This window comes from Cherax quadricarinatus, chromosome 4 (assembly GCF_038502225.1).
Source record: "Cherax quadricarinatus isolate ZL_2023a chromosome 4, ASM3850222v1, whole genome shotgun sequence".
NCBI lineage: Eukaryota > Metazoa > Arthropoda > Malacostraca > Decapoda > Parastacidae > Cherax > Cherax quadricarinatus.
The window spans coordinates 56,082,482-56,154,570 of NC_091295.1; the positions used below are offsets into that span (position 1 = coordinate 56,082,482).

The window sequence follows — 72,089 nt, forward strand, 5'->3', positions numbered from 1 at the left end:
ACATTTGGGATTCTTGTGACTTAAGTGATTTTCGTGTACCATTTCATAGTTTTCCCTACGTGACATATTAACGCCTATTGTAGGTTTATTATTATTATTATTATTATAATCAAGGGGGAAGCGCTAAACCCGGAGGATTATACAGCGCCTGGGGGGGGGGGATGTGGAAGGCATTCAGGCTTAATTCGGGGAACTGGAGCACAGATCCAATTCCCTAAATCAAGAGCCCCTCACCAACATCAAGGAACCTTCCTTGAGGGGATTGTAGGTTTAGCGTTACTATTTTGTTTATGTTAATGTAATGCATATTGTCATGTTTTGAATGCTGTATTGTATAAACTTGTGTACTATTGTATTTCAAATAGGTGGGAACAGGGTCTTATGCACAGGGGCTGTGGGGTAGTTTGTATTTGCACAACGTTGAATTGTCCGGTGTATATTTTGACTATGTAAATTTATATTACTGTGGAAGAGTCGTTTTGTGCTCTTAATTATTTTATGTAATTTTTTTAAATAAAATATAAAAAAAACTTCAGACGTGTTGGCAAGTAGTCAAATATCTTAGAATTACACCACAGAAACTGTCAGAGCATTAATTAAAGATATATATTCTTTCCTGCTCATGCAGAGATGACTGATTATGATTCAGATACAGAATGCATAGTGTCACTATTAGGAAGTATGACTCTATTTGATGACGTAGAAGAGACAGTAACTACGGCAGAAGTGTCTGAGCCTAGTTTAACTCCGTTCACACTCACACCTTCCCACCTGACTAACACAACAGTGCAGTTGAGGAAGAGCAAACTGAGAGATCAATGCAAGAGAGAGATTGGGCACGAGGATCAAAATGGGTGGGAGTACCCGTATTTACAGCATGGAGGGGGAGAGAAGTGAGGAAAGCCTCCTACTGAATTCCGTGAGAGTCACAGTGATGAGACCCCATCCCCAGAGGAAATGGAGAGCATTAAAATCACCAAGTAACAGAAGGGGTGTAAGGAAGAAACCAGAAATGCAACATCTGGATAGATAATGCCTGAGAAGAAGATGCAAAGAACAGATGGTATACCATTTATTCAAGTAGATGCGGGCTGCAGTGTAATGCAGTGAAATATGAACAAAGAGCTGATGGTATGGAATACTGGTGCATATAAGTGCACTTTCATTAAAGGTTCCATTGGAAAAAGGCTCTGATGAATATAAAACATAGCCCGAGAAGGGACAGATAACAGCGGAGCATAATTTGGGTTCTTGTAAACAAACACAAATGGGAAAACTGGGAGAGCAACACCTGAAGCTCACCCAAGTTACCTCTGAGGCCTTGGATATTCCACTATAAATAAGCCATGATTTGAAAAGAGGATACAAGAAATCGGAAGGTAAAGGTATCTACAGACTAGAAGGGTTAGGAAAGTCCACATGTGGAGGCAACAGAAAACAAACAAGCAGCGAAGGGTTGGAACACCGTGGAGGAGTTGTGCAGATGGAGAAGAGTGGAGTGACAGGAGGTGAAACAGTGTCCATCAATGGTTTAGTCTCCACAATGCAATTGGAGATATCTTCAGTTGTTTCATAGGACAAGAATGTTGGAGATAGGAGGGTGAGTAAAGATTGGAGCGACAATGGAATTTACCAACGTGGGGGTGTAGACATTAAAGGTAGCTTGAGAAGAAACTTGGGAGGGGACAGGAGAGGAAGAAACTGTACAAGGGGGAGGATGGACCTCCACACTTGCAATAGAAGGAGTAAGAGGTAAAGATCCAATTACTAAGATTGGAAATAGAAGACATTTACCCTTAGGGGATTTGTTGGACTTTGAAGGAGTGGCAAGGGGGGAGGAGTTGTGCGAAGTCTTGTAGACATAGAAGCTTGCATGTGAGATGAAGATTGAAGAATAGGAGGTGATGAGGTAGGGACCTCAGAGTCCAGAACTGCAAAAGAGTTAGATACAGAGGTGACTGTGGAAGGTGTGATTGCAGGGGTCTGCAGGAATTGGGACCCCAGAGGTTGGGTGCTCTCTTAGCAACTTGAGAATAAGAAATATGGGGAAGTCTTCCATGGAGGCGTAGACGAGAGACTCCCATGGTGTAAGTAAAGCCTTCTGTCTCTTTGAGACAATGCATTTCACATTCAAGTAAACCTGGCAATGATGAGAATAAGATGGATGAGCTTCATGACAATTAAGGCAGGAGGGAGGTAGGCTACAAAATATAGTATTGGTATGGTCATCGGCACCACAGACTGGGCATTCAGCCATGAACCTGCAATATTTTGTAGGACTGCCAAACCACCAGCAATTTCTACACTGTTGTGGTGTAGGGGTCACCTGTCGGACTTGTAAATGGTGTCCCGCAGTATAAACCAATGATGGAAGCCCATGGCAGTCAAAAATGAGCTATATTGCAGGGGTATCATCTCTGCCTGTGGGCAAGCAGTACATACGTGTCCACTTTAAGAATCAGGAGGTCTTGGAGCTCAAGCTGTTCCAGAATATCACCACATGCCTGGAAATTACGTTGAACAATGGTAAGTGGTAGAATGACAGTACCACTGCAAGAATTTAGAGTGATGTTTTTCATTTGTCACAGGTATGGCATCTATGGTTATAAGGAGAGAAAGATCGTGAGCTTGGCTAGCATTCTGTACTGTGACAATGCATGCACCGCTCTTGAGAGCATGAAATGGAATATCACCAACATGGCGAAGGAGTGCCTTGCTGATACTATGACCAGAAAGATATTCTGAAGATGTTGGTTGTAGGGTGAAAAACTTCACCCAATGTGTACTATAATGCACAGTATGTAAAGCAAGTGAATGTCATGTTGGTCTTTTCTGAGTAGAATGAGAGTCTGTTGAAATTATGTCATCAGAGGAAAGTCGTGGTTGTTTAGATACAGGACTCAAGGTGGTGCACGTTGAGGTGTGCATACGATCCAAAAACCATCACACTGTATGGGGAGAAGCCGGAAGCATAATCAGAATCATGTAGAGGTCAGAGGTGTCAAAGGAGTTGGGCCAAGCCTCCATATCTGGGGCTTGGGACAAAATGTCACCCGCAGAAGATACAGGGGCAGTAGAAAGGTGCAAAGAATGGCCTGGTAATGAGGCAGGGTCGTCAAAGGGTGCTGCTACAGGAAGGGGTCCAGGAGGAGACAGTACATAGACTTGGGATTCCATGGTTAAGTCTCTCTTTTCTTTTCTTAAGAAAAAAAAATTAAAGAACAAAGAAAAAAAATAAAGAAAAAAGGGGGTGAAGGGGCAGCTCCCAGGGAGGAAAGGACCACAAGTCTCCCCTTCCATGCCCAAGAGGACAACCTCATCACAGCCGGTAGTTCAGATGTGGCATGAAACCCATGCCATTCCCTACCCATCAAGCCAGTAAACCGGCAGTCCAGGATAGCAACCTCACATCTACCAAGCCACCTCGGTGGACAAAAGGGAGGGCGACTGGAAATCCACCACAAAGCATACCTCCTTTGGCCACCACCACCTGAAATCCGACAGGCAGCCTCCAAAGATACACCAGTCACCTGAAAGACACCCAAAGCCTCCTCCACGGTAGACTGGAGAGGGATCGGGATCTCTAGATGATCCAAATTCCACGGCAAACTATACTACCACCAAGGGCCTCAACAGAAGGAGATGGATCCTGGGATCCCTTCTCAGGTCCAGGAACTACAAAGCCTAAGGGAACAACCTCAAAGGCAGACACAGGAAAGGGAAAGTGGAGGGATGGGGAGAGGAGGAAAGAGAAAGAAGTGATGAAGAGAATGGGATAGAGAAGAGGGGACTGGGGGGTAATTAGGTTCAGTCTGAGAAAGACCAAAAGTTCTAATTCTTCAGGCTGTTACCCTCTTCACTGCATCAAGGAGCCCCCCTTGACGAGGAATATTAATAAAAAACTACAGTGCAAATGAGCATCCCACTTTCTATTAGTGCATGCATTGGTATGTATTTATGTGGCCTAGAGTATTAGTTGCAAAAAAATCAAGTTATGGTTATATACACAGCACAAAAAAACACACTTTAGTTATTGACTGCCTTTTATTAACATTGATAAATAACTTACATCATTTATTAGCAGTACAGTGGACCCCCACCTTACGATATTAATCCGTTCCTGAGAGCTCATCGTAAGCCGAAATTATAGTAAGGCGAATTAATTTTCCCCATAAGAAATAATGGAAATTAAATTAATCTGTGCAAGACACCCAAAAGTATGAAAAAAAAATTTTTTACATGAAATATTAATTTCAATACACACAAACTGAAGAAGACATGCACAATTACTACTCTACTAAGAATAGAACACATGACACTTACCTTTATTGAAGATCTGGTGATGATTGATGGGATGGGAGGAGGGGAGTGTGTGGAAGTTGTTATTGTTTAGAAGGGGAATCCCCTTCCATTAGGACTTGAGGTAGCAAGTCCTTTTCCAGGGTTACTTCCCTTCTTCTTTTAATGCCACTAGGACCAGCTTGAGTCACTGGACCTCTGTCACACAACAAATCTGTCCATAGAGCTCTGTACCTCCCGTTCCTTCAAGACTTTCCTAAAATGGGCCATAACATTGTCATTGTACAGGTTGCCAACACAGCTTACAGTAGCTGTGTCAGGGTGATTTTCATCCGTAAAGGTTTGCAGTTCAACCCACTTTGCACACATTTCCTTAATCTCTTTTTTTCAATTCCATACTAATTCTTGCCCTTTTTACCACAGGGATGGCACTAGAAGCTTTCTTGGGGTCCATGGTGACTTACTTTGCAGTTACAAGTACTAAAAACACTGGGATAATATGAAATGTACCAAATATGTATATGTGTAGATGCGACCGCACTGGCTGGCCTGTAAACACTAGCGCTGAGGCCACACATGGGATGCATCCCAGACGAATCACGTAAGGCGAGTTTTTTATCGTGAGGTGAGGCAAAATTTTTGCATTAAAATGTATCATATGGCAGATTTAACGTAACACGATGCCATCATAAGGTGGGGGGTCCACTGTATTTATCATTAATTCTACTAAATTTCAAACAAATAGTTTTAAGGGATTTATTAATTTTACTACACGTATACGGAAAGATTATAGTCATTAAATTTTAAATTTAAAAATTTAGAGAATACCTAGAGTACATCTGGAGAGGGTTTCAAGGGTCAATGCCCCCCTGCAGCCTGGTCTGAAACCAGGCCTCGTGGTACAGGGTCTGATCAACTAGGCTGTTACTGCTGGCTGCACATAAACCTATGTACGAACCACAGCCCAGATGATCAGGTACTGACTTTCAGTGCCTGTCCAGTGCCTTCTTGAAGACAGCCAGGGGTCCACTAGTAATCCCCCTCATGTATGCTGGGAGGCAGCTGAACAGTCTTGGGCCCCTGACACTTAGTCAGGATAATTGACCTAACTGGGAAAATTACTTTGGCCACCTCGAATGCAGTCAATGGATTAATCTTATAAATATTCAGAGCACTCGTGGGCATTTTCATTACTATTAAGTCTTTTGTGTCTTAAGAGAGTAGATTTTTTGGAGTAGCTTCTAAAACACATTGAACACTGGTATAATTTCTTACACACAGTATGAGTTTTAATATGTTTTGAAAGTGCAGATTTATCTGAAAATGCTCTAAGGCAAAAGGAGCAGTGATATGGTTTATCACCTGTATGAGTTCTTAGATGTATCACTAAAGAAGATTTCACTGAAAAACCTCTTGAACACACTGTACAAATGTAAGGTTTTTCACCTGTATGAACTCTCATATGTCTCGATAAATTGGATTTGTCTGGAAATGCTTTTAGACATACTGAACATGGATAGGGTTTCTCGCCTGTATGAACCTTCATGTGTATAACTAAATTAGATTTAAGTGAAAAAGCTTTTAAACACTCAGAACATTTATATGGTTTCTCTCCTGTGTGAATTTTCATGTGTGTCATTAGACCGTGTCTGCTTAAAAAATCTTTGAAACATACTGAACATTTATATGGTCTCTCTCCTGTATGATTTCTCATATGCTTTATTAATGTAGACTTTAAGGAAAATGCTTTTGGACATATTGAACATTCATATGGCTTTTCTCCAGTATGAACTCTTGCATGAGTTGTTAAATTAGATTTTCTTGAAAAGGATTTTAGACAAACTAAACAAGTATGTGGTTTTTCACCAGTATGTACTTTCATATGATTTACTAAACCATGCTTGTCTTTAAAGCATTTTAGACACTCCAAACATGAAAATGGTTTCTCTCCTGAATGACCTTTCATATGTCTCAACAGAACATATTTATCTGAAAATCCTTTTTGGCACTCTAAACAAACATATGGTTTCTCTCCTGTATGAATTTTCATGTGTTGCAATAGAGAAGATTTCACTGAAAATTCTTCTGGACACTCGAGACAAGAATATAATTTCTTTTTTGTATGAACGCACATATGCTTCATGAGATTAACTTTTTGTGTAAAAGCCTTGGGACAAACTGAGCACTGGAATGGCTTTTCTCCAGTATGGACTCTCTGGTGAGTTATTAAATTATGCTTGCTTGAGAAATGTTTTGGACAATCTGAACATTGATAACGCTTTTCTTCAGTATGAATTCTCAAATGAATTCCTAGAGAAGATTCACTTTCAAAGTTTCTTAGGCACTGTGAACATTGATATGCTTTCTCTATTAAGTGAGCATTCATAATGAATTGTACTATTGTATACTCATTAAGAATTTAACAATACTTGATTTTTGCATTTATGTCTAACTATATCATATATATGTTAGAAGAGACTTAAAAAGGCATCCCTCTCCTGTAAATTATGTATCAGATATTAAAGAAAATTTATCAAACATATACAACCACAAAAAATAATTTTCTCTGTAGGAAAACATATGGGTTAATAAGTTACATTTTCATATATTTTTTAAAATTCTCAACACCATACTGGTTTCTCTTCTGAGCCTTCATACTTCAAGTTGACAACATTAACCCAAAAAACAATAATGTACTTGCTGTTATGAAACTGAAATGTATTATCATTTTAGGGTTATGCTTTATTACTCTATATCTGACAATCAGCATTAATACTGTAAATGCTCAATTTATTAATTAATGTATTACCATTGAACTTCACTGATGCTGAGGTGTCCTTAAGATGACAATGTATATATATTTAAGAAATGTTGATATCCTTTAAAAAAACGTTAAGCACCGACACTACGCACATACAATATCCTAACCACTTACATTACCTTTATAACGCTGTTTACCAGTGAAAAAATAAGCAGCAATAATTATTGCATTTTCAGAATGTATAAACACTCAATTCCCATAATTTCAGCATACATCTATTCAAAATCTACTGTAATCATTATTATTGTTATTTGCAAACATTTTACTAACACATTTTATTTTTTGTCATTTCAATATCTCCTGTAATATATTTATAGAATTTTTAGTTTAAAAAATAAAGAAAATTATCTTGTTCCTGTTTTGAACCCTTTTCAAATGTAAAATTATCTTATAGGCAAACATTGTCCTTTAATAATGCAACTATCTATATGTAGTTACAGCAGGAGCAGAGAAGTTTATGGTATCCCATCTTCTGTGTTTGGTCTTATCAAAGATTTTTAATGTTTCCAGTAGTTGTAGAACTTACTACATTTGTAAATGATTCCATTGTTCTAATACTTTGCAAAGGAAAGTGATATATCTTTCTGGCAGCTCTCTGTCTTTAATATAGAGTTATGGCTTCTTGTTCTCCTGCAGTACACAATAATGAGTGTCCACAATGCCACACTTAATCAACTTTTCCACAATACCAAATAAATTTATGCCATTCTACAGATAAAGTTCTTTTCCCAAACATACCTATGAGGAAAAAAAAAGTTTTTAATTACTGTTAGGAAATAGGATTTTACTACAGACATAATAAGTTATAAAGTTTAATGTTTTCATGGAACAGAAATTGGAAAGAACATAAGAAAGAAGAAACACTGCAGTAGGCCTACTGACCCATGCAAAGCAGGTCCATGTCATCCTCCAGCTTAGCCCAATGACCCACCTAGTCAGGTCACTTCCACCTAAGGATAAGGAGCATGGCATCAGACCTAGGAGCACAAGCTAGTCAGATCTAACTCACACCCACCCACACCCACTCATGTATTTATCTAACCTATTTTTAAAACTACACAATGTTTAAGCTTCTTTAACTGTACTCGGCATGATGGTGGCTATCTTTGTACTTAGCAAATCAATATTGTAATTACACATTGTAACCTTTACAAAGAAATAAACTAACTTATCTATATCACCTCGATCATATCTTCCCCTAATTATTATTATATTATAATCAAAAAGAAGCGCTAAGCCACAAGGGCCATACAGCGCTGCAGGGTAGGGAAGGAAGCAAGGGAACTGGATGGCAGAAGGGAGGAGGGATGATCAGCAGGTTACAGAAAACAGCGGGGCAGGGGATAGTACGGGGGTAGAGGGTAGCAAGAGATTGAAGTAGAAAGGGCTGAAGGTATCAGAATTTCTGAAGTAAGTCAGTTGTTGTCAAAAAGTCAATGAGAGAGTCCGGATGAAAGGTGGGTCCATCAGCGAGAAGGGAAGGTAAAGAGAGAGCAGCGGAGCGAAGACGACGACAGAAGTAAATTCTGCGTGCTCGTTGATAAAGAGGGCAGTCCAACAGAATGTGGCTGATTGATAATGGAGCTTGGCAATTCTCACAGAGAGGAGCAAGACGCCTCTCCATGAGATATCCATGAGTAAGACGAGTATGGCCAATGCGAAGACGGGAGAGAGTAGTCTCCCAACCTCGACACTGGTGATAAGAAGACGGCCAGTAACCTATACTCGGTTTAATAGATTGAAGTTTGTTGCCGAGCATAGTAGACCAACGTTGTTGCCAACGGGTGTGAAGGTGGGAAGATATTGCAGTAAAATAGTCCGTAAATGGAATACCTCTATAAGAAATTGGTAGGTCATGTACTGCTGACCGCGCAGCAGTGTCTGCCTGTTCATTGCCCTGTACGTCAACATGACCAGGGACCCAACAAAAAACAATATCTTTATGCTTGGTAAAGATGCGGCGTAGCCAAAGTTGGATACGGAGGACTAAGGGGTGAGGTGTATCAAATTTTTGTATAGCCTGTAAAGCACTAAGGGAGTATGAGACAACCACAAATGATGACACAGGCATAGATGCAATACGGATAAGTGCTGTAAGGATGGCATATAATTCAGCAGTAAAAATACTAGCCGAAGATAGTAAATGCCCTTGTACGACGCTGTCCGGAAACACTGCTGCAAATCCTACGCCGTCAGAAGACTTAGAGCCATCTGTGTACACAGCAATGGCATGAGAATGAGAGTGAAAGTGGTCAAGAAAAAGAGAGCGGGAAGCGACCATAGACAGTTGGGCTTTCGAGCAAGGGAGGGAGAAAGAACAGACTCGAACAGCTGGAACTTCCCAGGGGGGTAGGGAAAAGTGAGATGCTACATGTACATAGAAAGGTGGTAGTTGAAGAGAAGACAAGAGCGAATGAAGGCGAAGAGAGAAGGGACGGAGTAAACAGGGGCGGCGAACAAATAAAGAATGTCTACTAATATCAGTGACCATTCTATAAATGGAAGGATTGCGGAGATCATGAGAGCGTACATAGTAGCGCAGGCAATGGGCATCACGGCGATCGGATAAGGATGGAACGTTCGCTTCTGCATAGAGGCTCTCGACAGGGGAAGAGCGAAAAGCACCAAGGCATAAACGTAATCCTTGGTGATGAATGGGGTTAAGGCTAGAGTAGCAGGAGATGCCGCTGAATAGATCTGGTCACCATAATCAAGTTTCGATAAAATAAGGGTGGAATGTAGGCGAAGGAGGGTTCGACGATCAGCTCCCCATGAAAGATGAGCAAGGGTTTTAAGAAGGTTCAGCCGGCTGTGACAAGTTGCCTTCAGAGAGGTAATGTGAGGTTTCCAGGATAACCTACGATCAAAGAGGAGGACTAGAAACTTGACTGTATCACGTTCAGGGATACGGGAGCCATAGAGGTACAAAGGATGATCGGAGATGACAGAGCGTCTAGTGAAAGTGATTTGGTGGGTTTTAGTGCTGGAAAATTTAAACCCACGTGTGGTGGCCCAATTGGAAACACGGTCGACTGCATGTTGGAGAGAACTGTAATGAGGTGACAGTCAGCGCCTGCACAGGCAATAGCGAAGTCATCAACATAGAGTGATGACCAAATATTTGATGGAAGACTAGAGGCCAAATCATTAATAGCAAGGAGAAAAAGTGTTGTGCTCAGAACACATCCCTGGGGGACACCTTCAGCTTGGATAAAGTCCGGGGAGAGCACATTATTAACCCGAACACGGAAATGCCTGTCAGTTAAAAAGTTCTTAAGGAAGGATGGTAGATTGCCTCGAAGGCCTAAGGAGTGGGCTTGGGCTAAAATATTATACCTCCAAGTTGTGTCATATGCCTTCTCAAGGTCAAAAAATATGGCAATAACTGAGTGGTTATTCGCAAAGGCATTACGAACATACGTATCCAAGCGTAGTAAGGGGTCTATGGTAGAACGTCCCTTACGAAAGCCATATTGACGAGTGGAGAGACTGTTGTGTGTCTCTAAATACCACACTAAACGTCTATTTACTAGGCGTTCCATTACTTTGCAAACTGCACTGGTAAGAGCAATGGGACGATAGTGGGAGGTTTCATGTCCCGTAGTGCCTGGTTTGCGGAAAGGGAGAACAATGGCGGATTTCCACAGCTGTGGAAGAACTCCTTGTGACCAAATAAGATTGTAAAGGCGTAATAGGACTGCAAGGGCTGACTGATGTAAATGTTGTAGCATACGAATATGAATGTCGTCGGGCCCAGCTGCCGATGATCGACAAGCTGAGAGTGTTGCCTCCAGTTCTTGAAGTGTAAAAGGCACATTATACTGTTCTTCTCTGAGAGAAGAAAAGTCCAAGGGTGCTAACTCTCTGGCAGACTTTGAGGAAAGAAATGAGGGGCATAGATGGAGTCCCTGAGAAATACGGACCAGATGATTGCCAATTTCATTGGCAACATCTAGTGGGTTTGCTATATCAACACCGGCAACCCGCAGAACAGGAGCCGGGTCAGGAGAATATTTACCACTCAGTTTTCGTACTTTTTTCCAGACTGCACTCATAGAGGAAGCAGAGGTGATGGTGGAGACATAATCTCGCCAGCAAGTGCGTTTAGCGTCACGGATGACATGGCGAGCAATCGCACACTTCTGTTTAAAATCAAGGAGTCGCTCTGTGGTTCTATTGTACCGGTACCTGCCCCATGCAGCGCGTTTCAAACGTACTGCACGAGCACAAGCAGGAGACCACCAAGGCACGCATTTCTGAGAATGCCTGCCCGAAGTTTGGGGTATAGAATGAGAAGCTGCGGTGAAAATGGAGGACGAGAAGAGGTGTAAAAGCTCATCGATGGAGGACGAAGAAGGAACCTCTTTAAAAACAGTTAGGTGTGAGTAAAGGTTCCAATTTGCCCGATTAAATTGCCAGCGTGGGGTGCGAAGAGGTGGCGAATATGAAGGGGAAGTAAGAATGATTGGGAAATGATCACTGTCATGTAAGTCCGGGAGAACAGACCAAGTGAAGTCTAATGCGGCGGAGGAAGAGCAGACTGAGAGATCAATGCAAGAGAGAGTATGAGTCCGAGGATCAAAATGGGCGAGTACCTGTATTTAAAACATGGAGGGGGTGGGTGGCAAGAAAAGCCTCTAACTGAATTCCACGGGAATCACAGTGAGACCCCCCCCAGAGGAAATGGTGGGCATTAAAATCACCAAGTAACAGAATCGGTGGCGGTAATGACGAAACAAGGAAGGCAAAATCCGGAATAGATAATGCCCGAGAAGGAGAGAGATATAAAGAACAGAGTGTATACCACCTATGTAAGTGGATACGGGCTGCTGTGTAATGCAGCGAAGTATGAACAAATAGCTGATGGTACGGAATATCAGTGTGGAGAAGAAGGGCACTTTCATTAAAGGTCCCATCAGGAAAAGGATCTGAAGAATACAATAAATTATAGCCTGAGATGTGAGAAATAACAGCAGAGTGTAATTTTGGTTCCTGTAAGCAAACACCAACAGGGGCAAACTGGGAGAGTAACATCTGAAGCTCACCCCGATTACCCCTGAGGCCGTGTATATTCCACTGTAAATAGGCCATGATTGGCAATGATAAAGATACTTGAAATCCGCAGGTAAGGGTTCCTACGGACTAGAAGGGTTAGAAAAGTCCACATGCGGAGGCAGTGGAAAACGTTCAAGCAGCGAAGGAACGGTGCGCTGTGAAGAAAGGAGTTGCGCAGATGGAGCAGAGGAGAGAGAAAGAGCGGAAGGTGGATCAGTGTCCATTGATGGTTTGGTCTCTGCAATATATTCAGAGATTGCTTCAAGTGTTTCGGAATTCAGAGATGTCGTATGGGAGACAACATTGGGAATGGTAGGGGGAGGATGAGTAAAGATTGGAACTGTATTGGACTGTACCGAGGTAGGGGGGGGCGAAAGGGTGGAGGGAACTGGAGAAGCGTGGCAGGGGACAGAAGAGGCAGGAACCTGGGAGGTGGCAGAAGAGGAAGAAACTTGGGAGGGAACAGGGGAGGAAGGTACAGTACGAGGAGGAGGGTGAACCTCTACACTTGTAACTGAGCCAGTGAGAGGGGAAGAACCAGGGACAGAGACAGGGAGGGTAAAATGAGGAGGTGGAAGATGGGTAGGAGGTGTTAACGGACCTTTTTTTGACTTTTGAGAAGTAGAGGGACAATTGGGAGGAGGTGTCGTACGAGGTCTCGTCGATACTGAGGCTTGTGAGAGAGAACTCAAAGAAGCGAGATTAGACTGAGGCGTTGAAGTAGGGACGTCTGAGCCGAGGACAGCAAAAGGATTAGATACAGGAGTGATTATGGGAGAGGTAACCACAGAGGTGGGTGTAGAAGATGGGATACCAGAAGTGGGGGGACGTTTTGAAACATGGGAATAAGAAACACGTGGAAGTCTCCCTTGGAGGCGGAGATGAGAAACTGCCATGGCATAAGGGAGACCTTCTGTCTCTTTGAGGTAACGGATTTCCCGCTCGTTTAAATAGACCTGACAATGGCGAGAGTACGAAGGGTGAGCCTCATGACAGTTAAGGCAAGAGGGAGATCGATTGCAAGACGTATTAGAATGGACATCGGCACCACAGACTGGGCATTCGGCGATAGATCTGCAATATTTCGCTGGATGGCCAAATCGCCAGCAATTTCTACACTGTTGTGGTGTAGGGATCACCTTTCGAACTTGTAACCGATGTCCTGCTATATAAACTGAGGATGGGAGTTCTCGGCTGTCAAAAGTTAAACGAGCCACATTGCTAGGGTATCGTCTCCGCCCACGGGCAGGAAGAACGTAAGTGTCTACCTTGAGGATTGGGAGATCCTGGAGTTCCAGCTGTTCTAGAATGTCAGTGCCACATGTCTGGAAATTTTGTTGAACTATGGTATGGGGCAGAATGACGGTACCACTACAAGAATTGAGGGAATGATGTTTTTCAAGAGTGACAGGAACAGTATCGATATGGGAAAGACGAGAGAGCTCATGAGCCTGGGTAGCATTCTGTACGGTAATGATGCGCGTACCACTCTTAAGAGCATGAAAAGAAATATCTTTACCAACATGGCGTAGGAGTGCCTTGTCAATACTATGGTCAGAAAGATAGGCAGTAGAGGAAGTTGGTCGTAAAGTGAAGAATTTAGTCCATTGTTCAGTCTGAAACTGAGCATGGAAAGGTAGTAAAGGACGTGTCGATCGTTTCTGAGAAGAACGAGAAGGTGGAGAAGTATCATCAGCAGGTAATTGTCGTTGGCGTTTAGGCGTGGGACCAGAGTTGGTCCGACGTGGAACGGGTCGGCGATTTGAAAATTGCCGCACCGTAGAGGGAGAGGCCGGAAGCATAGTCAGAGGAGAGCGAAGGTCCGATAAATCGAAGGAGTCAGTCGAGGCCTCAGTACCTGAAGCGGGTGAGGAAACAGCACCGGCAATAGGTACAGAGGCATGAGGAATGTCTGAAGAGTGGTCCAAAGACGAAGCGAGGTCAGAACGGGGTGCGGTATCAAGAAGGGGCCCGGGGGTACCAGGTTCATGGACTAGGGCTGCCATGGTTAGGTTACTTCTTTCTTTTTGTTTTTAAGAAAAAAAAAGAAAGAAGAAAAGAAAATAAAAATAAAAAAAGAATAAAAAAAGGGGGGACCGGAGAGGGATAGTTCCTAGGAGGAATGAAAGGGCCAGAAATCTCCCTCCGCGCCCAAGAGGACCTCAGCACCGCAAGTAGCGCAGATGCAGCATGAAACCCGTGCCATACCCTACCCATCATGCTAGTAAACTAACAATCCGGGATAGCAACCTCACATCTGCCGAGCTACCTCGGTGGACAAAAGAGAGGGCGGCCGGATATCCGCCACAAAGCATACCTCCTTCGGCCACCACCCCCGGAATCCGAAAGGTGGCTTCCAGAGATACACTCGTCACCCGAAAGACACCCAAAGCTACTCCGGGATACCGGAGAGGGATCGGGACATCCCCAGGCGATCCAGATCCCACGGCAAACTACGCCACCGCTAAGAACCTCAACGGAATGGGATGGACCCCGGTATCCTTTCCCCTACCTAGGAACTAGCGCGCCTGTGGGAGAAATCCCAAAGGACAAAAAGAGGAAGGGCAAAAGGGAGGGGTGGGGAGGAGGAGGAGGAAAGGAAAAAGGGGAGGATGGGATAGGGGAGGGGAGATTGGGGGGTAATTAGGTTCGGTCTGAGGAAGAAGACCGATAGGTCTAATTCCTCAGACCAAGAGCCTCTTCACCACGCCAAGGAGCCCCCCTTGAAGAGGTTCCCCTAATTCTACGCTTTTCTAGAGAGTGCAGATTCAGGGCCCTCAGTCTATCCTCATAGGGAAGATTTCTGATATATGGGATCAACTTCGTCATCCTCCTGTACATTTTCCAGTGCATTTATATCCATTCTGTAATATGGTGACCAGAACTGTGCAGCATGATCTAAATGAGGCCTAACCAAGGATATATAGAGTAGAAGAACAACCTGAGGACTTCTATTATTTATACTTCTAGATATGAAGCCAAGGATTCTGTTAGCTTTATTGCAAACATTAATGCACTGTTGTCTTGGTTTTAGATTACTGCTAACCAGAACTCCTAAATCATTTTTGCAGTCAGAAGTATTAAGATTACATTATATGTGGCATGGTTATTTTCCTGTTCAACATTTAGAACTTTGCATTTGTTTATATTAAACTGCATCTGCCACTTCTTCAACCATTGCATCAGTCTAGTCAAATCATCCTGGAGTGCTCTAGTGTCCTCATTAGAATGAATTGGATGGCCTATTTTGGTGTCATCAGTAAATTTGCTTATGTTGCTATTTATTCCCTCATCTATGTCGTTTATGTAAATTGTGAACAACAACAGGCACAACACTGACCCCTGCGGAACACCGCTTGTGACGTGCCCCCATTCTGATTATTATAATAAAGAAGCGCTAAACCACAAGGGCTATACAGCGCTGCACCCCCCTTCTGATTTCTCCCCATTTATGCAAACTCTCTGCTTTTGACAAATGTCAACCATGCCTCTACCCAGGATAAAAATTCTCCTCTTATTCTGTGTGCCTTAAGTTTCCTCAATGGCCTCTGATGTGGAACTCTATCAAGAGCCTTACTGAAGTCTATATACACAATATCATATTCATTACCATGATCTACCTCCTCAAACACTTAGTGACAAAAGTTAGTAAATTTGTAAGACAGGAACGCCCCTTTGTAAAACCGTTTTGAGATTCATTAATCAATTTATGCCTATCAAGATGGCTACGAATGGTTTTGGCAATTATTGATTCCATAAATTTTCCCATTATGGAGGTAAGGCTTAGGCTTAAAAAATGCATATACAGTACATGCATCACTTGCCTTAAAATATTTTCATCCTTAACTTATAATGAGTGGTGAATATATTTATTATAGGAAGTCTGAATAAATGAAGAATAAGTAGTAATAGAAAACCACTGCATCAGTAAAATGCTGTAAAGTGAAGCCTGCCCATTGTATACTTGTAAAAATTACAATAATAATCTTTATTTCTACAAGGACAGGTGGGCCCCACTTTACAGCATTTTGCTAATGCAGCAGTTTTCAATTATACCTATTCTTCATTTATTCAGACTTCTTAGAATAAATATATTCACCACTCACTATAAGGATGAAAATATTTTAAGGTAAGTAATGCATGTACTGTACATATATGCATTTTTTAGGCCTAACTCTATTGCTCACTTAATCAGGCTTTTATATACATTTGAAAGTAAAATGCTATGATTTGCTTTACAGCAATTTTTCAATTTACAGTAGCCTGGAACCTTACATACTGTATAAGTTGTATCATGTACATATAAATGTGCATGATACAACTTATACAGACCTGACATCAATGACACTATACAGAAAACTCCTGCTTATGCAGAGCATTTCAGGCAACAGAGGTTAACCCTTTGACTGTTTCGGTCGTACAGTGGAACCTCAAATATCGAACTCCTCCCAACTCAACCAATTATGTAAGTGTATTTTTATAAGTACTTTTATAAGTGTATTTTTGAGGGTCTGAAATGAACTGATCTAATTTACATTATTCCTGATAGGAATAAATTCATTCAGAAACGGCACTCGAACAGCCGTCTGGAACAAAGAAAGTTCGATATTTGAAGTTCCACTGTATATTTAAGTCTTACACGCCACTGTTTCGGACGTATTAATACGCGTAATTTTTTTGTGGCTTCAAATCAAGCGGGAGAAAGCTGGTAGGCCTACATGAGAGAGAATGGGTCTCAGTGGTGGGTGTGCACCCTGTGAAAAAAAAAGTCTGGGACTTAGTGGTGCATTGTGGGAATGCCATCTTGGTAGTCCATTTTCACCATGCCTCGCGGTAAGAAGTACCTCACTCCTTGGCGGATTGGAGGTCTTTTGTTCCCAAGTGATAGCTCTAACAGTGATGGAAGTGTCAGTGAAAGTGAATTCCATGGTTTTCAAGTGGGTGTGACTGAAAACAGTGCCCAGGATAATGTAATTGGTGATGAAAACCCAGATGACCCACAACCTTCCACCTCTGGTGCTGGGCCGGCTCATTCACATTCACCTGTACCAGGACAAAAGAGGAAACTATTTGCCCGCATACAAGACTCAGATGTGAGCAGTGAAAGTGATAATGATAGTGATTTCAAAGCTATTGAAAGCAGTTCTAGTTGCAACAGTGAGGGTGAATATTCCCCAGTGAAGTGGCAGTATATATGATGTAGCATGCCGTCTGGTAGTGTGTCATATGCTGTTCCAAGGGGAAGGAGTAAATCTCGGAGCACATCCTGTGGCCCTACACCACGATCTGATAGTGAAGATGATGATATTGTTACGATGGGTATGAATGATGTGAGTGAGGCAACAGGTGGTGGTGGTGATAGTGATGGTGGCATGAGCCATGTGGCACCAGCAGCAGGCCACGCTACTACCGACGCTGCTGACTCTGCACAACTACAACCAGCCTCACCCAACCCCACACTCCCACAACCTGCACAACCACAACCACAACCACGTTTCAATATCCAGAACCCACCAGCAGACCGCATCTGGGATTGGCAGCAAGGTGACAACTTATTCCCAATCCCCATGACTTTGATGAAACACAAAGTGGAATACGATCATCATGTATACTTGGGAACAATGCCACTGAACTAGAATGCTTTCAGTTATTCTTTGATGAACCCCTGATGGACATTGTCAGGGAAACCAACACATACTGTGAGTACACCATGGCAAATACAATTCTTTCACCAAGATCACGGCTACACCAGTGGAAGGACACAACTGTGGCAGAGATGTACCTGTTCTTTGCCACAATAATGCTTATGCCACATGTGTATAAGCACACTGTCACCACATACTGGTCAACAGAATGCCTGATTTCAACCCCAGGTTTTAGTGACATTATAGGTGTGAATCGCTTTTTGATACTGTTATGTATGTTACACCTTTCAGACAAAAGGCCTGACAGAAGCAACAGGTTATATAAGATCAGAAATGTGTTTATGTAGGTGTATTAATTTCATCTTCATGTACCTGAAACAAAAGTGTTGCATGTATTTTTATCCCTTCAGGAAGCTTGTTATAGACGAGTCTTTGATTTTATTCAAAGGAAGACTCTCATTCAAGCAGTATATACCAAGCAAAAGATGCTTTCGTATAAAGTTATTTGTACTGTGTGATTGCAAAAGTGGTCTCGTTTTGGATATCACTGTGTACACTGGCAGTAATACACAGTATTGGGCGGCAGAAGGGGGAAGGGATGATCAGTAGGTTACAGAAAACAGCAGGGCAGGGGATAGTGCAGGGGTAGAGGTCAGCAAGAGATTGATGTAGAAAGGGCTGAAGGTATCATCAGAGTTTGTGAAGTAAGTCAGTTGTTGTCAAAAAGTCAATGAGAGAGTCCGGATGAAAGGTGGGTCCATCAGCGAGAAGGGAAGGTAAAGAGAGAGAGTAGTGGAGCGAAGACGACGTTGGAGGTATATTCTGCGTGCTCATTGATAAAGTGGGCAGTCTAATAGAATGTGGCTGACCGATAATGGAACCTGACAATTCTCACAGAGAGGAGCAGGGCGCCTCTCCATGAGATATCCACGAATAAGACGAGTATGGCCAATGCGAAGATGGGAGAGAGTAGTCTCCCAACCTCGACACTGGTGACAAGAAGACGGCCAGTAACCTATACTCGGTTTAATAGATTAAAGTTTGTTACCGAGCAAAGTAGACCAACGTTGTTGCCAACGGGTGTGAATGTGGGTAGCTATTGCAGCAAAATAGTCCGTAAATGGAACACCTCTATATGAAACTGGTAGGTCATGTACTGCTGACCGTGCAGCAGTGTCTGCCTGTTCATTGCCCTGTACATCAACATGACCAAGGACCCAACAAAAAACAATATCTTTATGCTTGGTTGAGATGCGGCGTAGCCAAAGGTGGATATGGAGGACTAAGGGGTGAGGTGTATCAAATTTCTGTATAGCCTGGAAAGCACTAAGGGAGTCTGAGACAACCACAAATGATGACACAGGCATAGATGCAATACGGATAAGTGCTGCAAGAATGGCATAAAATTCAGCAGTAAAAATACTAGCTGAAGATAGTAAATGCCCTCGTATGACGCTGTCCAGAAACACTGCTGCAAATCCTACGCCATCAGAAGACTTAGAGCCATCTGTGTACACTGCAATGGCATGAGAATGAGTGGAAGTGGTCAAGAAAAAGAGAGCGAGAAGCTACCGTAGACAGTTGGGCTTTCGAGCAAGGGAGTGAGAAAGAACAGACTCGAACAGCTGGAACTTCCCAGGGGGGTAGGGAAAAAGTGAGATGCTATATGAACATAGAAAGGTGGTAATTGAAGAGAAGACAAGAGGGAATGTAGGCAAAGAGAGAAGGGACTGAGCAAACAAATAATGTCTACTAATATCGGCGACCATTCTATAAATGGAAGAATTGCGAAGATCATGAGTAGCGAAGGCAATGGGCATCACGGCAATCGGATAAGGATGGAACGTTCACTTCTGCATAGAGGCTCTCAACAGGGGAAGAGCAAAAAGCACCAAGGCATAAACATAATCCTTGGTGATGAATGGGGTTAAGGCTAGAGAGAGTAGCAGGAGAGGCCGCTGAATAGATCTGGTCACCATAATCAAGTTTCGATAAAATGAGGGTGGAATGTAGGCGAAGGAGAGTTCGACGATCAGCTCCCCATGAAAGATGAGCAAGGGTTTTAAGAAGGTTCAGCCGGCTGTGACAAGTTGCCTTCAGAGAGGTAATGTGAGGTTTCCAGGATAACCTACTGTCAAAGAGGAGGCCTAGAAACCTGACTGTATCAGGATAACCTACGGTCAAAGAGGAGGCCTAGAAACCTGACTGTATCATGTTCAGGGATACGAGAGCCATAGAGGTACAAAGGATGATCGGAGATGACAGAGCATCTAGTGAAAGTAATTTGGCGAGTTTTGGTACTGGAAAATTTAAACCCATGTGTGGCGGCCCAACTGGAAACACGGTCGACCACATGCTGGAGAGAAACTGTAATGAGGTGACAGTCAGCGCCTGCACAGGCAATAGCGAAGTCATCAACATACAGTGATGACCAAATATTGGATGGAAGACTAGAGGCCAAATCATTTATAGCAAAAAGAAAAAGTGTTGTGCTCAGAACACATCCCTGGGGGACACCTTCAGCTTGGATAAAGTCTGGGGAGAGCACATTATTAACCCGAACACGGAAATGTCTGTCAGTTAAAAAGTTCTTAAGGAAGGATGGTAGATTGCCTCGGAGGCCTAAGGAGTGGACTTGGGCCAAAATATTATACCTCCAAGTTGTGTCATATGCCTTCTCAAGGTCAAAAAATATGGCAATAACCGAGTGGTTATTCGGTCTGAGGAAGAAGACCGATAGGTCTAATTCCTCAGACCAAGAGCCTCTTCACCACGCCAAGGAGCCCCCCTTGAAGAGGTTCCCCTAATTCTACGCTTTTCTAGAGAGTGCAGATTCAGGGCCCTCAGTCTATCCTCACAGGGAAGATTTCTGATATATGGGATCAACTTCGTCATCCTCCTGTACATTTTCCAGTGCATTTATATCCATTCTGTAATATGGTGACCAGAACTGTGCAGCATGATCTAAATGAGGCCTAACCAAGGATATATAGAGTAGAAGAACAACCTGAGGACTTCTATTATTTATACTTCTAGATATGAAGCCAAGGATTCTGTTAGCTTTATTGCAAACATTAATGCACTGTTGTCTTGGTTTTAGATTACTGCTAACCAGAACTCCTAAATCATTTTTGCAGTCAGAAGTATTAAGATTACATTATATGTGGCATGGTTATTTTCCTGTTCAACATTTAGAACTTTGCATTTGTTTATATTAAACTGCATCTGGCACTTCTTCAACCATTGCATCAGTCTAGTCAAATCATCCTGGAGTGCTCTAGTGTCCTCATTAGAATGAATTGGATGGCCTATTTTGGTGTCATCAGTAAATTTGCTTATGTTGCTATTTATTCCCTCATCTATGTCGTTTATGTAAATTGTGAACAACAACAGGCACAACACTGACCCCTGCGGAACACCGTTTGTGACGTGCCCCCATTCTGATTATTATAATAAAGAAGCGCTAAACCACAAAGGCTATACAGCGCTGCACCCCCCTTCTGATTTCTCCCCATTTATGCAAACTCTCTGCTTTTGACAAATGTCAACCATGCCTCTACCCAGGATAAAAATTCTCCTCTTATTCTGTGTGCCTTAAGTTTCCTCAATGGCCTCTGATGTGGAACTCTATCAAGAGCCTTACTGAAGTCTATATACACAATATCATATTCATTACCATGATCTACCTCCTCAAACACTTAGTGACAAAAGTTAGTAAATTTGTAAGACAGGAACGCCCCTTTGTAAAACCGTTTTGAGATTCATTAATCAATTTATGCCTATCAAGATGGCTACGAATGGTTTTGGCAATTATTGATTCCATAAATTTTCCCATTATGGAGGTAAGGCTTAGGCTTAAAAAATGCATATACAGTACATGCATCACTTGCCTTAAAATATTTTCATCCTTAACTTATAATGAGTGGTGAATATATTTATTATAGGAAGTCTGAATAAATGAAGAATAAGTAGTAATAGAAAACCACTGCATCAGCAAAATGCTGTAAAGTGGAGCCTACCCATTGTATACTTGTAAAAATTACAATAATAATCTTTATTTCTACAAGGACAGGTGGGCCCCACTTTACAGCATTTTGCTAATGCAGCAGTTTTCAATTATACCTATTCTTCATTTATTCAGACTTCTTACAATAAATATATTCACCACTCACTATAAGGATGAAAATATTTTAAGGTAAGTAATGCATGTACTGTACATATATGCATTTTTTAGGCCTAACTCTATTGCTCACTTAATCAGGCTTTTATATACATTTGAAAGTAAAATGTTATGATTTGCTTTACAGCAATTTTTCAATTTTTCAATTTACAGTAGCCTGGAACCTTACATACTGTATAAGTTGTATCATGTACATATAAATGTGCATGATACAACTTATACAGACCTGACATCAATGACACTATACAGAAAACTCCTGCTTATGCAGAGCATTTCAGGCAACAGAGGTTAACCCTTTGACTGTTTCGGTCGTACAGTGGAACCTCAAATATCGAACTCCTCCCAACTCAACCAATTATGTAAGTGTATTTTTATAAGTACTTTTATAAGTGTATTTTTGAGGGTCTGAAATGAACTGATCTAATTTACATTATTCCTGATAGGAATAAATTCATTCAGAAACGGCACTCGAACAGCCGTCTGAAACAAAGAAAGTTCGATATTTGAGGTTCCACTGTATATATAAGTCTTACACGCCACTGTTTCGGACGTATTAATACGCGTAATTTTTTTGCGGCTTCAAATCAAGCGGGAGAAAGCTGGTAGGCCTACATGAGAGAGAATGGGTCTCAGTGGTGGGTGTGCACCCTGTGAAAAAAATTCTGGGACTCAGTGGTGCATTGTGGGAATGCCATCTTGGTAGTCCATTTTCACCATGCCTCGCGGTAAGAAGTACCTCACTCCTTGGCAGATTGGAGGTCTTTTGTTCCCAAGTGATAGCTCTAACAGTGATGGAAATGTCAGTGAAAGTGAATTCCATGGTTTTCAAGTGGGTGTGACTGAAAACAGTGCCCAGGATAATGTAATTGGTGATGAAAACCCAGATGACCCACAACCTTCCACCTCTGGTGCTGGGCCGGCTCATTCACATTCACCTGTACCAGGACAAAAGAGGAAACTATTTGCCCGCATACAAGACTCAGATGTGAGCAGTGAAAGTGATAATGATAGTGATTTCAAAGCTATTGAAAGCAGTTCTAGTTGCAACAGTGAGGGTGAATATTCCCCAGTGAAGTGGCAGTATATATGATGTAGCATGCCGTCTGGTAGTGTGTCATATGCTGTTCCAAGGGGAAGGAGTAAATCTCGGAGCACATCCTGTGGCCCTACACCACGATCTGATAGTGAAGATGATGATATTGTTACGATGGGTATGAATGATGTGAGTGAGGCAACAGGTGGTGGTGGTGATAGTGATGGTGGCATGAGCCATGTGGCACCAGCAGCAGGCCACGCTACTACCAACGCTGCTGACTCTGCACAACTACAACCAGCCTCACCCAACCCCACACTCCCACAACCTGCACAACCACAACCACAACCACGTTTCAATATCCAGAACCCACCAGCAGACCGCATCTGGGATTGGCAGCAAGGTGACGATTTTATTCCCAATCCCCATGACTTTGATGAAACACGAAGTGGAATACGACCATCATGTACACTTGGGAACAATGCCACTGAACTAGAATGCTTTCGGTTATTCTTTGATGAACCCCTGATGGACATTGTCAGGGAAACCAACACATACTGTGAGTACACCATGGCAAATACAATTCTTTCACCAAGATCACAGCTACACCAGTGGAAGGACACAACTGTGGCAGAGATGTACCTGTTCTTTGCCACAATAATGCTTATGCCACATGTGTATAAGCACACTGTCACCACATACTGGTCAACAGAATGCCTGATTTCAACCCCAGGTTTTAGTGACATTATAGGTGTGAATCGCTTTTTGATACTGTTATGTATGTTACACCTTTCAGACAAAAGGCCTGACAGAAGCAACAGGTTATATAAGATCAGAAGTGTGTTTATGTAGGTGTATTAATTTCATCTTCATGTACCTGAAACAAAAGTGTTGCATGTATTTTTATCCCTTCAGGAAGCTTGTTATAGACGAGTCTTTGATTTTATTCAAAGGAAGACTCTCATTCAAGCAGTATATACCGAGCAAAAGATGCTTTCGTATAAAGTTATTTGTACTGTGTGATTGCAAAAGTGGTCTCGTTTTGGATATCAGTGTACACTGGCAGTAATACACAGTATTGGGCGGCAGAAGGGGGAAGGGATGATCAGTAGCTTACAGAAAACAGCAGGGCAGGGGATAGTGCAGGGGTAGAGGTCAGCAAGAGATTGATGTAGAAAGGGCTGAAGGTATCATCAGAGTTTGTGAAGTAAGTCAGTTGTTGTCAAAAAGTCAATGAGAGAGTCCGGATGAAAGGTGGGTCCATCAGCGAGAAGGGAAGGTAAAGAGAGAGAGTAGTGGAGCGAAGACGACGTTGGAGGTATATTCTGCGTGCTCATTGATAAAGTGGGCAGTCTAATAGAATGTGGCTGACCGATAATGGAACCTGACAATTCTCACAGAGAGGAGCAGGGCGCCTCTCCATGAGATATCCACGAATAAGACGAGTATGGCCAATGCGAAGATGGGAGAGAGTAGTCTCCCAACCTCGACACTGGTGACAAGAAGACGGCCAGTAACCTATACTCGGTTTAATAGATTAAAGTTTGTTACCGAGCAAAGTAGACCAACGTTGTTGCCAACGGGTGTGAAGGTGGGTAGCTATTGCAGCAAAATAGTCCGTAAATGGAACACCTCTATATGAAACTGGTAGGTCATGTACTGCTGACCGCGCAGCAGTGTCTGCCTGTTCATTGCCCTGTACATCAACATGACCAAGGGCCCAACAAAAAACAATATCTTTATGCTTGGTTGAGATGCGGCGTAGCCAGTTGGATATGGAGGACTAAGGGGTGAGGTGTATCAAATTTCTGTATAGCCTCGAAAGCACTAAGGGAGTCTGAGACAACCACAAATGATGACACAGGCATAGATGCAATACGGATAAGTGCTGCAAGAATGGCATAAAATTCAGCAGTAAAAATACTAGCTGAAGATAGTAAATGCCCTCGTATGACGCTGTCCAGAAACACTGCTGCAAATCCTACGCCATCAGAAGACTTAGAGCCATCTGTGTACACTGCAATGGCATGAGAATGAGTGGAAGTGGTCAAGAAAAAGAGAGCGGGAAGCTACCGTAGACAGTTGGGCTTTCGAGCAAGGGAGTGAGAAAGAACAGACTCGAACAGCTGGAACTTCCCAGGGGGGTAGAGAAAAAGTGAGATGCTATATGAACATAGAAAGGTGGTAATTGAAGAGAAGACAAGAGCGAATGTAGGCAAAGAGAGAAGGGACGGAGCAAACAAATAATGTCTACTAATATCGGCGACCATTCTATAAATGGAAGAATTGCGGAGATCATGAGTAGCGAAGGCAATGAGCATCACGGCAATCGGATAAGGATGGAACGTTCACTTCTGCATAGAGGCTCTCAACAGGGGAAGAGCAAAAAGCACCAAGGCATAAACATAATCCTTGGTGATGAATGGGGTTAAGGCTAGAGAGAGTAGCAGGAGAGGCCGCTGAATAGATCTGGTCACCATATTCAAGTTTCGATAAAATGAGGGTGGAATGTAGGCGAAGGAGAGTTCGACGATCAGCTCCCCATGAAAGATGAGCAAGGGTTTTAAGAAGGTTCAGCCGGCTGTGACAAGTTGCCTTCAGAGAGGTAATGTGAGGTTTCCAGGATAACCTACGGTCAAAGAGGAGGCCTAGAAACCTGACTGTATCAGGATAACCTACAGTCAAAGAGGAGGCCTAGAAACCTGACTGTATCATGTTCAGGGATACGAGAGCCATAGGGGTACAAAGGATGATCGGAGATGACAGAGCATCTAGTGAAAGTAATTTGGCGAGTTTTGGTACTGGAAAATTTAAACCCATGTGTGGCGGCCCAACTGGAAACACGGTCGACCACGTGCTGGAGAGAAACTGTAATGAGGTGACAGTCAGCGCCTGCACAGGCAATAGCGAAGTCATCAACATAGAGTGATGACCAAATATTGGATGGAAGACTAGAGGCCAAATCATTTATAGCAAGGAGAAAAAGTGTTGTGCTCAGAACACATCCCTGGGGGACACCTTCAGCTTGGATAAAGTCTGGGGAGAGCACATTATTAACCCGAACACAGAAATGTCTGTCAGTTAAGAAGTTCTTAAGGAAGGATGGTAGATTGCCTCGGAGGCCTAAGGAGTGGGCTTGGGCCAAAATATTATACCTCCAAGTTGTGTCATATGCCTTCTCAAGGTCAAAAAATATGGCAATAACCGAGTGGTTATTCGCAAAAGCATTACAAACATGCGTATACAAGCGTAGTAAGGGGTCTATGGTAGAACGGCCCTTACGAAAGCCATATTGACGAGTGGAGAGACTGTTGTGTGTCTCTAAATACCACACTAAACGTCTATTTACCAAGTGTTCCATCACTTTGTAAACTGTACTGGTAAGAGCAATGGGACGATAGTGGGAGGCTTCATGTCCAGTAGTACTACCCGGTTTGTGGAAAGGGAGAACAATGGCAGATTTCCACAGCTGTGGAAGAACTCCTTGTGACCAAATAAGATTGAAAAGGCATAATAGGACTGCAAGGGCTGACTGATGTAAATGTTGTAGCATACGAATATGAATGTCGTCGGGCCCAGCTGCCGATGATCGGCAAGCTGAGAGTGTTGCTCCAGTTCCTGAAGTGTAAAAGGCACATTATACTGTTCCTCTCTGAGAGAAGAAAAGTCCAAGGGTGCTAACTCTCTGGGAGACTTTGAGGAAAGAAACGAGGGACATAGATGGAGCCCCTGAGAAATACGGACCAGATGATTGCCAATTTCATTGGCAACATCTAGTGGGTTTGCTATATCAACACCAGCAACCCGCAGAACAGGAGCCGGGTCAGGAGAATATTTACCACTCAGTTTTTGTACTTTTTTCCAGACTGCACTCATACAGGAAGCAGAGGTGATGGTGGAGACATAATCTCGCCAGCAAGTGCGTTTAGCGTCATGGATGACACGGCGAGCGATCGCATGCTTCTGCTTAAAATCAAGAAGTCTCTCTGTGGTTCTACTGTACCAGTACCTGCCCCACGCAGAGCGTTTCAAACGTACTGCACAAGCACAAGCAGGAGACCACCAAGGCATGCATTTCTGAGAATGGCTGCCCGAAGTTTGGGGTACAGAATGAGAAGCTGTGGTTAAAACGGAGGACGAGAAGAGGTGTAAAAGCTCATCAATGGAGGACAAAGAAGGAACCTCACTAAAAACAGTTAGTTGTGAGTAAAGGTTCCAATTTGCTTGATCAAATTGCCAGCGTGGGTTATGAAGAGGTGGTGAATATGAAGAGAAAGTAAGAATGATTGGGAAATGATCGCTGTCATGTAAATCCGGGAGAACAGACCAAGTGAAGTATAATGCGGCAGAGGAAGAACAGACTGAGAGATCGATGCAAGAGAGAGTATAAGTCCAAGGATCAAAATGGGTGCGAGTACCTGTATTTAAAACATGGAGGGGGTGGGTAGCAAATAAAGCCTCTAACTGAATGCCACGGGAATCACAATGAGACCCCCCCCAGAGGAAATGATGGGCATTAAAATCGCCAAGTAACAGAAGTGGTGGCGGTAATGGTGAAATAAGAAAGGCAATATCCGGGATAGATAATGCCCGAGAAGGAGAGAGATACAAAGAACAGTGTATACCACCTATGCAAGTGGATACGGGCTGCTGTGTAATGCAGCGAAGTATGAACAAATAGTTGATGGTATGGAATATCAGTGCGTAGAAGAAGGGCACTTTCATTAAAGGTCCCGTCAGGAAAAGGATCTGAAGAATACAATAAATTATAGCCTGAGATGGGATAGATAACAGCAGAGTGTAATTTTGGTTCCTGTAAGCAAACACCGACAGTGGAAAACTTGGAGAGCAACATCTGAAGCTCACCCCGATTACCCCTGAGGCTGCGTATATTTCACTGTAAATAGGCCATGATTGGCAACGATAAAGATACCTGAAGTCCGCAGGTAAGGGTACCTATGGACTAGAGGGGTTAGAAAAGTCCACATGCGGTGGCAAAGGAAAACTTTCAAGCAGCGAAGGAACAGTGCACTGTGAAGAAAGGAGTTGCGCAGATGGAGAAGAGGAAAGAGAAGGAACAGAGGGTGGATCAGTGTCCATTGATGGTTTGGTCTCTGCAATATATTCAGAGATTGCTTCAAGTGTTTCAGAGTTCAGAGACGTCGTATGGGAGACAATATTGGAGATGGAAGGAGGAGGAGTTTGAGTAAAGATCGGAAATGTAATGGACTGTACCATGGTAGGGGGGTGCGAAAGGGTGGAGGGAACTGGAGAAGTGTAGGAGGGGACAGAAGAGGCAGAAACCTGGGAGGTGGCAGAAGAGGAAGAAATTTGGGAGGGGACAGGGAAGGAAGGCACAGTATGCAGAGGAGGAACCTCCACGCTTGTAACAGAGCCAGAGAAAGGGGAAGACCCAGGTACAGAGACTGGGAGGGTAAAATGTGGAGGTGGATAAAGGGAAGGAGGGGTTAAAGGAGATTTATTGGACCTCTGAGAAGTAGAGGGACGATTGGGAGGAGGTGTCGTATGAGGACTTGTCAATACCGGGGTTTGTGAGGGAGAACACGAAGAAGTGAGGATAGACTGAGGTGTTGAAGTAGGGACGTCTGAGCCCAAGACAGCAAAAGAATTAGATACAGGAGTGACTATGGGACTGGCAACCGCAGAGGAGGCTGCAGAAGATGGGACCCCAGAAGTGGGGGGACGTTTTGATACACGAGAATAAGAAACACGGGGTAGTCTCCCTTGGAGGCGGAGATGAGAAACTGCCATAGCATAAGGGAGACCTGCCTCTTTGAGGCAACGAATTTCCCGCTCATTTAAGTAGACCTGGCAACGGCGAGAGTACGAAGGGTGAGCCTCATGACAATTAAGGCAAGAGGGAGTTCAACTGCAAGACGTATTAGAATGGTCACCGGCACTACAGACTGGGCATTCGGCTATACATCTGCAATATTTTGCTGGGTGGCCAAATCGCCAGCAATTCCTACACTGTTGCGGTGTAGGGATCACCTTCCGAACTTGTAACTGATGTCCTGCTACATAAACAGAGGATGGGAGTTCACAGCTGTCAAAAGTTAAACGAGCCACATTGCATGGGTATCATCTTCGCCCGAGGGCAGGAAGAACATAAGTGTCTACCTTGAGAATTGGGAGATCTTGGAGTTCCAATTGTTCAAGAACGTCATTGCCACATGTCTGGAAATTCTGTTGGACTATGGTATGGGGCAGAATAACAGTACCACTACAAGAATTGAGGGAATGATGTTTTTCGATAGTGATAGGAATAGTATCGATATGTGAAAGAAGAGAAAGATCATGAGCTTGGGTAGAATTCTGGAATGTGATGATACGCGTACCACTCTTAAGAGCATGAAAGGAAATATCTCCACCAACGTGGCGTAGGAGTGCTTTGCCAATACTATGGTCAGAAAGATAGGCAGTAGAAGAAGTCGGTCTTAAAGTAAAGAATTTAGTCCATTGTGTGGACCGAAACGGAGTGTGGAGAGGGAGTGCATGACGTGTCGGCCTTTGCCGAGTAGAATGGGAAGGTATCGAAGTAACATCATCAGGAGATTGTCGTTGGTGTTTAGAAGTGGGACCAGAGTCGGTCCGACGTGGGACAGGCTGGTGATTCGAAAATCGTTGCACCATAGAGGGAGAGGCCGGAAGCATAGTCAAAGGAGAGCAGAGGTCAGACAAATCGAAGGAGTCAGTCGAAACCCCGGCACCTAAAGCGGGTGACGAAACAGCACCAGCAAGAGGTACAGGGGCCTTAGGAATGTCCGAAGAGTGACCAAAAGATGAGGTGAGGTCAGAACGGGGTGCAGTAACAATAAGGGACCTGGGGGTAGCGGGGTCATGGATCGGGTACTCCATGGTTAGGTTACTTCTTTCTTTTTGTTTTTAACCCTTTGACTGTTTCAGGCCCCTCTCTGAAACTGTCATTCTATGTCGCCAAATATTCGAAAAAAAAAAAAATATTATTTTTTCTTATGAAAATGTTAAGATTATTTTTCTGAGTGTTTTGGTCAAAAAAAAATTTTTGCCATCAGTACTTACCGAGATATAGAGTTGTGAAGTTTGCAGAAAATGAGCCACGTATGGCAACAGCAGCGACTGCCGCTCACCAGGTAAACTTTAGTTTACTTGTATTTGAAGGTTTGTTGTTTTATTCACTATTTTATTTTTTCACATAACTTATGTGGCCTATGAGACCAAAGTAAGGTGCAATGTACACATATACACTCGTTGTATACAACACAATAAGCACACAAACATAATTATCAATATATTGTTTACAAAACTTGTTTATAAAAACAATTACAAAAATTTTTTTATTACTATTGTTCTATAATATATATACCAATATATAGTCACTGGACATATTCCTAGAAGTTCTGCAGCTTGTGGAACTCTCTGAAACATGGTGTCATACACAATGGTGTTTTACACTCTCACACATAAAACATGGTGTCATACACAATGGTGTTTTACACTCTCACACATAAAACATGGTGTTATACACAGTGGTGTTTTACACTCTCACACATAAAACCAGTGTGTGTGCATTTTTGTGGACTTTTTTTTTTATGTGCAAAGACAAAACACCTTCTCTGAGCAGTTTTCTGCAAAGTATTAGCAGGCAGTTGTGTTATGTAGTTATCCTAGGTAAATGGTCGTGTGTCATCATTCCTTCCATCCTACTTTCCTGATGACACAGTCTTGTGGCTCTCTGAGACAGAGAGCTAGATGGAGCTTGACAGACAGACAAATAGACAGACAGAAATGTTTGTGTACCAGCAAAAACAAAGGGAGGGCGATGTTCATCTAATCTTTTCTTATCAGCTCCACCCTCATTTACGCTCATCAAAGTCAGCTCTTATCAGATGTTATTTCCCCTTATCTTGTCACTGTCATGGGGTGGACTTTTTTTTTTCCTTGCTTCAATGGAACAATATTATTACATCTTCTTCTTCTTCCTCCTCCTCCTCCTCCTCCTCTTCCTCTTCCTCCTCCTCTTCCTCTTCCTCCTCCTCTTCCTCTTCCTCCTCCTCCTCCTCCTCTTCCTCCCCTCCTCCTCATCCTCCTCCTCCTCCTCCCCTCCTCCTCCTCCTCTTCTTCCTCCTCCTCCTCCATTGCTTTTGGTCTCAAACTCCTCCAAATCATGAATTTGATCTTCACTGACACTTCCATCTGTGTTAGAGCATCACTTGGGAAGAGAAGAGTCCCAGATTTGCTGGGGAATCACATATTTCTTACCGCTAGACATGCTGAAAAAGGACAACTGAAATGGCATTCCCAAAATGCACCACTGGCTCCCCGATTTTTTTATATGATGCACACTGACCATGGAGACCCATTCTCTCACATGTGGGCCTACCAGCTTTCTCCTGCTTGATTTGAAGCCGCTAGAATTTATGTGTATAAATACGTCAGAAACAGTGGCGCATAAGACGTATATATACGGCGTAAACAGTCAAAGGGTTAAGAAAAAAAAAGAAAGAAGAAAATAAGAATAAAAAAAGGGGGGACCGAGGAGAGATAGGTCCTAGGAGGAATGAAAGGGCCAGAAATCTCCCTCCGCGCCCAAGAGAACCTCAGCACTGCAAGTAGCACAGATGCAGCATGGAACCCATGCCATACCCTACCCTTCATGCCAGTAAACCAGCAATCCGGGATAGCAACCTCACATCTGCCGAGCTACCACGGTGGACAAAAGAGAGAGCGGCCAGATATCCACCACAAAGCATACCTCCTTCAGCCACCACCCCCGGAATCTGAAAGGTGGCTTCCAGAGAAACACTCGTCGCCCAAAAGACACCCAAAGCCACCCTCCGGGATACCGGAGAGGGATCGGGACATCCCCAGGCGATCCAGATTCCACAGCAAACTACGCCACCACCAAGAACCTCAACGGAATGGGATGGACCCCGGTACCCTTTCCCATACCTAGGAACTAGCGCGCCTGTGGGAAAAATCCCAAAGGCCAAAAAAGGAAGGGCAAAAGGGAGGGGTGGGGAGGAGGAGAAGGAAAGGAAAAAGAGGAGGATCGGATAGGGAAGGGGGGATTCGGGGGTAATTAGGTTCGGTCTGAGGAAGGAGACCAACAGGTCTAATTCCTCAGACCAAGAGCCTCTTCACCACGCCAAGGAGCCCCCTTGAAGAGGTGGTAATCGTAAGCATATGCCAAGGTTCCACGCTGGCACTCGCAGAGGTGAGGTGCAGGCTTTTGTTGCCAATGACATCATGGCATTTCGGTGGCATGACAAACGTGATGTCACATTCTTGACATCAGTTCACCGAAATGAAATGGCAGACACAATAGAGAGACCAATGAACCCATTCTAAAACCTGCAGCTGTCATGGACTACAACCTCGATATGTGCTTAGTGGATAAATGTGACATGCAGATTGGGTTTGCTGACTGTGTACGCAAGAGTTATAAGTAGTATATAAAACTTTTTTTCCATCTTCTTGATATTTCCATGCTACATGCTTATAACATATACAAGTTGAGGACCAACAACAAACCAAAATATGGTGAATTTTGTTTGTCAGTCATCAGACAAATAATCGTCAAGTACCAAGGAGCAACACCTGCAATAGACCAGTGCCCACAAAATTACCAATACATGCCATCTCGTTTGAGGCCTGGTGATCACTACCCCATACAACTACCTCCTACTGCTTTCAAGAAAAGTGCTCAGAAGAGGTGTTTTGTATGTGGACATGCCATAAAATGCCCACAAACACGCAGACACTCGTTTGATGTGTGAGGAGTGTCAAGTACCACTCTGCATATACCCATGTTTCCAAGAGTTCCACAAGCTGCAGCAGTTCTAGGAAAGTGTTCAGTGACTGTACATATGTATATATATTATGGAACAATAGTAATAAACAATGTTTTGTGTTGTTTGTTTGTGTAAACAAGTTTTATACACAATCTAATAGTGATAATGTTTGTTCAGTTACTGTGTTGTAAACAATCAGTGTATATTTGAACAATGCACCTTACTTTGGTCTCACAGGCCACATAAGTTACTTAGAAGAGAAAAATATTGGAAAATACAAGAAACCTTTGAATTGGAGTAAATAAAAGAATACCAGGTGGGCGGCATTCGCCGCTGTTGCCATACGCTGCTCATTTTCTGCCAACTTTGCGCCTCTATATCTCGGTAAGTACTGATGGCAAAAATTTTTTTTAGGCTTAAAACACTTAGTAAAATAATCCTAACATTGTGGTAAGAATTTTTTTTTTTTTCAAATATTTTGCGACACAGAATGACAGTTTCAGAAAGGGGCCTGCAACAGTCAAAGGATTAATATTGTCCCCAAGATGCAACCCACACCAGTCAGCTAACACCCAGGTACCTACTTGCTGCTAGGTGAAGAGAGACAGCAGATGCCTTACGGAAACACACCCAATATTTCCACTCGTACTGGGGATTGAACCACGGACCTCAATGTGTAAGCTGAGTGTGCTAGCAACTGATCTACAGATCATCTGCTTACCATATCAGATACCCACTGAAATGAATGATAAGATTTAACAACAAGAAACTTGGCACCAAAAGAAATACAGTGGAATCTTGGCTTACGAATGCCCCACCATGCGAATTTTTCAGGATACAAACAGTTGTTCAGTCGCTTTTTTGCTTCTGGATACGAACGAAATTTCAGGATGCGAACTTCCCCCTCAAGGGAGGTTTCTTAAATAAATACCATAAATTAAATATTTATTTCTTTGCAAAGGTTATGATGTGTGTTTACACATCATAGTATGAGTGGAGCAAAGAAAGCCACTATCATGCCGAGGCATTTCAGGCAGACTTAACCTAATACTAATACACTAGTAAGTCTAGACAGGTGAAAAGTGTACTAGTAGTGGTTACCAATGTTTTACTGATGGTGGCACCAACTACTGGCAGCCTTTTGAAGTTTCTAATTACTGTTATTATTATATTGAATTATTATTATTATTGTTATAATAATTATTAGTAGTAGTATGTACGTGGTGATGGGCTCTTGATCTAGGGAGTTGGATCTGTGCTCCAGTTCCCTAAATTAATAATAATAATAATAATTATAATAATACGGACATACTAAGAACAATAATAATAATTATAACAGGAGGTTTTGTGTGCGAGGGGCTTGGACTTCCAGCAGGCATGCGTGAGCGTGTTTGATAGGAGTGAATGGAGACAAATGGTTTTTAATACTTGACTTGCTGTTGGAGTGTGAGCAAAGTAACATTTATGAAGGGATTCAGGGAAACCGGCAAGCCGGACTTGAGTCCTGGAGATGGGAAGTACAGTGCCTGCACTCTGAAGGAGGGGTGTTAATGTTGCAGTTTAAAAACTGTAGTGTAAAGCACCCTTCTGGCAAGACAGTGATGGAGTGAATGATGGTGAAAGTTTTTCTTTTTTGGGCCACCCTGCCTTGGTGGGAATCCGCCAGTGTGTTAAAAAAAAAAATAATAATACAACAGTAATAATAATAATAATATGTTGTCATTTTTAGACATTTTTCATAATTTTTTTTTTCATATTTTTGTGCCAAATGCTTCAAAATACAAATTGGTAACCCTCTGGGTGGCTATATGTACTGCGAGACCACGGCTATCTCAGTGCCAACCAAGGGTCAAAAGGAAGAGGAGGTGTGCCGCTCTGAGTGACCGCAGCAGACCCTTGGGATGCATAATTTCGTCTTATATTGTATAAATTTCTTACATAATGCTTCTCCCAAAGAGACAGTATTCGCGTACAATCAGCAAGAAGCTCAGGAAGCGATTAGAAACTATGAAAAAAACCTAGAGAAACGAAGAAGGCAGCTGGCCGCCGCCACCACCACCACCACCACCACTGTGGTCACAGTGATTATGTCTTCACCTATACAGTGGACCCCCGCCGTTCGGCGGCTGTGACTTTCGTGAAATCCGATTTTCGGAAACTTTGTTTGCCAAAATTTAGCTTCACGATTCGTGATTAGCCTCATGATTCGGCGACTGTCCGGTACATGTCCACCGTTAGCGTGCACACAAAGCCAGTCTCCTGCACCATTCACACTCAGTGTGCCATTGTTTACCAGCGAGTGACCATCACCCCACGGGTTCATATGATACATTTCATAATAATCCATTTTTTTTTTGTGCTTGCAACTGCTAAATAAGCCACCATGGGCCCAAAGAAAGCTCCTAGTGCCAGCCTTTTGCTAAAGAAGAAAAGAAACACAATAGAATTCAAGAAAAAACTCGTAGCAAAGTGGAGGAAGAAGAGAGAGGGAAGAATGTGCCTTCTGCAGTGATTCAGTGATACGTACGATACTAACATAGCAAGTATCGATAAAGGCTATAGTGCCAGCCAGTAATAAAGTGTAGAATTAATAGTGCAACAAGTAAGTGAAGCAATTAAGCGATAGAAAAATGACATGAAAGTAACTCTCCAATGTTGCTGGATGTGTATAGGGCCACTAAACATGCGCCGCCCTGCTATCTTCCACCACCCTAAACCTATGCCAGCATCTCCTTCATCAAACTAATTAAACTAACATCTCCTCCAAGGTAAGTGCAAATATTTCTTATTCATAAATTAAAATGTAAATATTTCTTATTTATAAATTACATACAAAGTTTCAGTGTGAATAGTGGTGGTGGGTTCTACTGCCACCACCACCACCACTATGTATGGCTTCTCTCAGTGGCCCTTATAAACCCAACACCACCACCACTTACTCCTCTCATACATTATGACATATTTTATTCATTCTAGAATAATATATCATGTTTCTATGTTATTAATATTGCTTATTATGTCCTATTACATGCATTGTTATATATAAATAAGCCATAGAGATGATATTAGCGTCATATTGAACCATAATAAACTCGTCTTCCTATCCCCTCCTACCTGTCTTCCATACACCAACAAGAGTCAATAAAGGTAAGTGTGATGTTAAATGTTCATTTATTCATTTTATTAGTGCTTTATATTTATTTTTCATTGTTTTCTGTATGTAAAAATATATTTAATCTTTAAAAAATATTTTTGGTTAATACATTTGAGTGTTTGAAATGGATTAATTGGATTTCCATTATTTCTTATGGGGAAAATGGATTCGCCAGTTGTGAATTTCACCATTCGGCAGGCCCTCTGGAACGAATTAATCACAAAACTCGGGGGTCCACTGTATATACATGTCTTGACCACACCTGTGGTTACATACCTGGAATTTACCTGGAGAGAGTTCCGGGGGTCAACGCCCCCGCGGCCCGGTCTGTGACCAGGCCTCCTGGTGAATCAGAGCCTGATCAACCAGGCTGTTGCTGCTGGCTGCACGCAAACCAACGTACGAGCCACAGCCCGGCTGGTCAGGAACCGACTTTAGGCGCTTGTCCAGTGCCAGCTTGAAGACTGCCAGGGGTCTGTTGGTAATCCCCCTTATGTATGCTGGGAGGCAGTTGAACAGTCTCGGGCCCCTGACACTTATTGTATGGTCTCTTAACGTGCCAGTGACACCCCTGCTTTTCATTGGGGGGATGTTGCATCGTCTGCCAAGTCTTTTGCTTTCGTAGTGAGTGATTTTCGTGTGCAAGTTCGGTACTAGTCCTTCTAGGATTTTCCAGGTGTATATAATCACGTATCTCTCCCGCCTGCGTTCCAGGGAATACAGGTTTAGGAACCTCAAGCGCGCCCAGTAATTGAGGTGTTTTATCTCCGTTATGCGCGCCGCTAATCATAGATAAACACAAGTTAGGTGTGGGGTTTTTGACTGGGAAGATACTAGAGTGGGAGAGTAAATGGCAGATGCTTTCTGCCGCTGCTGGCATCGCCATCACTTGCCATATTATGGCCTATTTTATTCATTTTAGAGTATATATACAGTAGACCCCCGGTTATCGGCCAGTTTAGTTATCGGCCAACTCTGTTATCGGCGGGTTTTTCGGCGCCCGGTTATCGGCCGTTTTGGACATGTCCATCTGCCGGCTGGGACAGCTTGCACTTCAGTTTGGCTTTGCCTCATAGTGACCGAGGAAACTTCTGCTCATACGTCCAAACATTTCACTTGTTTGACATTGTTTTTAGTGGATTTTCTTGCAGTGCAACTGTGAAATAAGTAAAGATGGCTCCAAAGAAAGTTCCTAGTAAAGTTCCTGTGATAAAGAAAGTGAGAAACACCATGAAATTTAAGTGTGAAATGATAGAAAAGTTTGAGAGTGGTATGAAGGTGGTGGCACTTGCCAGGATGTACAGCAAGAATAAATCAACAATTACATCCATCCTTGCAAAAAAGAACAAATCAAAGATGCTAATGTTGCAAAAGTAGCAACTTTTCTAACAAAGTCCACCAATAATGGAAGAGATGGAAAAGTTATTATTGTGGGTTAAGGAAAAAGAATTAGTGGGAGACAATGTTGTGGAGTCAATCATTTGTGAGAAGGCAAAGCAGTTGCATGAGGATCTTGCAAAGAAAATGCCTGGAACAAGTGCTGAGTTTGTGAATTTAGGGCCAGCAAAGGATGGTTTGATAGATTTAAGAAGGGTAGTGGCATACATAGTGTTGTAAGGCATGGTGAGGCTGCAAGTTCTGGCAAATGTACAGCTGAAAAATATGTTCACAAATTCCAGGACTATGTAAAGGCTGAAGGATTCGAACCCCACCAAGTGTTCAGTTGTGACGAAACAGGCCCATTTTGGAAGAAAATGCCAAACAGGACCTGCATTACCCAGGAGAAAAAGGCAATGCCAGGACACAAGCCTATGAAAGACAGGCTTACTCTTTTGTTGTGTGGTAATGCTAGTGGGGATTTCAAAGTGAAGCCTTTACTAGTGTATCACTCAGAAAATCCAAGAGTATTCAAGAAAAACGATGTCACATGTTTAGTGACAAAACCCTGTCCCACTTCAGGGAAATCTTAGAGACGCCAGAAACAGAGCACTCTGGACAGTTATTTTGTGATTCAAGCTGGTCCAAGTGGCAATAAAAGAGAGAGAAGGGAAGTAACCCCAGAGAAGGCTTTGTTACCTAAAGTCTTTATGGAGGGGGATTTCCCTTCCAAACACTAACTCCTCCCTCTTTCCTCCTCCCTATCTTCCAGAAGCCAGCATTAGCCTTCAATAAAGGTATGTATTATTATTATAATCAAAAAAGAAACGCTAAGCCACAAGGGCTATACAGCGCTGCAGGGTAGGGAAGGAAGCAAGGGAATTGGATGGCAGAAGGGAGGGGGGATGATCAGCAGGTTACAGAAAACAGCAGGGCAGGGGATAGTACGGGGGTAGAGGGTAGCAAGAGATTGAAGTAGAAAGGGCTGAAAGTATCAGAATTTGTGAAGTAAGTCAGTCGTTGTCAAAAAGTCAATGAGAGAGTCTGGATGAAAGGTGGGTCCATCAGCGAGAAGGGAAGGTAAAGAGAGAGCAGCGGGGCGAAGACGACGACAGAGGTAAATTCTGCGTGCTCGTTGATAAAGTGGGCAGTCCAACAGAATGTGGCTGACTGATAATGGAGCTTGGCAATTCTCAGAGAGGAGCAAGACGCCTCTCCATGAGATATCCATGAGTAAGACGAGTATGGCCAATGCGAAGACGGGAGAGAGTAGTCTCCCAACCTCGACACTGGTGATAAGAAGACGGCCAGTAACCTATACTCGGTTTAATAGACTGAAGTTTGTTGCCGAGCATAGTAGACCAACGTTGTTGCCAACGGGTGTGAAGGTGGGTAGCTATTGCAGCAAAATAGTCCGTAAATGGAACACCTCTATATGAAACTGGTAGGTCATGTACTGCTGACCGCGCAGCAGTGTCTGCCTGTTCATTGCCCTGTACGTCAACATGACCAGGGACCCAACAAAAAACAATATCTTTATGCTTGGTAAAGATGCGGCGTAGCCAAAGTTGGATACGGAGGACTAAGGGGTGAGGTGTATCAAATTTTTGTATAGCCTGTAAAGCACTAAGGGAGTCTGAGACAACCACAAATGATGACACAGGCATAGATGCAATACGGATAAGTGCTGTAAGGATGGCATATAATTCAGCAGTAAAAATACTAGCCGAAGATAGTAAATGCCCTTGTACGACGCTGTCCGGAAACACTGCTGCGAATCCTACGCCGTCAGAAGACTTAGAGCCATCTGTGTACACAGCAATGGCATGAGAATGAGAGTGAAAGTGGTCAAGAAAAAGAGAGCGGGAAGCGACCGTAGACAGTTGGGCTTTCGAGCAAGGGAGGGAGAAAGAACAGACTCGAACAGCTGGAACTTCCCAGGGGGGTAGGGAAAAGTGAGATGCTACATGTACATAGAAAGGTGGTAGTTGAAGAGAAGACAAGAGCGAATGAAGGCGAAGAGAGAAGGGATGGAGTAAGCAGGGGCGGCGAACAAATAAAGAATGTCTACTAATATCAGTGACCATTCTATAAATGGAAGGATTGCGGAGATCATGAGAGCGTACATAGTAGCGCAGGCAATGGGCATCACGGCGATCGGATAAGGATGGAACGTTCGCTTCTGCATAGAGGCTTTCGACAGGGGAAGAGCGAAAAGCACCAAGGCATAAACGTAATCCTTGGTGATGAATGGGGTTAAGGCTAGAGAGAGTAGCAGGAGATGCCGCTGAATAGATCTGGTCACCATAATCAAGTTTCGATAAAATAAGGGTGGAATGTAGGTGAAGGAGGGTTCGACGATCAGCTCCCCACGAAAGATGAGCAAGGGTTTTAAGAAGGTTCAGCCGGCTGTGACAAGTTGCCTTCAGAGAGGTAATGTGAGGTTTCCAGGATAACCTACGATTAAAGGTATGTAATACTTACATAATTGTTAAAAAAAAAAAAAAAAAAAAATTATTTTTTGTGAATATTTTTCTTTGGAACAGATTAATTGTATTTCCATTAATTTTTATGGGAAATATTAATTCGGTTATCGGCCATTTCGGTTATCAGCCGACCTTCTGGAACGGATTACGACCAATAACCGGGGGTCCACTGTATCGTGGTTCTATGTTATTAATATTGTTTATTTACCTGGAGTTTACCTGGAGAGAGTTTCGGGGGTCAACGCCCCCGCGGCCCGGTCTGTGACCAGGCCTCCTGGTGGATCAGCACCTGATCAACCAGGCTGTTGCTGCTGGCTGCACGCAAACCAACGTACGAGCCACAGCCCGGCTGATCAGGAACTGACTTTAGGTGCTTGTCCAGTGCCAGCTTGAAGACTGCCAGGGGTCTGTTGGTAATCCCCCTTATGTGTGCTGGGAGGCAGTTGAACAGTCTCGGGCCCCTGACACTTATTGTATGGTCTCTTAACGTGCTAGTGACACCCCTGCTTTTCATTGGGGGGATGGTGCATCGTCTGCCAAGTCTTTTGCTTTCGGAGTGAGTGATTTTCGTGTGCAAGTTCGGTACTAGTCCCTCTAGGATTTTCCAGGTGTATATAATCACAAACGGGCTTCCACATGGATAAATTGTCATTTTTGTGGAAATTGGTGTCACGCCCCTTGTGCAGATATTCAAGAACTAGCTACAAGCAGTATTAAAACAGAGAAGTGTTTTTGGGTATGCCCAAATGAGGAAAATCTGTGGACTAAAATCACAAGGGTATTAAAAGAGGACAACATCAAAGCTGCTTTCATAGAAAACCTGGAAGCTTTCTACAACAGATGGGAACATAAAAAGTCTGGGCTGAATGGTACTGCCCTTGATACTGGCCATGTAGTCACAAACTGTAAGGCTGGAGGTGATGTCCTGGTAGTCAGTAAATGTGGGGCTGATAGTGCTGTCCTGGGAGACAGTAATGGTGAAGCTGGAGATACTGTCCTGGGAGACAGTAATGGTGAAGCTGGAGATTTTGTCCAGGTAGTCGGGAATTATACGCAGGAAGGAATACATATAAATGACCTCATAGGGGACAGGAGCCATAGTAGGGAAACAAGTGTAGTCAAAGATAAGATAAAACCAATATTGCAAACTAGAAATACTGCAGGAAATAGCAAACAAGAGGACTCCAATAGCAATAGTGAGGATAAATTACCAAAAACAACTGGTGGGAGCTCCATTGTTGGTGCTAGGGAGGATAGAAGTAAGACAGGGAAACATGCACCAACAGGGAATACAGTCACAGAAACCCAAGGCAAGCGGAAACCAAGCCTGTGCACATACTATGCACTTGGTATCTGCTGGCAGGGGAAATCTGGAAAAACAGATGGGACATGGAACTATGACCACCCTAGAAAATGCCATGCCCATATGACAACAGGAAAATGCAAACTCCCTTCCTGTAAGCTTTTTCACCCTGAAATGTGTACCTCTTCAGTACAGGAAAGACTGTGCTATAACTTAAATTGCCAGGCATACCATCTAAAGGGGACAAAAAGATACAAAACATCCAGGCCATGGGAAAACCTGGGTAGCCACAGCCACTCAAGAGGGAGAGGTTTTTTAGTGCCAGGAAGGAAAAAAAACTGGCAGGAAATGGCAGAAATCGTACACCAACTCCAGTCATTCCTGGAGTGGAACCGCAGTCGATGGCCTCCACTCCAAACCAACAGATACAGATACTAATGCCGGAAAAAAAATCCCCCCCCAGTACCAACAATACCACCAGTCCGATAACATTCTTCTTTGCAAATATACAGGGTCTAAAGCCAGCAACAAACACCAAAATACCTTTCATCCGTGGACTGCTTGCAGAGGCAAAGGCAATGTTCGCGGCTTTCACTGAGACCCACATAAAGGATCACTTGGACAACAAAATATGGATCCCAGGTTACAACCTATACAGATGTGACAGAGTGAACAGGCAAAAGGGGGGGTTGGCCTGTACATTGCAGAGTCACTTGTTTGCACAAAACTGCTTAATGCCTCAAATGATGTAGTGGAAGTTTTAGCAGTAAAGGTCGAGAACCAAAACCTAGTCATTGTGGTAGTCTACAAGCCTCCGGATGCAACATCCCAGCAATTCCAGGAACAGCTGTTAAAAATTGACCACTGTCTGGAAAACCTTCCAGCTCCTGCACCCAACATCTTGCTCCTGGGGGATTTCAACTTAAGGCACCTAAAATGGAGGAATATAGCAAATAATATTGTTGCAGTAATAACACCAGGAGGCAGCTCTGATGAAAACTCACACTCACACGAGCTTTTAAATCTCTGCACAAAATTCAATTTAAACCAGCAAATAATAGAGCCTACTAGACTGGAGAATACACTAGACCTCATCTTCACTAACAATGATGATCTGATAAGAAATGTCACCATATCAAAAACAATATACTCAGATCACAACATAATTGAGGTTCAGACATGTATGCGTGGAGCCCCAGACCGACAAAATGAGACTAGTCACGAGGGAGCATTCACCAAATTCAACTTCAATAACAAAAACATAAAGTGGGACCAAGTAAACCAAGTCCTAACCGATATAAGCTGGGAAGATACACTAAGCAACACAGACCCCAACTTATGCCTAGAACAGATTAACTCGGTGGCACTCGATGTATGCACAAGGCTTATTCCTCTAAGAAAAAGGAGGAGTAGATGTAAAATAGAAAGAGACAGGCGCTCCCTTTACAGGCGACGGAAAAGAATAACAGAGCGGCTAAAAGAGGTCAATATATCTGAAATGCGTAGGGAGACACTGGTCAGAGAAATAGCAAGCATCGAACTTAAGCTAAAAGAATCCTTTAGGAGTCAGGAATCGCGGGAAGAACTAAAAGCCATAAATGAAATCGAAAGAAACCCAAAGTATTTCTTCTCCTATGCCAAATCAAAATCGAGAACAACGTCCAGTATTGGGCCCCTACTTAAACAAGATGGGTCCTACACAGATGACAGCAAGGAAATGAGTGAGCTACTCAAGTCCCAATATGACTCAGTTTTTAGCAAGCCGCTAACCAGACTGAGAGTCGAAGATCAAAATGAATTTTTTATGAGAGAGCCACAAAATTTGATTAACACAAGCCTATCCGATGTTATCCTGACGCCAAATGACTTCGAACAGGCGATAAATGACATGCCCATGCACTCTGCCCCAGGGCCAGACTCATGGAACTCTGTGTTCATCAAGAACTGCAAGAAGCCCCTATCACGAGCTTTTTCCATCCTATGGAGAGGGAGCATGGACACGGGGGTCGTCCCTCAGTTACTAAAAACAACAGACATAGCCCCACTCCACAAAGGGGGCAGTAAAGCAACAGCAAAGAACTACAGACCAATAGCACTAACATCCCATATCGTAAAAATCTTTGAAAGGGTCCTAAGAAGCAAGATCACCACCCATCTAGAAACCCATCAGTTACACAACCCAGGGCAACATGGGTTTAGAACAGGTTGCTCCTGTCTGTCTCAACTATTGGATCACTACAACAAGGTCCTAAATGCACTAGAAGACAAAAAGAATGCAGATGTAATATATACAGACTTTGCAAAAGCCTTCGACAAGTGTGACCATGGCGTAATAGCGCACAAAATGCGCGCTAAAGGAATAACAGGAAAAGTCGGTCGATGGATCTATAATTTCCTCACTAACAGAACACAGAGAGTAGTCGTCAACAGAGTAAAGTCCGAGGCAGCTACGGTGAAAAGCTCTGTTCCACAAGGCACAGTACTAGCTCCCATCTTGTTCCTCATCCTCATATCCGACATAGACAAGGATGTCAGCCACAGCACCGTGTCTTCCTTTGCAGATGACACCCGAATCTGCATGACAGTGTCTTCCATTGCAGACACTGCAAGGCTCCAGGCGGACATCAACCAAATCTTTCAGTGGGCTACGGAAAACAATATGAAGTTCAACGATGAGAAATTTCAATTACTCAGATATGGTAAACATGAGGAAATTAAATCTTCATCAGAGTACAAAACAAATTCTGGCCACAAAATAGAGCGAAACACCAACGTCAAAGACCTGGGAGTGATTATGTCGGAGGATCTCACCTTCAAGGACCATAACATTGTATCAATCGCATCTGCTAGAAAAATGACAGGATGGATAATGAGAACCTTCAAAACTAGGGAGGCCAAGCCCATGATGACACTCTTCAGGTCACTTGTTCTATCTAGGCTGGAATATTGCTGCACTCTAACAGCACCTTTCAAGGCAGGTGAAATTGCCGACCTAGAAAATGTACAGAGAACTTTCACGGCGCGCATAACGGAGATAAAACACCTCAATTACTGGGAGCACTTGAGGTTTCTAAACCTGTATTCCCTGGAACGCAGGAGGGAGAGATACATGATTATATACACCTGGAAAATCCTAGAGGGACTAGTACCGAACTTGCACACGAAAATCACTCACTACGAAATCAAAAGACTTGGCAGACGATGCACCATCCCCCCAATGAAAAGCAGGGGTGTCACTAGCACGTTAAGAGACCATACAATAAGTGTCAGGGGCCCGAGACTGTTCAACTGCCTCCCAGCACACATAAGGGGGATTACCAACAGACCCCTGGCAGTCTTCAAGCTGGCACTGGACAAGCACCTAAAGTCAGTTCCTGATCAGCCGGGCTGTGGCTCGTACGTTGGTTTGCGTGCAGCCAGCAGCAACAGCCTGGTTGATCAGGGGCTGATCCACCAGGAGGCCTGGTCACAGACCGGGCCGCGGGGGCGTTGACCCCCGAAACTCTCTCCAGGTAAACTTGTTCTATCTAGGCTGGAATATTGCTGCACTCTAACAGCACCTTTCAAGGCAGGTGAAATTGCCGACCTAGAAAATGTACAGAGAACTTTCACGGTGCGCATAACGGAGATAAAACACCTCAATTATTGGGAGCGCTTGAGGTTCCTAAACCTGTATTCCCTGGAACACAGGAGGGAGAGATACATGATTATATACACCTGGAAAATCCTAGAGGGACTAGTACCGAACTTGCACACGAAAATCACTCACTACGAAAGCAAAAGACTTGGCAGACGATGCATCATCCCCCCAATGAAAAGCAGGGGTGTCACTAGCACGTTAAGAGACCATACAATAAGTGTCAGGGGCCCGAGACTGTTCAACTGCCTCCCAGCACACATAAGGGGGATTACCAACAGACCCCTGGCAGTCTTCAAGCTGGCACTGGACAAGCACCTAAAGTCAGTTCCTGATCAGCCGGGCTGTGGCTCGTACGTTGGTTTGCGTGCAGCCAGCAGCAACAGCCTGGTTGATCAGGCTCTGATCCACCAGGAGGCCTGGTCACAGACCGGGCCGCGGGGGCGTTGACCCCCGGAACTCTCTCCAGGTAAACTCCAGGTATCTCTCCCTCCTGCGTTTCAGGGAATATTATGTCATATTTGATGAATTGTGATAGATAACTAAGCCGTAGAGTTGATATTAGCATTACTGCGTCATGCCTCCCGAGACGCTTGAGCGGATTAATTGCATTTCAGTTAATTTAAATGAGGAAAATTGATTCAGCATACGAACAAATCAGGATACGAACAAGGTCACGGAATGGATTAAATTCGTAAGCCGAGGTTCCACTGCATATCTCATAGGTGCTCCAAGGTTATTCTTAAATAATACATATACATTAGGGCCCCCCCCCCCATACAGCAGGTTAGGTTCCAGGCTACTGCACGAAAGTGGACATTGCCTGAAAGCAGAATGCCATTTTTTACACACAAATGCCAGATAAGTTTACACTAACATATATTAAGTTAGCAATAAAACTAGGCATTAAAAACAATAAAAAGTAAAATACACACACAGTACACTCATTACTTATCTTAAAATATTTGAAGTCTTAAAATTCTCTGCATTATATTCACACCACACATTGCCCTCAGACATGACATCACTGTCTCCAGCCTCCTCCTCGTTGCAACATTCATCACCCATGCTTCACACCCATACAAGAGTGTTGGTACTGTACTTTCATACATTCCCCTCTTTGCTTTCATGGACAAAGTTCGTTGTCTCCACAGATTCCTAAGTGCACCACTCGCCCTTTTCCCCTCATCAATTCTATGATTCACCTCATCCTTCATAGCCCCATCTGTTGACACGTCCACTCCTAAATATCTGAAGACATTCACCTCCTCCATACTCTCTCCCTCCAATCTGATATCCAATCTTTCGTCACCTAATCTTTTTGTTATCCTCATCACCTTACTCTTTCCTATATTCACTTTTAATTTTCTTCTTTTACATACCCTACCAAATTCATCCACCAACCTCTGCAACTTCTCTTCAGAATCTCCCAAAAGCACAGTGTCATCAGCAAAGAGCAATTGTGACAACTCCCACTTTGTGTTTGATTCTTTATCTTTTAACTCCACACCTCTTGCCAAGACCCTCGCATTCACTTCTCTTACAACCCCATCTATAAATATATTGAACAACCATGGTGACATCACACATCCTTGTCTAAGGCCTACTTTTACTAGGAAATAATCTCCCTCTCTCCTACATACTCTAACCTGAGCCTCACTATCCTCATAAAAACTCTTCACTGCTTTCAGTAACCTACTTGCTATACCATACACCTGCAACATCTCCCACACTGCCCCCTATCCACCCTGTCATATGCCTTTTCCAAATCCATAAATGCCACAAAAACCTCTTTACCCTTATCTAAATACTGTTCACCTATATGTTTCACTGTAAACACTTGGTCTACACACCCCCTACCTTTCCTAAAGCCTCCTTGTTCATCTGCTATCCTACTCTGTCTTACTCTTAATTCTTTCAATAATAACTACCATACACTTTACCAGGTATACTCAACAGACTTATTCCCCTATAATTTTTGCACTCTCTTTTATCCCCTATGCCTTATACATAAGGAACTATGCATACTCTCTGCCAATCCCTAGGTACCTTACCCTCTTCCATACATTTATTAAATAATAGCACCAACCACTCCAAAACTATATCCCCACCTGCTTTTAACATTTCTATCTTTATCCCATCAATCCCAGCTGCCTTACCCCTTTTCATTCTACCCACTGCCTCACGAACTTCCCCCACACTCACGAGATATTATTCCTCCTTGCCCTATACACGAAATCACAGCTTCCCTATCTTCATCAACATTTAACAATTCCTCAAAATATTCCCTCCATCTTCCCAATGCCTCTAACTCTCCTATTTTTAACTGTCAAATCCATCTGTTCCCTAGGCTTCCTCAACTTATTAATCTCACTCCAAAACTTTTTTTTATTTTCAACAAAATTTGTTGATAACATCTCACCCACTCTCTCATTTGCTTTATTTTTTACATTGCTTCACCACTCTCTTAACCTCTCTTTTTCTCTCCATATACTCTTCCCTCCTTGCATCACTTCTACTCTGTAAAAAAAACTCTCATATGCTAACTTTTTCTCCCTTACTACTCTCTTTACATCACCATTCCACCAATCGCTCTTCTTCCTTCCCGCACCCACTTTCCTGTAACCACAAACTTCTGCTGACCACTAACACTACATTCTTAAATCTACCCCATACATCTTTGACCCCATTGCCTATACTCTCACTAGCCCATCTATCCTCCAATAGTTGTTTATATCTTACCCTAACTGCCTCCCTTTTAGTTTATACACCTTCACCTCTCTCTACTGCTGCTTCCATTTTCCTTGCATCCCATCTACCTTTTACACTCACTGTAGTTACAACTAGAAAGTGATCTGATATATCTGTGGCCCCTCTATAAACATGTACACCCTGAAGGCTACTCAACAGTCTTTTATCTACCAATACAGAGTCCAATAAACTACTGTCATTACATCCTACATCATATCTTGTATACTTATTTATCCTCTTTTTTCTTAAAATACATATTACCTATAACTAAACCCCTTTCTACACAAAGTTCAATCAAAGGGCTCCCATTATCATTTACACCTGGCACCCCAAACTTACCTACCACACCCTTTCTAAATGTTTCTCATACTTTAGCATTTAGGTCCCCTACCACAATTACTCTCTCACTTGGCTCAAAGGTTCCTATACATTCACTTAACATCTCCCAAAATCTCTCTCTCTCCTCTATACTCCTCTCTTCTCCAGGTGCATACACGCTTATCATGACCCACTTTTCACATCCGACCCTTATTTTAATCCACATAATCCCTGAATTTACACATTTATATTCCCTCGTCTCCTTCCACAACTGATCCTTCAACATTATTGCTACCCTTTCCTTAGCTCTAACTCTCTCATATACTCCTGACTTAATCTCGTTTATTTCTCCCTACTGAAACTCGCCTACCCCCTTCAGCTTTGTTTCACTTAGGGCCAGGACATCCAACTTCTTTTCATTCATAACATCAGCAATCATCTCTTTCTTATCATCCACACTACATCCACACACATTCAAGCATCCCAGTTTTATAAAGTTTTTCTTCTTCTCATTTTTAGTAAATGTGTACAGAAGGGGTAACTAGCCCATTGCTCCCAGCATTTTAGTCGCCTCATACGACACACATGGCTTACGGAGGAAAGATCCTTTTCCACTTCCCCATGGACAATAGAGAAAAAAAACAAAAACAAGAGCTATGAAGAAAAAAGAAGAAAAACCCTAAATGTGTGTATGTGTATATATGCATGTGCATGCTTGTGTAGTGTGACCTGAGTGTAAGCAGAAGTAGCAAGATATTCCTGTTATCCAGTATGTATACGAGACAGAAAAAAAGACGCCAGAAATCCTACCATCATGTAAAACAGTTACAGGTTTCCATTTCACATCACCTGGCAGGACGGTAGTACCTCCCTGGGTGGTTGCTGTCAACCAACCTACTACCTGGACTCATTACTTACCTTAAAATATTTGTAGTCTTAATGTAGGGTGAGAGGCGAGTAAAAGAAGTAAAACGAATAAACAAGAGAGAGAACGAGTAAATGGGATAGGAGAGAAACGCATAGTATGTAAACAAACGCGTCCGGTTTTGGTTCATACATGTTTACCTACACCTAACGTCTCATATTTATGTTAATTTATTCTACTGTGGGGTGTATTTATCATGTTTATATGTTAAGTAGCATGTTTATTTTATAATTTTGAAAAAAAAAAATCATAGATGGATTAATGAAAATGTTTATATTAACCTAATATACGACATTTAATGCACCTCAGAGTGATTATTATTGTGTATTATTATCATTATTAATATGGCAATCTAAAGACACTCTTAGTGATTTTAATGTGTACCTGCATGCCAGCACAGTGTGTAAGTTTATTTATGTCTGGTAGCTAAGCTCTCACTTCACACGGTGAGGGTCTGGGTTTGATTCCCAGCCAGGGTAGAAACACTGGGCGTGTTTCTTTACACCTGTTGTCTATGTTCACCCATCAGTAAATGGGTACCTGGGTGTTAGTCAACTTGTGTGGGTTGCATCCTGGGACACTGACCTAATTTACCCAAAATGCTCAATATAACAAGGGGCTTTCTATAGAGTAGTATGTCATTGATGTCAGCTAGGCCTGTATACTATGTACATGTAGTAGTAAATAAAGGTACAGGTACACATAAATATAATTATCAGAATATATATAAAACATGAAATAACTTTTGAAACACTTGAAATTTTGAAAAGTTTACAGACATAATGGAGAGATGCAGTGCTCATGGAGCTCACAGAGAATGTAAACAAACCAGGTGACCATATTAGAAAGTCAGGTGGGGGAAAAGCCATGTAGTGAGTTTTGGTCATAATTTCAAATGTCCATATTAACAGAACACTAAGGTGAAACTCCATAAAGCGGGGCCCTACTGTGTATAGAACTGTCAAAACCCCTAACTCACTAGCATTCCAATTCACACCTATGCTAATTAAGCAGACATAGTCTGCTTAATTAGCATAGTCTGCAAATCAATTAACTAGACTATCAATTAAGCAGTTTGCTTAACTGATTGATTAATTAAGCATAGTCTGCTTAATTTATCAACACACAGCAGACTATGTCTGCTAATTAAGCAGACATAATCTGCTTAATTAGCAGAAATAGTCTGCTGTGTGTGCTAAGTCTGCTAATCACTTAAGCAGACTATCAATTAAGGATTATGTCTGCTTAACTGGTCAACTTTCTAACATGGGCAAGCATCCAATAAAACAGACTTGGTCTACTATATTGATGACATGACTGGACATACAACGAAAAAACTAATGTAAGCATGCTTTAATCTCTCTATCTACCTAACTACTTCCTCTCTCTCTCTCACATCCTTACCACCTCTCTTTCTCCCACTCTTTTTTTCTCTTCCCTGCCTAAATTTTTTTTTTTTTTTTTTACAAAATCTACTACATGCTGCTTGGAAACAGCCTTAAATATCCAATGGTTCTCCCATTACGACACACTGACGACAAATTTTTAGGCTTATTTTTTTGGAGGGGGGTTGAATGAGCATAATCTTATTGTCCCATATAGTCTTCAGTTCAGTTTACATACATTTTTATTACACACCATTTTCAGGAATGTTACTTCTGTTATCCAATGGTCAACTGTATATATACCTGTACATGACACTTACAGACAATGGTTAAAGAAATAAGTTTCCTACAAAACTTTGGGCAGGTGCTTATTTTACCACTTGCACTCTTCCTTTTATAAAAGTATTTGTGGTTACTATCTCCTAAAATAAAAATTTGTACAACAAAGAACTACTTTTGTCTGGGTCTGGATAGTTTGCATAAATATTAAGAAATACAGTAACTGGCTGAGTACAGCCAAGCAGCCATATTCCATATTGACCCAAGGTGCTACAGGATGATTTGGTTATGTTGATGTTGTGGTATGAAAAGCGACAAGAGGCAGTTTAATGTGAACAGATGTAAGGTTATAATCCTGGAAAAAGAAAATAACAATGGTACATGTAAAGTAAATAACAAGGTATGAATCATAAGCCAACTTCAGAAAAACTTAGGGATTCTCATTGATAGAAATCTTAAATCTAGAAAGTAATACCTATGGTAATTTTATACTTTAGCTTAATATATCCTTTACATTATAAAGCTTAATTCTGATCTCCATATTAAAGAATGGACATTATTACACTGGAAAACCTACAGAGAAGGATGCAAAGCTAATCTTGTTTTAGAATTCTTTCTTATAAAAATCAGTTGAAGACATTGAATTTACTCTCTGGAAAGGCATAAAATTAGACAAGATATACCTGAGGTATACAAATAGCAAACCAAAATAAATAATAGAAATAGACATAGTGCCTAAAATTTCTAACCAAGACAGGACTCATAGAAACAGATTCAAGTTGAATAAATTTACATTTAGAATAGATATAAGAAATCACTGGTTTAGCAGTACAGTTGTTGAAAGGATTTTATTTCACAGGAAAGCTAAACCCAAAGGGGCCATACAATAGGGTGTTCCATGGCTCGGTTGGAAATGCTGTCGCCTCATAGTTCAATCCCTGGCATGGGCAGAAACACTGGGCATGCTTCCTTACACCTACTGTCCCTGTTCACCTATCAGTAAGCAGGCACCCGAGTGTTAATCGACTGGTGTGGGTCGCATCCTGAAAAAAAAAAAGATTAAAGGACTCCAATAGAAAAAAGGCTGAGAGTTCTCAATGATACACCGACTTTCTTGGGTTATCCTATGCAGATAACCTTCTGGGTTAAAAATCTGAACAAATTTTATCTTACAATGCTTGGGAAATGGGAGGCAATTAGATTCAATCCAAGGAAAGAGAGGGGTTGCTCCAATTCTTTGGATCAAGAGCCCTTGAAAGGCGAGGGGAAGAAAACAAACTACCAAGCACAGTCAGTGATGCAATTACTTTAAGAAGCTTTAAATACAGATCGTTTCTGGAAAAAGAGGCAGTGCCAGAATTTCTATACTATTTTAAGACATTAAGGCTGGCTAACTGGTTGGAAAAGGGGGGAGCTAGAAGACCTGTTTTGAGGGAGCATTATTATTACTATGGGAGGACCGAGGGAATTTGGGGGGGCTTCAACCCACTTGGTGCTGCCCCTGATTGGAAACGTGAGTGTCATATCATTCAGTGTGACTGAGACAAATTAGCAATGTCCAGTAGACCAAACACAATGCTCCTCTGTTCTTTTATGAAATAAATGTCTCTCATTTAAGTGTTAAATGTGTTTTATCAGCAGTTATCAACAATCCTGCAGCTGTGGTTTATGACCACTACTTAGCTGAACTCAGGCATTAGTTACACTACAATACATATAACCTATGTACACTAAAGTACAAGTATTTCTTGTGCAAATTATTATTTTATTTGATAATGCCAAAAAAAAATATTTATTTTGGTTGTGCAGCATGACTACTAATTAACTCTTAATATCAACTTATGTCACATCCTTGCCAAACATACACAAAGACATATCTAACAATGGCAGAGTAAGGTTAAATTAGGTTATTTTAAGTTCAGTTAGGCAGATTTCATTAGGTTAGGTTATTTTTTTTTACCATTTGCACAACAAAATAATATCCCAAATTTAACGCCAACTTAATATTGTTACACAACCCAGGGCAACATGGGTTTAGAACAGGTCGCTCCTGTCTGTCTCAACTATTGGATCACTACGACAAGGTCCTAAATGCACTAGAAGATAAAAAGAATGCTGATGTAATATACAGACTTTGCAAAAGCCTTCGACAAGTGTGACCATGACGTAATAGCGCACAAAATGTGTGCTAAAGGGATAACAGGAAAAGTCGGTCGATGGATCTATAATTTCCTCACTAACAGAACACAGAGAGTAGTCGTCAACAGAGTAAAGTCTGAGGCAGCTACGGTGAAAAGCTCTGTTCCACAAGGCACAGTACTCGCTCCCATCTTGTTCCTCATCCTCATATCCGACATAGACAAGGATGTCAGCCACAGCACCGTGTCTTCCTTTGCAGATGACACCCGAATCTGCATGAGTGTCTTCCACTGCAGACACTGCAAGGCTCCAGGCGGACATCAACCGAATCTTTCAGTGGGCTGCAGAAAACAATATGAAGTTCAACGATGAGAAATCTCAATTACTCAGATATGGTAAACACGAGGAAATTAAATCTTCATCAGAGTACAAAACAAATTCTGGCCACAAAATAGAGCGAAACACCAACGTCAAAGACCTAGGAATGATCATGTCAGAGGATCTCACCTTCAAGGACCATAACATTGTAACAATCGCATCTGCTAGAAAAATGACAGGATGGATAATGAGAACCTTCAAAACTAGGGAGGCCAAGCCCATGATGACACTCTTCAGGTCACTTGTTCTATCTAGGCTGGAATATTGCTGCACACTAACAGCACCTTTCAAGGCAGGTGAAATTGCCGACCTAGAAAATGTACAGAGAACCTTCATGGCACGCATAACGGAGATAAAACACCTCAATTACTGGGAGCATTTGAGGTTCCTAAACCTGTATTCCCTGGAATGCAGGCGGGAGAGATACATGATTATATACACCTGGAAAACCCTAGAGGGACTAGTACCGAACTTGCACACGAAAATCACTCACTACGAAAGCAAAAGACTTGGCAGACAATGCAACATCCCCCCAATGAAAAGCAGGGGTGTCACTAGCACGTTAAGAGACCATATAATAAGTGTCAGGGGCCCGAGACTGTTCAACTGTCTCCCAGCATACATAAGGGGGATTACCAACAGACCCCTGGTAGTCTTCAAGCTGGCACTGGACAAGCACCTAAAGTCGGTTCCTGACCAGCCGGGCTGTGGCTCGTACGTTGGTTTGCGTGCAGCCAGCAGCAACAGCCTGGTTGATCAGGCTCTGATCCACCAGGAGGCCTGGTCACAGACCGGGCCGCGGGGGCGTTGACCCCCGGAACTCTCTCCAGGTACAATTCAAACCATAAGTAATGGTGGAAACCCACCAAAGAGCAACCATCTATTGTTACACCATTAAACAGTAGGAGCAGTGACAATATTATCCACAGAATTAATAGTTACTAATAAATATAATGAGCAAATATAAAGTATTATACTTAGGAATCACTGAACCTTATGTACCTTAAAAATCAAACTAGAACCTAGGTAATGACCTAATGGAACCTTTGTCTCTTGTTCTTAAACAATGTAAATTCATCAGTGAGAGAAAACCTTTAAGCTACGACGACAACGAAATAAATGTAAATAAATAATAATAATTAGTTTATTTCTCTGAGCCACACAGATAATACAGATAAATGTATTATTACAATAGTAGGCACGAAAGAAAGCCATTGATTTTACAATGTATCCTTCACTGTTTAGTTTCATAATTCATGTTAGTTTAACATTAGATTTTTTTTTATTAAGACAGACGGTTTTTTCTTTGTAATGGGAGAGGTGAGACACATTATAGGTAACAGTTATGTCAGGTGTAAGCTGCTAGCTTGATTAATTATATTAAGCGTTCCAAGTCAGCTGTCAGTATTTACCTCATAAAGCTGCGAACAAAGACTAGTATCAGCAACACTGTTATCATAATATTATTTAAAAACAAGACAAATATCATCAATTTTGAAGATAAATATGATAACCGGCGCCGACAGTGACGTCACACCGCGCGCCCACAACCCCTCCCACATTAACATAATTACCTTTATAACAAGTATTAGTCACTCACGGTAACATGTCTGAAATGTCTGGTTTTCAACCAGCTACAGTTGGAAAACATTTTGTCCACGAAGGTATTGTTGTTGTTCAGTGATGACCAACAAGTCACTGAGAAGATCCACTGCAGTAGACAGTATCCAGCTCCCAGATGGCTCTTACCTCGAATGCTGTATAGTCCTTGTGGATTAGCGCTTCTTTTTGATTATAATAATAATACCTCGAATATTACACTAGGTCCATATTACACTCGCTAGTAACTCACTTTATGAGAAGAAACTTCAGACGACGTTTCGGTCCCTCCTGAACGATTATCAGGTTGTAACTGAATATTTTTTTATTGATAGGATGGTGTAGCCCAGTGGTTTCCAACCTGTGGGCTGAGCCCCTGGGTGACCCCTATTTGTTCATTGTGTCCGTGAAACTAGGCACCAAGGGCTGCTCTCTCCTCCCACCCATGGATTTTGCCGATTAACGAAGATTAAAATGACAATTATTAGCATGTGGGGCCCATAAAAATTATTGAGGGTAATGTGGGTCCTTATTTCCCCAATTGGGGGTTTGGCCTATAAGATAAGATAAGATAAGATTTCGTTCGGATTTTTAACCCCGGAGGGTTAGCCACCCAGGATAACCCAAGAAAGTCAGTGCGTCATCGAGGACTGTCTAACTTATTTCCATTGGGGTCCTTAATCTTGTCCCCCAGGATGCGACCCACACCAGTCGACTAACACCCAGGTACCTATTTGCTGCTAGGTGAACAGGACAACAGGTGTAAGGAAACGTGTCGAAATGTTTCCACCCGCCGGGAATCGAACCCGGGCCCTCCGTGTGTGAAGCGGGAGCTTTAGCCACCAGACCACCGGGTCACCCATACTTATTTACACAAGGGTGGGAAGGTTGGCCTATATGTCACAGAGTCGTTCATTTGCTCAGAACTACTAAACACCTCAAATGATGCAGTTGAAGGTTTGTCAGTAAAGATCGAAAACTAAAACCTTGTCATTGTGGTTGATTACAAGCCTCCTGATGCAACCTCCCAGCAGTTCCAGGAACAGCGTTTGAAAATTGACCACTGTCTGGAAAATTTCCTGACTCCTGCCCTACATCTTGTTACTGGGGGGATTTCAACTTGAGGCACCTGAAGTGGAGGAATGTAGCAAATAATGTTATGGCAGAGGTCACCTCAGGAGGCAGCTCAGATGAAAATTCATACGTGAACTATTAAATCTCTGCACTAAATTCACCTTAAACCAGCAAATAATAGAACCAACAAGACTAGAAAATACGCTGGACCTCATCACCCGAATCTGCATGACAGTGTCTTCCATTGCAGACACTGCAAGGCTCCAGGCGGACATCAACCAAATCTTTCAGTGGGCTGCAGAAAACAATATGAAGTTCAACGATGAGAAATTTCAATTACTCAGATATGGTAAACATGAGGAAATTAAATCTTCATCAGAGTACAAAACAAATTCTGGCCACGAAATAGAGCGAAACACCAACGTCAAAGACCTGGGAGTGATTATGTCGGAGGATCTCAACTTCAAGGACCATAACATTGTATCAATCGCATCTGCTAGAAAAATGACAGGATGGATAATGAGAACCTTCAAAACTAGGGAGGCCAAGCCCATGATGACACTCTTCAGGTCACTTGTTCTATCAAGGCTGGAATATTGCTGCACTCTAACAGCACCTTTCAAGGCAGGTGAAATTGCCGACCTAGAAAATGTACAGAGAACTTTCACGGCGCGCATAACGGAGATAAAACACCTCAATTACTGGGAGCACTTGAGGTTTCTAAACCTGTATTCCCTGGAACGCAGGAGGGAGAGATACATGATTATATACACCTGGAAAATCCTAGAGGGACTAGTACCGAACTTGCACACGAAAATCACTCACTACGAAAGCAAAAGACTTGGCAGACGATGCACCATCCCCCCAATGAAAAGCAGGGGTGTCACTAGCACGTTAAGAGACCATACAATAAGTGTCAGGGGCCCGAGACTGTTCAACTGCCTCCCAGCACACATAAGGGGGATTACCAACAGACCCCTGGCAGTCTTCAAGCTGGCACTGGACAAGCACCTAAAGTCAGTTCCTGATCAGCCGGGCTGTGGCTCGTACGTTGGTTTGCGTGCAGCCAGCAGCAACAGCCTGGTTGATCAGGCGCTGATCCACCAGGAGGCCTGGTCACAGACCGGGCCGCGGGGGCGTTGACCCCCGAAACTCTCTCCAGGTAAACTCCAGGTAAACTAACAATGACGATCTGATACGGAATATAACCGTATCAAAGACTACACTCAGATCACAAAATAATAGATTATTATTATTATAATCAAGAGGGAAGCGCTAAACCCGGAGGATTATACAGCGCCGGGGGGAGGGGATGTGGAAGGAATTCAGGCTTATTAATTCGGGGAACTGGAGCACAGATCCAATTCCCTAAATCAAGAGCCCCTCACCAACATCAAGGAACCTTCCTTGAGGGGACAAAATAACAGAGATGTACATATATGCGCAGGGCTCCTGATCAGCAAAATGTGATCAGTTATGAGGGTGCCTTCATCAAATTCAACTTCAATAACAAAACCACACAATGGGAACAAGTCAATCATGTTCTAAATTAAAAAGTTGGAAAGATGTCCTAAACAACATCGATCCGAACCTTTGCCTAGAAGAATTAACTCTGTGGCACTAGAGGTATGATCAAGGCACATTCCTTTAAGGAAAAGAAACCTGTAAACCAGAAAGAAAGAGACGCTCCCTATAAAGGCAAAGGCGAAGAATGAGAGCTGCTGATAGGGGCCAGTATATCCGAAATACGAAGGGAAGCACTAGTCAGAGAAATAGCAAATACTGAACTTAAGTTTAAGGAATCTTTCAGGAGACAAGAATCTCAGGAAGAACTTAAAGCCATAAATGAAATTGAAAGAAACCCAAAATACTTCTAAGGCGAAAACAACATCCGGTATTGGACCCCTACTTAGACAAGATGGGACTTACACAGATGACAGCAAAGAAATAAGTGACAAACTAAAGTCCCAGTATGACTTAGTGTTTAGCGAGCCGTTAATCAGACTAAGGGTCAACAATCTAAATGAGTTTTTATAACCGAGACTCAAAATTCGGTCAATTCAAAAATCTTTGACATTATCCTAACACCACAAGACTTCGAAGAGGCAATAAGTGTACATTTTTTAGGTCAGTAATTTCACCTGCCTTGAAAGGTGCTGTTAGTGTGCAGCAATATTTCCATCCTAGATAGAACAAGCGATCCGAAAAGTTTCATCATGGGCTTGGTATCCCTAGTTTTGAAGGTTCTTATTATCCATCCTGTCATTTTTTTTAGCAGATGTGGTAGATACAATGTTGTGGTCTCTGAAACTGAGATCCTCTGACATTATCAATCCCAGGTCTTTTACATTAGTTTTTCGCTCGATTGTGTGATTGGAATTTGTTTTATACTCTGATATACTTTTAATTTCCTCATGTTTTTCTTATCTGAGTAATTGAAATTTCTCTTCGCCGAACTTCATATTGTTTTCTGCACCCCATTTAAAGATTTGGTTGATGTTCGCGTGGAGTCTACAAGCCTCCGGATGCAACATCCCAGCAATTCCAGGAACAGCTGTTAAAAATTGACCACTGTCTGGAAAATCTTCCAGCTCCTGCACCCAACATCTTGCTCCTGGGGGATTTCAACTTAAGGCACTTAAAATGGAGGAATATAGCAAATAATATTGTTGCAGTAATAACACCAGGAGGCAGCTCTGATGAAAACTCACACTCACACGAGCTTTTAAATCTCTGCACAAAATTCAATTTAAACCAGCAAATAATAGAGCCTACTAGACTGGAGAATACACTAGACCTCATCTTCACTAACAATGATGATCTGATAAGAAATGTCACCATATCAAAAACAATATACTCAGATCACAACATAATTGAGGTTCAGACATGTATGCGTGGAGCCCCAGACCGACAAAATGAGACTAGTCACGAGGGAGCATTCACCAAATTCAACTTCAATAACAAAAACATAAAGTGGGACCAAGTAAACCAAGTCCTAACCGATATAAGCTAGGAAGATACACTAAGCAACACAGACCCCAACTTATGCCTAGAACAGATTAACTCGGTGGCACTCGATGTATGCACAAGGCTTATTCCTCTAAGAAAAAGGAGGAGTAGATGTAAAATAGAAAGAGACAGGTGCTCCCTTTACAGGCGACGGAAAAGAATAACAGAGCTGCTAAAAGAGGTCAATATATCTGAAATACGTAGGGAGACACTGGTCAGAGAAATAGCAAGCATCGAACTTAAGCTAAAAGAATCCTTTAGGAGTCAGGAATCGCGGGAAGAACTAAAAGCCATAAATGAAATCGAAAGAAACCCAAAGTATTTCTTCTCCTATGCCAAATCAAAATCGAGAACAACGTCCAGTATTGGGCCCCTACTTAAACAAGATGGGTCCTACTCAAGTCCCAATATGACTCAGTTTTTAGCAAGCCGCTAACCAGACTAAGAGTCGAAGATCAAAATGAATTTTTTATGAGAGAGCCACAAAATTTGATTAACACAAGCCTATCCGATGTTATCCTGACGCCAAATGACTTCGAACAGGCGATAAATGACATGCCCATGCACTCTGCCCCATGGCCAGACTCATGGAACTCTGTGTTCATCAAGAACTGCAAGAAGCCCCTATCACGAGCCTTTTCCATCCTATGGAGAGGGAGCATGGACACGGGGGTCGTCCCTCAGTTACTAAAAACAACAGACATAGCCCCGCTCCACAAAGGGGGCAGTAAAGCAACAGCAAAGAACTACAGACCAATAGCACTAACATCCCATATCATAAAAATCTTTGAAAGGGTCCTAAGAAGCAAGATCACCACCCATCTAGAAACCCATCAGTTACACAACCCAGGGCAACATGGGTTTAGAACAGGTCGCTCCTGTCTGTCTCAACTATTGGATCACTACGACAAGGTCCTAAATGCACTAGAAGACAAAATGAATGCAGATGTAATATATACAGACTTTGCAAAAGCCTTCGACAAGTGTGACCATGGTGTAATAGCGCACAAAATGCGTGCTAAAGGAATAACAGGAAAAGTCGGTCGATGGATCTATAATTTCCTCACTAACAGAACACAGAGAGTAGTCGTCAACAGAGTAAAGTCCGAGGCAGCTACGGTGAAAAGCTCTGTTCCACAAGGCACAGTACTAGCTCCCATCTTGTTCCTCATCCTCATATCCGACATAGACAAGAATGTCAGCCACAGCACCGTGTCTTCGTTTGCAGATGACACCCGAATCTGCATGACAGTGTCTTCCATTGCAGACACTGCAAGGCTCCAGGCGGACATCAACCAAATCTTTCAGTGGGCTGCAGAAAACAATATGAAGTTCAACGATGAGAAATTTCAATTACTCAGATATGGTAAACATGAGGAAATTAAATCTTCATCAGAGTACAAAACAAATTCTGGCCACAAAATAGAGCGAAACACCAACGTCAAAGACCTGGGAGTGATTATGTCGGAGGATCTCACCTTCAAGGACCATAACATTGTATCAATCGCGTCTGCTAGAAAAATGACAGGATGGATAATGAGAACCTTCAAAACTAGGGAGGCCAAGCCCATGATGACACTCTTCAGGTCACTTGTTCTTTCTAGGCTGGAATATTGCTGCACTCTAACAGCACCTTTCAAGGCAGGTGAAATTGCCGACCTAGAAAATGTACAGAGAACTTTCACGGCGCGCATAACGGAGATAAAACACCTCAATTACTGGGAGCGCTTGAGGTTTCTAAACCTGTATTCCCTGGAACGCAGGAGGGAGAGATACATGATTATATACACCTGGAAAATCTTAGAGGGACTAGTACCGAACTTGCACACGAAAATCACTCACTACGAGAGCAAAAGACTTGGCAGACGATGCACCATCCCCCCAATGAAAAGCAGGGGTGTCACTAGCACGTTAAGAGACCATACAATAAGTGTCAGGGGCCCGAGACTGTTCAACTGCCTCCCAGCACACATAAGGGGGATTACCAACAGACCCCTGGCAGTCTTCAAGCTGGCACTGGACAAGCACCTAAAGTCGGTTCCTGACCAGCCGGGCTGTGGCTCGTACGTTGATTTGCGTGCAGCCAGCAGCAACAGCCTAGTTGATCAGGCGCTGATCCACCAGGAGGCCTGGTCACAGACCGGGCCGCGGGGGCGTTGACCCCCGAAACTCTCTCCAGGTAAACTCCAGGTAAGTCTTGCAGTGTCTGCAATGGAGGACACTGTCATGCAAATTTGGGTGTCATCTGCAAAGGAAGACACGGTGCTGTGGTTTACATCCCTGTCTGTGTCAGATATGAGGATGAGGAACAGGATGGGGGCGAGTACTGTGCCTTGTGGGACAGAGCTTTTCAAATCAGCCGCCTCAGACTTTACTCTGTTTACTACCTACATGGACTGTATCACTGTAGGCAACAAGAGCATTTCACCCCTCCATGGAAGATGTGTTCATTTAATATCACATACCTACAAGTCCCTCCCAAGAAGCTCATTGCTAGTAATCCCTTCCTTAAATCTCTTGTTAGAGCAACTGCTCAAGAAGAAATTTCTCACCTAGCCGGTAGTAATAAGTTATCACAAGTTATATACACTGATGGATCTAAACAGGAGTCTTCTGGCAGGGCTGCATCTGCTCTTGTTGCCACCTCCCTAGTTAAGAACGATAATAAATTTTTTGAGTTAGGCATAAGAATTAACAACTGGGCGTCTACACTGCAAACTGAATTGTTTGCAATCCTAATGGCGCTAAAGCTAACCTATGACACTGAGCTTGACTCTATCATCATTACTGATTCTATGTCATCATTGAAGGCTCTTGACTCATATAATGACTCCAACAACATGCTCATTGGGGAAGCCAGGTATAGATACTCAAAAATTAGGGACAAAGGAATTAATGTACAATTGCTATGGATCTCATCACACATTGGATTACTCCTTCATGATAAAGTTGATATGTTAGGCAAGAAGAGTACCCAGAAGGAGAATGTAGAATATAACTTTGGTATAACTGTGTCTAGCATTAGGATTAATATTAGGAGAGAAGTAAATAATTAAAATGATTGTTATAGGAATGCAGTTAGAAGCCTGAGTAGATCTATAACCCACTATGATAACATAAACGTAGATAAGTATGTTTATGGAGCAACTTGCAATGTGAACAGACTGACTGATGTTGTAGTGGCCAGGCTTAGGCTTGGTTACAAGTACTTCTGGCAGTTTGGGAGACACACAGATGATGATCAAACTAAATGTAAATTATGTGATCAGGCATATGGTCACTCTCTTGAACACTATGTGCTTAATTGTCCACTTATTGAGGAATACAGAGACAGACAGTATAATAACCTATGTGACATGTCAAGATATCTTATTAATGAAAATAAGATACCAGATATACTAAGCAAATTTCCTAAATTTGCTTGTAACAGATAAGTGAACTATAGATATGTAGATATAAATCCATATGTACTCCTGTTAACCCTTTGGGGCCTAGTTCCTAGGCCTTTTGTGTATCCATATGCTCTCGCGCTACCGTCCACAGGATGGATATGGGGTGCACAATAAACTAGCCACTTCGGTGGCAAAATCTAAAAAAATCTAATCTGTTCTATTTGTTAGGAAATTATAGATCCATCTACCAACTTTTCCTGTTATTCTTTTATCACACATTTTGTGCGCTATTACACCATGGTCACACTTGTCAAAGGCTTTCGCAAAATCTGTGTATACTACATCTTTGTTTTGTCTCCTAGAGCATCCAGGACCTTGTCACAGTGGTCGAGTAGTTGGGGCAGGCAGGAGCGACATGTTCTAAACCCATGTTGCCCTGGGCTGTGTAACAGATGGGTTCCTGAACAGGAGATTCTGGCGGAGATCTGGCCTATGGTGCAGAGCTCTAGGGAAGAGATTGGGGGCAGAGTTGCTGCCTGTGTGCAGAGCTCTAGGCAAGAGATTGGGGGCAGAGTTGCTGCCTGTGTGCAGAGCTCTGGGAGAGGGCTGCTGGAGAGTCTCTAGAGGAGACTCTGTTGGAGACACTGGGCAGAGCATTGGCTTGGAGCAGTGCTCGTGCTGTGTAGGTCTTGGGATCTCTGGCTAGAATCTGACTGAGTTCCTCAGGTGAACAGAGCCGATGAGGGTTTGTAACAACTCGTCAGTGGATAATAAATTAAGAAGAATGACAGGAAAAGAGGTCTGGCATGTTTAAAGTGCCGAATGTGCTCGCTCAAAATGCTAACAAGAGCATCGAGGACGTGGTATTTAAGAACGAAAAGGGATGAGAATGAAGAAATGATTGCTGTCATGAAGATCATTTACTTTGTACCTTGTTTAGATATCAAAATTTTGGGGCCCAGTCCCTGGACCCATTATGTAACTCTGTAATCCTTTGACTACCGCCCACAGGATGTGTATGGGGTGCATAAAACAGATATTAAGCTAACTAAACTACTGTCCAATCGAAATTGAGTGCTATAACAGAGCATATAGAAAGTGAATGGGTTCAGGGATCTACATGTGTAGGAGAGGTAGAGAAAAAAGATAAGCCTCTAACTGGTCCTCGTGAAAGTCGCAGTGAGACCCTTCCAAAGAAAATGATGAGTGTTAAAATTCACCTAATAAAACAAGTATGTAGGTAAAGATGAAATCCGAAACTGTATGTTAGATACAGACAAGGAGCACGAAGAAAAAAAAAAGATACAGAGGAGACCGTATACTATTTGCCTGAAGAGACACGGACTGCAGTATAATGAAGAGGAGTTTGAATTTAAAGTTAGTAATAAAGCATATCATTGCACACAAGACGTGCACTTTCGTTGTACATCTCATCGGGAAAACGATCGAGTGGTAAAAAGTACATGGCCAGAGACAGGAATTATGATTGTACCACGTAATTTGGGTTCTTGCAGACAAATACGTACAGCAAGCTGGGAGATCTACATTTTGGCCTATCCTCAGTTACCCTTGTATCCTCTGAAATTCCACTAATATTGTCATTATGTACAACCACGGTTATGTGTCGGGAATTTAAAAAAAAAATTCTTCTGAAAGAGCAAGAATCTTTCTGAAGGTAATGACACCAAAAATATGCAGCTCGATAAGATCAGATAAGATTTGTTCAGATTTTTAACCCGGAGGGTTAGCCACCCAGGCAGAAGTCGCCAGAAACTTACCACAGGTCAGCTGTTTTTAATAATCTTCCTGGCCTGCTAGTGTACTCGCATATAATCTAGTGATACCAGTGAATAGCAGAATACAGTGTTGTAGTAGCAACTAACCAGTATTATAATGGTACTTAGTGAAGTGGAGTGACTTTCATTAGTTTCTTTTTCTTGAAATACCAGACGTTACTGTGAATTTCATATAACCTGTAGTTACCAGCGGTCGCAATATACACAACGAGAAGCAATTATTACTACAGAAAAAGCGCCCTTCCTCCAAAATTTGCACCAGTCAACTATAGTGATAATATAGCATTTATTGTGGTGGAGACGGAAAAAAAAAAATAGAGAAGCTAGATACAGCGATTGATAAACAAAGGTGGAGGCTCGACCGTTCGTCATTGTAGGAGTGCCAGCAGTCACCGGCTCTTCAACACGCAAGTTATACTTTTGTATCAATCAAATCACATATTACTCGGGTAGATAATTTCCAGTAGATCCTTCATGTGTTAGCTCAAATCACCGACCAGTATGGTTTAAATAAGTGACCCACTGATCAGATCAGATAGACTGGTCCGAACCCTTGACTGGTCCGAACCCTTGACTGGTCCGAACCCTGGACTGGTTTCAAACGGTTTCGTTGTGCACCACCTAGCAGGTTATTAATAGAATATTCAAGAGGTTGCTAGTAGAATTGCAGTAAATAAACCATTCAAATCATTATGAAGCTGTGTGTAGTCTGTGGTCAGTCAAACAAACGGGCTTCCACATGCATAAATTGTCATTTCTGTGGAAATTGGTGTCACGCCCCTTGTGCAGATATCCAAGAACTAGCTACAAGCAGTATTAAAACAGGGAAGTGTTTTTGGGTATGCCCAAATGAGATAAATCTGTGGACTAAAATCACAAGGGTATTAAAAGAGGTCAACATCAAAGCTGCTTTCATAGAAAACCTGGAAGCTTTCTACAACAGATGGGAACATAAAAAGTCCGGGCTGAATGGTACTGCCCTTGATACTGGCCATGTAGTCAGAAACTGTAAGGCTGGAGATGATGTCCTGGTAGTCAGTAAATGGGGGGCTGATAGTGCTGTCCTGGGAGACAGTAATGAGGAAGCTGGAGGTGCTGTCCTGGGAGACAGTAATGGTGAAGCTGGAGGTGCTGTCCTGGGAGACAGTAATGGTGAAGCTGGAGATGCTGTCCTGGGAGACAGTAATGGGGAAGCTGGAGATGCTGTCCTGGGAGACAGTAATGGTGAAGCTGGAGATTTTGTCCAGGTAGTCGGGAACTATATGCAGGAAGGAATACATATGAATGACCGCATAGGGGACAGGAGCCATAGTAGGGAAACAAGTGTAGTCAAAGATAAGATAAAACCAATATTGCAAACTAGAAATACCGCAGGAAATAGCAAACAAGAGGACTCCACTAGCAATAGTGAGGATATATTACCAAAAACAAATGGTGGGAGCTCCATTGTTGGTGCTAGGGAGGATAGAAGTAAGACAGGGAAACATGCACCAACAGGGAATACAGTCACAGAAACCCAAGGCAAACGGAAACCAAGCCTGTGCACATACTATGCACTCGGTATCTGCTGGCATGGGAAATCTGGAAAAACAGATGGGACGTGCAACTATGACCACCCTAGGAAATGCCATGCCCATATGACAACAGGAAAATGCAAACTCCCTTCCTGTAAGCTTTTTCACCCTGAACTGTGTACCTCTTCAGTACAGGAAAGACTGTGCTATAACTTAAATTGCCAGGCATACCATCTAAAGGGGACAAAAAGATACAAAACATCCAGGCCATGGGAAAACCTGGGTAGCCACAGCCACTCAAGAGGGAGAGGTTTTTTAGTGCCAGGAAGGAAAAAAAACTGGCAGGAAATGGCAGAAATCGTACACCAAATCCAGTCATTCCTGGAGTGGAACCACAGTCGATGGCCTCCACTCCAAACCAACAGATACAGATACTAATGCCGGAAAAAAAATCCCCCCCCAGTACCAACAATACCACCAGTCCGATAACATTCTTCTTTGCAAATATACAGGGTCTAAAGCCAGCAACAAACAACAAAATACCTTTCATCCGTGGACTGCTTGCAGAGGCAAAGGCAATGTTCGCGGCTTTCACTGAGACCCACATAAAGGATCACTTAGACAACGAAATATGGATCCCAGGTTACAACCTATACAGATGTGACAGAGTGAACAGGAAAAAGGGGGGGGTTGGCCTGTACATTGCAGAGTCACTTGTTTGCACAGAACTGCTAAATGCCTCAAATGATGTAGTGGAAGTTTTAGCAGTAAAGGTCGAGAACCAAAACCTAGTCATTGTGATAGTCTACAAGCCTCCGGATGCAACATCCCAGCAATTCCAGGAACAGCTGTTAAAAATTGACCACTGTCTGGAAAACCTTCCAGCTCCTGCACCCAACATCTTGCTCCTGGGGGATTTCAACTTAAGGCACCTAAAATGGAGGAATATAGCAAATAATATTGTTGCAGTAATAACACCAGGAGGCAGCTCTGATGAAAACTCACACTCACGCGAGCTTTTAAATCTCTGCACAAAATTCAATTTAAACCAGCAAATAATAGAGCCTACTAGACTGGAGAATACACTAGACCTCATCTTCACTAACAATGATGATCTGATAAGAAATATCACCATATCAAAAACAATATACTCAGATCACAACATAATTGAGGTTCAGTCATGTATGCGCGGAGCCCCAGACCGACATAATGAGATTATTCACGAGGGAGCATTCACCAAATTCAACTTCAATAACAAAAACATAAAGTGGGACCAAGTAAACCAAGTCCTAACCGATATAAGCTGGGAAGATATACTTAGCAACACAGACCCCAACTTATGCCTAGAACAGATTAACTCGGTAGCACTCGATGTATGCACAAGGCTTATTCCTCTAAGAAAAAGGAGGAGTAGATGTAAAACAGAAAGAGACAGGCGCTCCCTTTACAGGCGAAGGAAAAGAATAACAGAGCGGCTAAAAGAGGTCAATATATCTGAAATGCGTAGGGAGACACTGGTCAGAGAAATAGCAAGCATCGAACTTAAGCTAAAAGAATCCTTTAGGAGTCAGGAATCGCGGGAAGAACTAAAAGCCATAAATGAAATCGAAAGAAACCCAAAGTATTTCTTCTCCTATGCCAAATCAAAATCGAGAACAACGTCCAGTATTGGGCCCCTACTTAAACAAGATGGGTCCTACACAGATGACAACAAGGAAATGAGTGAGCTACTCAAGTCCCAATATGACTCAGTTTTTAGCAAGCCGCTAACCAGACTGAGAGTCGAAGATCAAAATGAATTTTTTATGAGAGAGCCACAAAATTTGATTAACACAAGCCTATCCGATGTTATCCTGACGCCAAATGACTTAGAACAGGCGATAAATGACATGCCCATGCACTCTGCCCCAGGGCCAGACTCATGGAACTCTGTGTTCATCAAGAACTGCAAGAAGCCCCTATCACGAGCCTTTTCCATCCTATGGAGAGGGAGCATGGACACGGGGGTCGTCCCACAGTTACTAAAAACAACAGACATAGCCCCACTCCACAAAGGGGGCAGTAAAGCAACAGCAAAGAACTACAGACCAATAGCACTAACATCCCATATCATAAAAATCTTTGAAAGGGTCCTAAGAAGCAAGATCACCACGCATCTAGAAACCCATCAGTTACACAACCCAGGGCAACATGGGTTTAGAACAGGTCGCTCCTGTCTGTCTCAACTATTGGACCACTACGACAAGGTCCTAAATGCACTAGAAGACAAAAAGAATGCAGATGTAATATATACAGACTTTGCAAAAGCCTTCGACAAGTGTGACCATGGCGTAATAGCGCACAAAATGCGTGCTAAAGGAATAACAGGAAAAGTCGGTCGATGGATCTATAATTTCCTCACTAACAGAACACAGAGAGTAGTCGTCAACAGAGTAAAGTCCGAGGCAGCTACGGTGAAAAGCTCTGTTCCACAAGGCACAGTACTCGCTCCCATCTTGTTCCTCATCCTTATATCCGACATAGACAAGGATGTCAGCCACAGCACCGTGTCTTCCTTTGCAGATGACACCCGAATCTGCATGACAGTGTCTTCCATTGCAGACACTGCAAAGCTCCAGGCAGACATCAACCAAATCTTTCAGTGGGCTGCAGAAAACAATATGAAGTTCAACGATGAGAAATTTCAATTACTCAGATATGGTAAACATGAGGAAATTAAATCTTCATCAGAGTACAAAACAAATTCTGGCCACAAAATAGAGCGAAACACCAACGTCAAAGACCTGGGAGTGATCATGTCGGAGGATCTCACCTTCAAGGACCATAACATTGTATCAATCGCATCTGCTAGAAAAATGACAGGATGGATAATGAGAACCTTCAAAACTAGGGAGGCCAAGCCCATGATGACACTCTTCAGGTCACTTGTTCTATCTAGGCTGGAATATTGCTGCACACTAACAGCACCTTTCAAGGCAGGTGAAATTGCCGACCTAGAAAATGTACAGAGAACTTTCACGGCGCGCATAACGGAGATAAAACACCTCAATTATTGGGAGCGCTTGAGGTTCCTAAACCTGTATTCCCTGGAACGCAGGAGGGAGAGATACATGATTATATACACCTGGAAAATCCTAGAGGGACTAGTACCGAACTTGCACACGAAAATCACCCACTACGAAAGCAAAAGACTTGGCAGACGATGCACCATCCCCCCAACGAAAAGCAGGGGTGTCACTAGCACGTTAAGAGACCATACAATAAGTGTCAGGGGCCCGAGACTGTTCAACTGCCTCCCAGCACACATAAGGGGGATTACCAACAGACCCCTGGCAGTCTTCAAGCTGGCACTGGACAAGCACCTAAAGTCAGTTCCGGATCAGCCGGGCTGTGGCTCGTATGTTGGTTTGCGTGCAGCCAGCAGCAACAGCCTGGTTGATCAGGCTCTGATCCACCAGGAGGCCTGGTCTCAGACCGGGCCGCGGGGGCGTTGACCCCCGGAACTCTCTCCAGGTAAACTCCAGGTAAACCCCCAAAAAATCAGTGCGTCACTGTTGCATGCGAAGAGTATGTACCCTCTATTCGGAGCATGTGAACACACTCATAAAAGGCTACCTCCCAACCAGCGAACCAGGTAGCTAAGGATTTGATGATTTTGGGGCCCCATCGTCAAATCAGCACCTAGGTTCAGCCAATCATACTGTGGAACTGGCAGTGGTGTAGGTGTTGTGGACACCACTCACATTCTCACCTTTGTCATTTTCACCCAGCTGCTGGTTGAACACGGTTGTCCATTCTGTCTCCAGACTGTGTATTTGACTTTGATTAACCATGTTGTACACATACATTTCCAACTGTATATAGTGTACATACATGTAAATACTTATAATCGTACTTGGTGAAGGAAAATATAATTCAAAGTCATTCAGCTGTGTTTGTTCTGCTCCTTGCTCCTCTTTACACCCAGGATAACAGGCCTTATTGTTCCTGGGTTGTAATATTCACCATTAGGGTCCTTCAGTTTTGTCACCCAGGATGTGACCCACACCAGTCGGCTAACACCCAGGTACCTACTTCTAGGTGAGCAGAGACAGCAAATGCAAGGAAACATGCCCAACGTTTCCACCACATGCCGGGTATTGAGGCGGAATTACACAGGTACAAAGGTGGTGATCTGGGCGCAATTTACGCATTGGCGATTTCACCCGACCGAGTTCTATTTTAAGCCAATTCTATTTCTCAAATCAACTAAATTCTTAGCTATTTCGCTCATATCCCTTCCGTTCTATCGACTGAGCACAAAAAAACTGCCCTTTCAAGTATCAAGTAATGTGAAGGACCTGAGAGTGATAATGTCAGAGGATCTCACCTTCAAAGACCATAACAATGTATCTACTGCATCTGCTAGGAAAATGATAGGATGGATAATGAGAACCATCAAAACTAGGGACATCAAGCCCATGATGATTCTCTTCAAATTGCTTGTTCTCCCTAGGCCGGAATACTGCTGAACACTAACTGCCCCCTTCAAGGCAGGTGAAATTGCTGACCTGGAGAGTGTACAAAGAACTTTCATGGCACACATACAGTAAGTATGATAAAGCACCTAAATTACTGGGAACACTTGAAGTCCCTTGATTTGTACTCCCTGGAATGCAGGTGAGAGAGATACATAATATACACTTGGAAGATCCTGGAAGGACTGGTACCAAACTTGCACATGAAAATCACTCCCTATGAAAGCAGGAGATGCAACATTCCCCCAATGAAAAGCAGGGGCACCATGAGTATACTGAGAGACAACACAGCATTCCTAAGGGGGATTACCAATAGACCCCCTGGCTGTCTTCAAGAAGCCACTGGACAGGTACCTAAAGTCCGTACCTGACCAGCTGGGCTGTGGTTCATACGTCAGTGTGCATGTGGCCATCAGTAACAGCTTGGTTGATCAGACCTGGTCTCAGACCGAGCCGCGGGGGCGTTGACTCCCGAAACCATTCAACTGTGAAGCCCACAGAAGTCATCAATGTGTTCATTAATCACATCCTTAAGCCTCTACTATATTACACTTGCTCTATATTTTGAATTTATATTCACAAAAAAATTGAAGTTTTACCCTGTTTCTCAGATAACAAAATATAATCAGGAATGATTGCCCATGGTTTAAGGCATACCAATAATTGAAGCAGACCTAGTAAAAACCCATAAAACAGACTAGGGGTGAGAGGTAGGGGTTTAGTTTTTTTAGTTTAATATGTTTATTATGCACCCCATACCCATCCTGTGGGCGGTAGTCAAAAAATTACAGAGGTACATAATTGGTCCAGGGACTGGACTCCAAAGTTTTGATAGCTGAGCAAGTTACAGAGGTAATGAACTCACAATACCTTACCTTTCCTCAGGAAAATCGTAAAAGAAATACTGTTATTACCGCTAATTTGAGCCCGATTTTAAGCAACTTTCGGTTCTGAAGCCAGCCATAATCATTTCTATTTTGATAGCATATCTTTCACTCTATCAAATACCAAGAAACAGCCATGAAAACCTTTCTAGAAAATATCTCAAAATCGCTGTTTTAAATTAATCTCAACTGTTTGCTTTTCCCATCATGCACCACTTTGAGCAGGATTTTTTTTTTTTGCACCACACAGACCTATTCTCTCATATCAAGGCCAAAATTTATCACTCACAGCCTATCAACTTATCTACGTAAGCTGAGTTTAAAAACGTAGATCTACGTAAGTGATGCTGACGTCAGTAACGTAGATCTACATAAGAGACAATGCAAGGGTTCAATGCTAGTACCTCTACACATTTCGATCCTCATACTCATTCCCTTTCCTATATAAATCTCTCTATGTACTCTTTTATAGCACTGGACTTTGATGGGTCTCTGGTACGTGATTTTCATGACAGCACTCAATTCCTCTTTTCTACCTCATTCTTATGCGGTAGGCAGTTTGAGCAGGAAGACTGAGTGCTTTATTCACATTCTACTTCTTATCTTGATGTTTACCCTCCTAAGTTCTCAGATGAGATGGTACAACCTCTGTTCTTACTGCAGCACTGATTCACCTCACTCAAACCTCAGGTTGGCATGACTGTGGTTGGGCAAGGTCAGAAGACCACCAGAGTACAGGATCATTGACACCTTCCTTGCTTTTAAAAAGGTGATTGCATATGCCCATCGTTTTGTGTGTTTAGCAAAATATGCTTGTTGCCAGGTTTACATGTCTACTGTTAATTTCACAATATATATCTGTGTGTAGTTTGGGGAAAAAGATGTGTATTTTGACTGGCAAGTACTCTTCAGACCTTGCTCCCATTCTCACAATTGCTGGAGCTAGTGTTGAAGATCCTACTGAAGTTGGCAAGGCCCTTGTGCATCACCTTGTCCATTTTCCCAAAGGCTTCATCTCTCACCCCCACACCCTCATTGTTTTCCTTCAAACCCGAAAAGTTGTTGTCCCCACTGGAACCTTATAACGTGCCCTTCATACATTAAAACTTGCGTGAACACTTTTTCCCAGCTGACCAACAGCAGCTGGGCCTGAGGATTTTCATGTTCGTTTGTTGAAACACACACCGGGGCCAGGAGCTGAGTCTCGACCCCTGCAGCCACAATCAGGTGAGTACACCCTACTGTGCTCGTCATCTCTCTACACACGAAAATCACTCACTATGAAAGCAAAAGACTTGGCAGACGATGCAACATCCCCCAATGAAAAGCAGGGGTGTCACTAGCA

At 42.8% G+C, this 72,089-nt stretch overlaps 1 protein-coding gene across 10 annotated transcripts; it reads right to left on the reverse strand.

Annotated features, from left to right (window-relative positions):
• Positions 1–4,025: 4,025 nt before the first annotated feature.
• Positions 4,026–54,989, reverse strand: LOC128684500 (zinc finger protein 84). Of its 10 annotated transcripts, none has more exons than XM_053770716.2 (4): positions 54,812–54,989; positions 51,328–51,485; positions 8,003–8,070; positions 4,026–7,858 (listed from the first exon to the last, which is right to left on the reverse strand). In XM_053770716.2, exon 4 carries the CDS (start codon positions 6,683–6,685, stop codon positions 5,456–5,458), a length of 1,230 nt encoding a protein of 409 aa, XP_053626691.1. In that variant the 5' UTR covers positions 6,686–7,858; positions 8,003–8,070; positions 51,328–51,485; positions 54,812–54,989; the 3' UTR covers positions 4,026–5,455. The 10 variants fall into 10 exon arrangements, with proteins under 10 accessions (XP_053626691.1, XP_053626687.1, XP_053626686.1 ...); XM_053770712.2 differs by lacking the exon at positions 54,812–54,989 and adding an exon at positions 54,560–54,745; XM_053770711.2 differs by lacking the exon at positions 54,812–54,989 and adding an exon at positions 54,534–54,745.
• Positions 54,990–72,089: the final 17,100 nt, after the last annotated feature.

Coding starts and splice junctions, on each gene's coding strand:
- LOC128684500 (XM_053770716.2), bottom strand. CDS start 6,685: ATGAATGCTCACTTAATAGAGAAAGCATATCAATGTTCACAGTGCCTA.